General features: G+C 38.1%; 1 protein-coding gene across 1 annotated transcript; it reads right to left on the bottom strand.

The window, feature by feature from the left end:
- Nucleotides 1-30,783: 30,783 nt before the first annotated feature.
- Nucleotides 30,784-71,761, bottom strand: aacs (acetoacetyl-CoA synthetase). Its single transcript, XM_085426130.1, has 18 exons — nucleotides 71,443-71,761; nucleotides 70,323-70,426; nucleotides 69,521-69,641; nucleotides 68,439-68,552; nucleotides 60,835-60,932; nucleotides 60,131-60,245; nucleotides 58,240-58,321; nucleotides 58,006-58,159; nucleotides 55,537-55,617; nucleotides 54,681-54,805; nucleotides 44,929-44,993; nucleotides 41,209-41,331; nucleotides 35,255-35,368; nucleotides 34,216-34,341; nucleotides 33,878-33,947; nucleotides 33,623-33,681; nucleotides 33,108-33,310; nucleotides 30,784-32,990 (listed from the first exon to the last, which is right to left on the bottom strand). Exons 1-18 carry the CDS (start codon nucleotides 71,579-71,581, stop codon nucleotides 32,853-32,855), a joined length of 2,031 nt encoding a protein of 676 aa, XP_085282256.1. The 5' UTR covers nucleotides 71,582-71,761; the 3' UTR covers nucleotides 30,784-32,852.
- Between the last annotated feature and the right edge of the window lie 328 nt (nucleotides 71,762-72,089).

Raw genomic sequence — 72,089 nt, 5'->3', positions numbered from 1 at the left:
ACATTTCATTCTGAAAAAACGAAAGCAAAAGTTGAGAATACCTCTTAGATAAAATAGATGTTTTATTTCTTTGTTGATTTCCTATCTACATAGGCCACAGAAATTCTAAATGTGTAAAGCAGGTTGTTTGATGTAGAAGGTTGGAAAGAAGTATATCATTGATTTTTCAGTTTGCTAAGCTTGAATATAAATTAGATTTTCTTCAGATTTTAGCTTCGCTGTAAGACGGCAACCGCACACAGAGAAGAGTCTGTTGAGAAAAGAGTCTGTAGAGCACACTGACCACCTGTCAGGAAAGGATCAATCTATTAAGCTTGATTTAATGTTTTGGATAAAGTTCTCTCTCTCTTTAATCCAAATGGAAGATTGGTAAAGATTGGAAATTAGAAAAAGAAGACATACAGATGGAATTATAAAGCGAACAAACAACAACAAGGTAGAGGAACAAGGAAACTGCGAGATGAAGGTATAGTGACTGAGACAGACAGGCAGATGGAGAGAAGAGTGAGCAAATAAGAGAGAGTTTGGGATGGATGGATGCTGTGATATCAGTGAAAGTAAGCAGGACAGAAATTGTTGAGCTGGTTGTTTGGACAGATGGCTGTCTGTGTGCTAATTACAGACTGAGTGCTTGACACTGTGAACACAATCAAAGAGGAAACTAGCTTTGTTTGTTCAGCTTCACCCACACATAGGCATGCACACAGAAAAAAAGACACTTATATACACATTAAACACCAATGAAAACAGTTTGTAATGCCACAGAGTGGCACAGGCAAATACACAGAAACTCACATTAATACTTACACCGAGGCCCAAAGTGAGACCTGCACTGAAAACACTCTTATCACAAATTTACTATGCACTACTTAACTGAATTGCCACACTGTCCAAAGGTGCAGGATGACAACTGAACACAAACCTTTTATCTTCTGTTTTTGTTTTGCTTTTGCTTCTTTTTATTGTTTTAAAAGCTAAATATTTTTTGGGATTTTGGATGGATTGAGTGGATGTTTGGAATAGAGGAAAGGACGGACGGATGGATGTTTAACATAAAAAAGTAGAGAGACATTTTTTACTACAATTTGCTCATGAATTTCTCTCATAAAACATAATATTTAATTGATTCATATTTCTCCAACGCTCATTATGAACATAAACTGCAGTACTTAGTCACCTCTTATTTCTTTATATTTTGCTTCCAGGGAGCCAACTTTTTTCACATTTTTTAAAGTGGTCTTGACCAATAATTCTTCAGGCTTTCTGAACATCTCTTAATAAGTTTTTCTTTGAATATCAATGCTTTTTCATTCATTTTCATTCCAGTCCTTGTACCTGACCAAGTCGATCCATCAACTGTCCAAAAAAGCCTCATCAGAAATTTCCGTTTGAAGGTTGGTCAACAAGGCATTCTTAAGGAAGCGAAATAAGGGTTGGGGTGACTCCATCAATCCATGTCTTCCATTTTTCTAATCCAGGGTTATGGTGGGATGCCGGAGCATAGTAGTTGTCATGGATTGAGCTGTATCTACATATAGATATATATATATATAGATAGATAGATCTTTCTCTTTAGATATCTTTTTCTCTATAAATAGGTATGTCTCTAGAGCTAGAGATAGATATCTGTATCTATATCACTTTGGTCAACCTGTCCTGTTTTTAAATGTGCGTAAAAATACATTGACTTGTCATGTCTTTGAACTGTGGAAGGAAGTGAACCCATTCAGGCAAGGCGATCACAGGGCAAAGGACACACTGTAAAATATATCATAAATATTGTAAACATTAGAATTTGTTGCTTCCTGTGTATTTGTGTCCCAACTGGTCTGAATTTACAAAATAAACATGTGGATCTAGAAATTTTAATAGGTTTTTTTTTTTTTTAACTATTTTCTAAAGAATTCATTCTTATTACAGAAGGTATGTTTGTTCTCCAGATTTAAACACTAGTCCTAAAATAAATCCTATCTATAAGGGCTAATAATAGAAATGTCAATCACATGTGAGAACTGTTTCCAAGCACTGACAGGAGGCTTTGTTGACATCTGCGTCAGCTGACTCCTTCTATGGGACTGTGCACCACCCTAATAAATGCTATTAGCATAAATTTGAGAAATTAAAACCACATTTATATTAAAGATACAATGAGTGTTAAGCTTTTGTTTTTTGCTTTTTTTCATTCCAAGTAACCATCCTGCTTAAGCATGTATAATCAATGAGTCCTGGAAGAGGACATCTGTTAGGTTTACTCGAGCTGCAGTGATTTTTCACTGGCATAAAATCTTTTGTTTGTAGTCTGTTCAAGATGTGTTTGTTTGTTTTTTTTGCCTTTATAATTGAATGCATCTGTGACTTACAGGGGGACACTTAAACCTCTCCACACTAGCCAAAATAAACAGAATAACCTATGAGGCAACAGACTGTCTCTACTTCACTTTTATCTGTGAAGAAAAACACAAACACAATAAAATGGCTATTTTCCATAAAAATGTTCCAGCAGCAAAAAAAATACACCACAGCACTGTAGAAATAATTTTAAAAAGCATAAAGGAGACTTTATACCCAAAAACCTGCAAGTCATTCCAAAGGACACCACTCTGTGTATGTATATTCCCATTTGCCCAATTATGTAAAATGGATCATGTTGAAACAATTATTATGTATTTCAGACACATAACACAAGCCAACAACTTAACTGAAATGATAGAAGCACACAATTATCAACCAAGGAACTATGAAAATTCAGTCTTTCTTTCCTTCACCAAGGTGAAAACAGGTATATGTGGATGAAGTTCTTATATCAAGAGAAAAGGTAGCTTTCTTAACGTTTCTGAGTAAAAAGAAAGAAAAAAGATCAAACCAGGGAACCCAATGAGTCAAGAATTCAATAAAGAAAAAAATATAGAGCACACAGGACATACAGGTTTAGGAGACATACCGCTAAGTGCAAACAGGTGGCAAACTAACACGGGTTAAACTAATCAAGGATGATGAGACAAGGGAAGTTTAATTAAATACAAAGGGCAAGGCACAAAAGGCTACTAAAATAAATTTAATTATTACAACTAAAGAGGGGAAAGGGATTAACTTGATACAACCTAAATAAAACCAGAAAGTCAAAGTAACTTAAACAGAAGACTCAAAAAAACAGCATTGGAATATAAACCATAAAGAAGCTATACGAAATATAAGCAAAACAGGACCAGGGACTATGGTCACTCACATGGGTGTTTTTTAACTATAAGCTATAAACCTCTGCTATGGGTAAAGCTGGGGCAGAGCAATGCTGGGAACTTCAAGAGTTTCAGCAGCATCTCATTAGGACTTCTGGATTGGTGGGGAATTTCAGTTTTGGTGAAATTAAGCACCACCAAAAAGATTAAGATCAAGAGTAAGAGTAAAAGACAGTTTAGTTTAGATTGGCAACTGGAACTGGAACTCTAACTTGATCTCCCTTCTGTCTGCCTCATGAGTCCCCCTTCCTTATTGCTTTCCCTCTCTATTCAAGGCCATGTGTAAGCTTGTTGCATTAGCAAGCCACCCATTCCCACATCCCTTCACAGCTCAGTCACCTCCAAGCAGCCTCATTATCAGGGAAACATAACGAGTGGGGTCTTAACGAGCTTAACGAGGGCCTAACGAGGTGTTGGTGTCTGTCGTTACCTTGGCGTCTGGTTGCGCCTCATCAGGCAGCCATACAAAACAAGGTAACGGGCACCAGATGTTCTGTTAGTTTCAGTTTTTGTCTTGTGTTGCTTATTTTTCTGTTTTTATCACCTAGACTTTATTTGGATTTTTTCATACTTTTGTAATTGAAAAAGTTGGTTAAAATGTGAATTATTTTGAACAAATTCTTCAGTTTTTTTTACTGCAGGCATTTTCATACATCAAAGCAGGAAAAACACAGGTAATAATGATGGCTGCATTCAATGCCCTGCAGTTACTGATATTGATTCTTTACCATGCTTTCCTGCAGCACTTATTGGACTTGACCTTATGTTGTTTTTTTAATAAAGTAATTATTTTTCAAGTTAGGTTTTTTTTTCTATGCCATGAAAAAGTGATTGATTTGACCTTTTTTGCAGTGGCCTATTTTTTGTATGTCCATAAGAAAAACTGTGCATCTACACTTCAGTTATTCCCAATAAAAAGCTTACTTAAAAAATTAAATTAACATGCGAAATGGAACTAGACGGTCATAACAGGATAACTGATCAACTCAGTCATTATGACCATCAATGTTTTAAACCAGATTTGATATACCTTTATACATTTATTAGTCCAGATTATGAGACCCTAAACAAATCGTTCTCTTAATTAAAACTAATCAAGCAGGAATATTTTTAACGAAATATTGTCAAACCAGTAATCCACAAATTGCACAAAAAGTGACAGTAAAACAGGACATTGCCTCTAGCCTTGTGGGTGAAGGCCTTTGCAATGTAAAAACAAGCACCTCATTCTTTGAGTCCTTGTGAAACAAACTTTTGTTTGGTTCTTCACAGTTACTGCAATTTTAATGTGAGAAAAATTCAGAGAGTACTAATAGTCCTTAACACTTTATGCATCTGTCCTTATATACCACTGTATATGATGTTTGCCCCATTTTGTCTTTCTCTTGGTGGGTTTGACTAGATAGTTTAAAATGAATAAACTAAAATATTTCTAATTCTTGTACTCAATCTCTTTTGCCCTTTTATTGGCTTCTGACAATAACTCAGAGAAGTTGGCTAAACTTTTGCACTAATCCATAGGCGAACTTATCTTTTTTGTTTGTTTTTGTTTTTTAGACAGTGCTTACTGGAGTAAAACAGACCGTTCTGTCATCTGCCAGCTGTCGTGAAACATTTGCTGCTGACAAGGCCGCTAGCCTGGCTCAGACTGAGCCGCTAATCCTCCAGTAAGAGCCGTTAAACCACTACAGCTGCGGCAGGCAGTCTGCCACCTGAAGCCAACTGGACTGTCTCAAGCCACACACATAGGGATAGACTCAAACGCACACACAAACTCAGTGATGTACATCATATACAGTAGAATGTCAGACAAAGGCACCACATTTTTCCTCTTGTTTAATCTCTTCTGACAGTCTGTATTTGTATGCGTCTTAGGTCGCTGGATACGCACAGGGTCAGCTGTGTGATATTTGTCTGTGTATATGTGCGCATGTATAAAGAGACAGACGGCCAAAAAGACCAAAAAAGACAAGAAAACACAGCAGGACAGAGCTCATGGTTTTGCCTTTTTCTATGTTTTACACGGTAAAACATACATGCAGGAGCCCTCTGCCTTAATTATCCCAGTGTGTGTTTGTGTGTTCTTTGTCTATATGAAGCAAAAAGGGAATAATAAAACAATTGACAATTAAATGGGTAGGTTTGAGAATGTGGCGAAAGGGGCTTACCTGTTTATTTATTCATTTAGGGTCTACACGCACACACAAACTGACACACATTTGGACAGACCTCGAGTGAAACAGCTTGCAATGAATATTCAGTGAATAATATTGTATGTGTGTGTGTGCGTGCGAGAGAGAGAGAGAGAGATTAATATGGAAGTATGGTTACCGCCTTGTATAATCCCTCTCAACAGGAAACCTACACTCCTGGGACAGGACATTTTGTGTGCTGTGTGTCTATGTGCGTCTCTGTGTTAGCTCTCACAGTGAAGTGCTTTAGGGACATGGGGGTACTTGTGTTTCTGAGTTAAGTAGGAAATCAGCACAGCGAAATACAAAAGGTTAGGCTAAACAGAACACAGACACATGCAAACACATCTTTAGCTCTCGGCTGCGCTCATTTTTTATTTAAACTGTCGTGTACAATTCTGCATTGTGTGTCATTTTATATGTAATTATGGCTTGCGTGCTTTGCTACAGGCCAGCTTTTACATTGGGAACAATTAAACACCTAGAGCATGAACTAGATGGCTCTCCAAGCATATGCATAAACAAAACAAAAAGAAAATGTAAATATAAGATCATATTCTACTATGTTTTAGGAATCTGCACATGTAGGGGACTACTTCTATAATCTACTGCTCTTTACATATGAATAGTCAAAAAAAATACCTGTGAATCATGTTGTCTTTCCAATTATGGCTAACATATGGCTAAGTTTAAGTTGAAAAGAAAGTGTCGTATCTAATGACAATATACCTGGAGTAGAAGCAGTACATATGTATTATATATATATATTTAAATATATATATATATATATATATATATATATATATATATATATATATATATATATATATATATATAGATATAGATATAGATATATATAGATATAGATATATATAGATATAGATATATATAGATATAGATAGATATAGATATAGATATAGATATATATAGAGATATATATATAGAGATATATATATAGAGATATATATAGATATAGATATATAGATATATATATAGATATATATAGAGATATATATATAGATATATATAGAGATATATATATAGATATATATATAGATATATATATATAGATATATATAGAGATATATATATAGATATATTATACTATGCTATTGCTCAGCAAACACTGATGTTATGATTCTGTCTAGTGTTAATAACAGACATTCAGTCAGACTTTATGCATGCATTAGGAGATGAGATGTTCATCAGTCTTTATTAAGATACTTCAGGTAGCATTTGTGTGTCTAATTAGATGCATCTAGTTTCATAGCTTGTTTGGTGCAGAAAACAAATTGGATGATTAATGTGCTGATGAGATGTGATTGGATAAATTGACAGCAGGATCATTTTATCAGCTAGTTATTCCATCTGTTATTCAGTCAGTGAATCCAATATCAGGTTAATTAATCAGTTAAACAGCAGTTGGTTAATCAACCAACCAATCATACTGTAATTAGTTTATTCCTCAAAGAGGTTTTATCTCTCATCACCCCGTCTACCTCCACTATCACCACTATCACCCTTTTAGATAGTTGGGAAATTAAAATATAGTTTGCAGCACATAGCAATTCAACAAGTCTTGACTTCTCAGGGTAGAGGAAGGAGGAAGTTCTCTGCTGGTGTGCACTTATAATACAAAGTAAAGAACTATTATTGCTCTGCTATTAGCTTCTTTGAATGGTTTAGTGCTTAGCTTAGTCATTTAAGCTGTTAGGTTTTGTATTTTGAAATTATGCATTTTTTCTTTTCAAATTTGACTTCAGATATGACGAGAAAAATGTACACAAGTTCAGTATTTTACTTATTTACTTATATGTCAGACTTCTGACTTTTTGTCCTCTTTACTGAAACATGAATGACTAACCCTTTGAGCTCCTTTTGTTTATAAACAGATACACAAAGTACTCTTCAACTGTTGCAGTTCCTACAGAAATACTGCTCATGACATAATTTTCTTGCCCTACAACAGACTGGCAACCTGTACAGGGTGTGACAGCTGGGATAGCCTCCAGCCCACTGGCGACCCTAAATAAGCAAGTAGGGGATGGATGGATGGATGGATGGATTTTGTAATGGAATGATTTGAATTGTCATAGAAGAACATCATTTTGCCCTTGCAAAATTTACCCTGCATTACATTTTACATAGGCATACATAAACTTTCATTCTCCTTATCCAAACAAACATGTAGGCCTGGTCTACTTTGGGTGGCATGGTTGTGTTTTGGTCTTCACAATACGAAGTTTGCCTGGATGGGTTTCTTCCTGGCTTGCTCTCAAACTCCAAAGGTCTGCATGTTAGGGTAACTTAGTGATTCTAAACTGGCTGTGGATGTGAGGAAGATAAAATGCTTAAGATCATCGTATGATTGTATGATTAAAACACTTGAACTGGTGCTATTTATTCAAATTCATATTTCACTAGTTTAAGGAAACTGCAAAAACCACATAAAGGATAATTGATGTGACATTATTCATGAAGCATTACTCATTACCATTTTCAAAAGGTTGCCCACAGTATGCATCCACCTTCTGGGAGCACAGAACAGTAAAGGGTTAAAGCTATGGCTGTGGATATAATTACTTCTTGACTTTGTATTTTTGGCTGAATTTATGGTGTTTATATATGGTTAAACTAGATGTAATGTAGCTATTGTTTCCTGATCTTGATTTTAGCATGGGGTACATAGTATTCAAAAGTCCTGCACTTCCTTCAGAATATTTCAATCAACCTGGGCAGCTGACATTTAAAGAGGTGTAACTGAGATCTAGCAGTTGCAATGAATGTTGATTAGCAGCCACTGCAGAAGGTGAGTCTTCTCAAACTGCAGGGGAAATGATCAGGAATTTGTGGGATAATTCATAAAGCTGTACAACTACTATAAAAAAATTAATAAAAAAAATTCCCCTCTCACCCCTGCGGGCGGTCTATCCTTCAAGCTCGGGTCCTCTACCAGATGTCTGTGAGCTTGAGGGTCCTGTGCAGTATCTTAGCTGTTCCTAGGACTGCACTCTTCTGGACAGAGATCTCTCATCTTCCTGGGATCTGCCAGAGCCACTTGCCTAGCTTGCTCACTGCACCTAGTGCTCCGATTAATACTGGGACCACTGTTACCTTCACCCTCCACATCCTCTCCACCTCTTCTCTGAGCCCTTGGTACTTCTCAAGCTTCTCGTGTTCTTTCTTCCTGATCTTGCTGTCATTCAGTATCGCTCTAGTCCTCATACTAAAAAAATTGGAATTAGTGCATAATTTAATTTTAATTTCAAAATTTCCATTCAAATGAGTGTGCTTAAAAGTAAGTTTCTAATACTTTACACAATGTTCAGATGACAGCAGTAACACTAACACTTGTGTTTGACATGATTTATTACATATCTTAACACTATGTAGTGTATATCTATATCCCAAATACTAATAATACACATAATTCACATTTGCAGAGGAAAAAAGAAAGACAGAAAAAGTCCACATTCTCTAACAGGCATGGGAACAGGAGTGTTAAACAGTAAAATCCCATAAAAACCTTAAACCCTCTCCTTGGGCTCCTCCTGGTGCTTCTCTTCCTAACTTTGCCCCTTTAGAACCGACCTAGTCTACTTTGTTATTTCTGAGGCAATTAAACATGTTCCTTTACCCAGTCTGTGAATGGTAAAATGGAGTGGATGGCCTTCAGGATAATCCTAGAGAGGGGGCAGAAGGATACATTTGTAGCAGGTCACTGAGGAAAATGACACAAGAACTGTGTGGTAGTCTCTGAGTGAGGCAGGAAGAGACAGACCGAAAGAAAAGAAAAGAAAGCTTTTCCACAAAATCTCAACTCTTTAGATTCTTAAAAAGTGTAGAATCAGCATAGCCTAAACATTACGACTGAAACATACTGTACCTAAAGCCAGTCTGGAAATATCACAGATTTATGTGAGAACTGTAGACTATAAAACATGTAAAGTGAATTATTGTGGCCACTAGTAGTAGTAGTAGTATTAATATTATATTATTTAGTTGTTGTAGTTTTTATTGAGTTTGCTACTAATGTGGGTTTGTGAGGGGGAGCATATTTCATTTTACTCGATGGGAGTCACTGAGACTGTTATGAGACGTCATCAGTGAGGTCTGTTTGGAAAACTCAAAGACAATCAAAAGACCAAAAAATGTCGCTTTGTGTTACAATGGTGCTATTGCACAACAACATGCCCTGTTACCCTTCAACTATTCAACTATCTTTCTGGCCTTTAATTAGTTTCTGTCATCATTGGACGTATTAGCATCAGCCAAGATATTAGATATTCATAAAGATATCCATGCTCCCTAGAGACACTGATTAGGATGAGAAAACACTCCCAGGTGAGGGTTCTTTAGCCCTCTTTAATATCTTAGATGGAGATGAAATCGATCCACAATCCCATTCGGAGTGCTGAGGTGAGGATCTTCCCACAGTGAACTCACGATGTGTTATATAAAGCAGATTAATATCGCTGCCATATTTAGACCTCCAATAATTATTCCTCAACTTAATTTACAAGATTGTAAATGCTGCACTGAATGCATCTGAACACTAATAAAATAAAGTTTGCATGTCTGATGAAAGTGTATGTAGTTGATAAGGAAGAAAGACAGACTGTCTTAAGCCAAAACAATAAAACCAGTGTTTGTTTATTATTTAAAATTAAAAGAAATGTTTGTTTTTTATTCATTGCTGAAGTTTCTGTACTGCATTTCCTATTTTCTGCTGCACAATATTTCTTTATTTATAAATATTTATATAAAAACTGGGTTACTGATGTGAAAACCTGAGTAATAACCACAGAAAAGGGTGAAAAGGCAAGTTTAAAGTATATTCACTGCACATAAATTTTCATTAAAAACACAATTTTGCAAGCTAATAAGACTTCTATGCCTCAGTGAGTAGCATGTTTTTTGCCATATCTGCATTTTACATGTTGGTTAAAGCAGAAGCAGACCTGTGAAAAATCATGTTTCTCATTGATGCTTCCCTTCAATTTCATGCAAATATGCACATCCTGCTCAGCTCAGAGACCAAATGTGGATGTAATCCCCGTACTGCAAACTTACATATGCTCACAGGCAAACAAATGGAAAACATAAAAGGACAAAAATGCAAAAAGAAAAAAAAATGGCAGTGGAGATGCACTATTACTCTGACCCATGAAGGGTCTGTCTCCACCTGCCTATTTACTACTAGAGAAAGTATAAAATGACAGTAAAAGTGTGCTAATTTAGCCAAAGCTAACATGGTTTGATGAGGAGTTTGACATCTTTAGAAACATACATTTTTTAAAAGGAGTTTGATGACAAGATTGATTTTTTTTTCTTTTTTTTCATTTGTTGGCAGAGCAAAAACTAGTATCCAGTGATACAGTATTACTAAGCTCTTGCTTAAAGTAGGCCAGGTTTGTCAACTTTAAATGTGTAGACCACAGTTTCCTTCATTGCTTAACAAGAATTTGGACCAGAGAAAAACACACCTCTTTATAATTATGTGCTCCCTATCCATTTTTATATATACCGACAGCTTCATGCATCTTGCCACGTTCTTTGTATGGATGTCTTTACTTTTCTCCACTCCTTCCTGGCTGAAGAACTGTAAAATACTTACCATTAGCTAACGTAGCAATACCACACAGTGAAGTTATATAACTGTTAGTGTTATATGAATCTATATCACTGGTGTAGATTTTTATGGCTGAGCTGATTTTAAATATTTTATATTCAGTTTAATCACCAGTAATGCATCATATTCTCTATATTTATAAATGTATAAACATATTCATGAATATATTTTTATATTAACCTGTTTTATTAAACTGGACATGGACGGAGATGTTTGCTTGGTAACGACTCTCAAACTGGTCCCGGAGCAATGAAGATTCCCATCACCATCAAGGAGCTGGTCCACATGCATGTGTAAACAATCAAAAAGAGCTGCTTTTGCTATCGGAACGTGGACTTGCCTCTCAAAATTACAAGCGCTACAGATTTCAGTGAAATTGGAGTAAAGCAGTAAAGAGTTTATCATGCTTCTAGAAACACTAACCGCAAATTGGCAATAATTTAAAGGATGCAAAGGATGCCTGCTTTACGACAGAATGCCCTTCTGGCTGCCTCTGCCTCAATTTTATCCCACAACTTAGACATTCACATTACTCACACTCTCATTACACATACATATAGGATCTTGGGGGTGGGCACGATACACGGAATCCAAAGTACCATCAGGGTGTACACCCCACCCCTGGCGTCGTTGCCCACCTCTCAATGTTAAATACACGTAGACATTGAGGGCCAGCAGGAGGGACCATGCGCTTACCTGCTGCTCTCTGGCAGGTAGCTCCATGCCCTCCTGGGTTTTAAATAGAGATGGCACGATACCACTTTTTTATGTCCGATACCGATACCGATATCATAAATTTGGATATCTGCCGATACCGATATGAATCCGATAGTGTTTTTTAATCAACAAAACTGTTTTTTAAATATCTTGCTGCATTTTGTATAAGTTCATACTCAAGTTTAAAACAACAACTACACTAAAGCTATTCTGTTATACCTGTATGCAAAAAAAAAATATTTCATAGTTCAGCAATACTGATCAATCTAATAAACTTAAACCTACACCATCCTCCCTATTCTGGTATTTTAAAGAGTACTTAGCATAAATATTAAGCAACCTAACTAATAGGGTTCCAACTCCCAGCAACAACAAAAATAAATAAATAAAAAATAGGGAACCACCCCTCACGCTCCACCTCATGATGCTTAATCGACGTAATCAACCTTAATTTGATGCAGTGTGAAAAAAAATGCACAGAAATCAATTATTTTTCAAGAAATATTAAATAGATTCAACATCTTTCTTCAACAAAATTGCAGACTGCACAGATGGTACCTTCCCAAAGGAAAAAGTACTATAGCTTACTAGGGTATATATATTAGACTTAATAGTTACTATATACAGTAATTGACTTCTATTCATTTTACATCAAATTAAAACTTTGGGTGTCAGATAATTATTTATTAAAAGCTAGACATTTTAAATGAGAATAAGAAAGAAAAGTATGTCTTTGTGCCCCCTTTTCCCTGTTAATGCCCTATCGGCCCCCCTGGCTAAACTTTGCTAGATCCGCCCCTGCACAGTTACCAGCGTCAGCTACGTAGAAAAAGATCCTCGAGTAGAAAGTAATATTAAATACATTCTAACAACAGCTGATCAAGCTTAAACGTGCTGCTGTTGTTCAGCCGCTGGTTTCCTCACTCGCGACAGAAAAGCCGATCAGCTGATCATTAAGCAGTTTCATGATTGAAGTAGCAGCAGGAGAGGCAGTCGCTTGTTAAGCTTAACGCAGGAATGCTTTACAAACATTCAGAGATGGACTTACACACTTGCTTTACTTCTCTCGGGATAACTTTGTCGGAGATGAAATGCCGGGTTGCTAGCGAAGCTCCAAATGCTATCCAGACCACCGACAGGTCCCGCATGCCACAGCCGCTCTATCACGTGATGCATACTGCTCCGACGTGCTAACGTTCTGAGGTGAGTTACGGCGTGTTGCAAGTTTTGTGAGGTGCTTTCGTGATATTTAATGGATCGGATTACATTTTTTTATTTTTCTCCGATATCCGATCCAGTAATTTAGGTCAGTATCGGACCGATACCGATACGTAATATCGGATCGGTCCATCTCTAGTTTTAAATGCACCTTAGAACACACATGCATCAACACTACAATGAGCGGGTGGAGGGAGGTTTGGGGTCTTCTCTCACCCCCATTCTCTGCGACCTGCTGGAGCGGGGGGGCTAGGAGGAGGAGTTGGCCGTCCGACTGCGGTCTGGAGTGTGGGGCCTCCCTGCTGCTGCGGAGTCGGGGCGGTCTGCCTCCCCCCACCGCAGGGAAAAGGGTAACACCACCTGGGTCTGGGTGCAGTTCCCCCCCTCCAGGGGCAAGGGTACCTAGACCCGGGGCTTAGAGTACGCTTGGGGAGTGTGATCGTGTGTACAGCGTCTCTTTATGTCTGTCTCCACGTTGGTTGAGTGTGGAGTAAGTGTATATGAGAGCATGAGGGTGGGAATGGATGTTTGTATATGTGTGTGCCTGTATTTCTGTGTCTATATGTCAGGTTGGGTGTCAGGCGCCACCTCTCTGGGGACATCTTAGGCCTCCATACCTTGGAGGGCCTATCTCCCCCTACCACCACTTCCCCTGCCAGTGGCGGACTCCCTCAGACATCGGTGCGTTGGTGGTTCTTTGTGTCCGGGGATGGGCGTCCAGGTACACACCAGCTCACTCCTTGGCGGCCGCTTATCGGGGCCTGGAGCCTGGGGCTTGCTCGGGCCACTTCGGAGGTGGGGTGCCCCCGGCCTCTCGGCCTGGGGCTCGGTCACTCAGGCGCAGCTGGCTGCCGGCGGAGCTCACGGGCGCGTCACTGCAACTCCCCCTGGCTTCTGCTCCGCGGCTGCTGAGTGAGCCCTCATCTGGGACTCTCCTCAGCTCTTTCTGGGACAGTGGCGCGGCTGCCCCTCTGTTGGTCTTCCTTGGTCTCTTGTATTCTGGGGGCCTCTGGATGTCTGGAGTTTTGATCTCCTCCATACCTGCTTCATGCCCTGGAGGACGGGGCTGTGGCCCCCCCACACCCTCTAGCAGATCATTACATGAAGGAACCTTTTAAAAAACAAAAAACAAGCGCGTCCATGCTCACAGGTGTACACACGGGTGATCACACCCACAAACTACACCCTTTTTTGGCTCCTACCTCAAAGCACACTGTGTTCTGTTGATCTTATGTGCTGCACAATAATGTTTAATATTTAGTATTTACTGTCATATTCCCATATATCATTGTGATGTTGTTTATTCTATTACTCTTGTTCTCTTCTGCTTGTTTTCTTTTTTCTTTCTCAGCAGGTGACCCAGGTGATTGATATATGCATTTTCTTTTTCTTTTTTTTTTCTGCCCATTCTGTTGGTTTTTGGTTTTTGCCCTTCTCCCCCGTCCCTCTTCTCAGCTGTTTCTCTTTCCCTCTTTCTTTCTCCCCTTCTTTCCCCCAGTCAAGTCTGTCCCATATTCAGTAAGTGAAAATAAAATAAACAATAAAAGGTGAATCAAATGGACCATTATGGCAAGGCTGGGATGGTCAATTTGGTAAAGTAAATCCGTTGGGCATCTTTCTTTGCCTTTAGACAACAATTCTGATGGCAAAAGAGCCAAACGGGACAGGCAAGAAAAAAAAAAAAAAAAAAAAAAAAAGAAATACAAGGAGAGAAATTGCTTTGATTTTTACTCACAGCTAATTTTAGATTTCATTGGACAAGCATTGCCTGTCTTGCTTGTCCAGTTACATCTCAATTGTTTGACTTTATTTCCAGCATTATAACTCACAAGTCGCATGAATTTTTTTACACAGTGTTTTATCATTATTGCACACCTATGCAGCCCCTGTTTGGTCTTACACCAGCAGCACACAAGCTGGAGGTAAAAGCATGCCTTTTCTGCTGCACCACATCATGCTCTTCCTGCTGAGGTGAGGCAGTTGTCTGCAATATATTACTTAGAAAATTTCATATATATTTTTTTAAAAGTATAATCATCCTTGGGTTTGGACCCAGGATTTTAAGTTCTCAATTTATATCATTCAGTTTAGGATTTTCTTTATTTTTTATAATAATAATTAGGGTTTGATCTATTGTCTCTTTGGATTGTTTATATCTCATTCCATGTGCCTTGGTTTATTCCCAGACCTCCCTTAGTGTTGTGAGACTGTGTATGTTTGTGGTTAGTCTGTGTATCTGTTGGTTTATTTCCCCCTGGAACTAGACTCTGTTCACCTCAAACATATATGCTGTGGCATTGCTGGTCCAGTTGTTGCATTTAACTCTTTCTCACAGAGTGAGTCAGAAACTTCAAGGAATTACCAGGAAGCAAAGAATTACTTTGAGAACCAGGAATTACTCTGAGAATGTTACAGAAGTCTTAGTCACAAGAGGTTGGCTGGAGTAACACTAAAGTGGAGACCAGCAATCTGTGAGAGAACAGTTGCCACAACTGATCCTAAAGTAGCACATACAGATGAGGGATATGAGCTGCAGGTGTAAAGAAGCAAGCTTGGGAAAAAAGATGCTCCACCCACCTCTCCACCTTAGATTGAAAAAGAAAGGGTGAAAGAGAGCGCTAGGGCAAGATCAAGAGATGGAAAAAAAAAAACAGAAAACAGAGAACGAACCCTAGCCTGTGCTTAACCCTAACAGACCACATCAGAGTCTTGTGTTCAAGTCCTAAATTCTGAAATTCATGACATAAAGGCCGTGAATTTTTCCAAATGCTCATGTCAGTTTCCATTTCATGTTGTTTATTATGGGCCAGATTAAAAAATTAGGGTTCATCCAGGACATTTTATGAAGTTAAAACATCAGAGTATTTAAATAAGGGGAGCAAGCGTTGACTTGAGATGTTCACTGATTGAGTAGCCTGTTTTATATTTGCTGTCCATCTGGCTTCCCTTACACCTTAGTTTTTTTGTATTTGTGGGTCCCGCTTCTTGCTAATAACATGTGAATACTGCAAATAACTCAAAAAATCATTATTTTATGATGCATGCTGTGGCACACAACTGATGTAGCAAAAGTGCAGAAAGTTTTAGTTCTAAAAAGTAAAAGACAAGGACAGACAGATGAGACAATGGAATAATCGAATACAACATAACCTGCATCTGGATGAACTGCGTAATGTATACAAGAATACACACCTATTTCTATATCTGGGTGTGTATTTGCTGTGTGTACACAAGGTGAGCAAATGCAGTGTGTGTTTAGTCTTTGGGTCAATATCAAGAGTCAAGCCTTATCCCTGTGTAATCCAGCTACCCCGATAAAGCTTTTTTTTCTGTGTGTATGTTTCTGAAGGTGTGTATACACACACACACACACACACACACACACACACACACACACACACACACACACACACACACACACGTGTTGAGGATGCACGTTTTATCCCTGTGTAATCCACTGAACTTGATGATCATGAAAGTGATACTTCAAATAGGTTTGTTTGTATGATGAAATCCTTTCTCAGTTTTTCTTTTTCAATTATATCTCCTTGGGAGTGTGATCTCATAATCAAGGACACAGACTAATGAGCATTTGCACTAATGGACCGTGGGAAAAATCAACATGACTCATTTTATCCAGACTAATATCAGGTAGACATTCATATGGTCCTTAGAGAGTACAGTTTGGGTCTTCTTTTTTTCCTGCTTCTTTCTCTCTCTCTCCTTCTCTAACCCTTTCTAGGTGGTTATTGGGCTGGCTCTGTCTTGCAGGTGCATCTGTTTGAGCCATCCCTTCCACACTATTTCCATATTGTGTAATCAAGTTTCTGGTATTTAAAGGCTGGATGGTGTACTCAGTCTCCACCAGACTGTCTTCATGAATATGGTTGTACTACTAATAGTTGTAGCTTTTGGTCTGTAACGTCATGTATCCATCTTCTTTTCCACTTGGAACCCAACCTGAAACCTGTCCATCTGGTTCTCCACTAAACTGAGGAGTCTTACAAGAACCTCAAGCCAAATCTACCCACTTCATTCTGTTTCTCCCATTCCCAGCCAAAGAAAGGACTTACCTGTGCTCCACCTGCCTGCCCACTCTCCACCTGCATTCTCAAGGATTCCCACCTGCCATTTGTGTACGTCTCTAGAGGCCTATTGAGGAAACAAACAAGTGAGCCAGTGAAAACACACTTAATTCTAAGCAATATTCTATTGTACTCACTTTGGCAGTTGCTAACATCCTCTCTCCTCTCTGGCAGGGTTTCCAGTCTCTGCCCTGCAAAATATACAACCTCAACCAGCCATTCACCAGTTGTTGTTTTTTTGCAAACACTTATCTTTCATTCAATAATCCTTTTAAAACTGCCAACTGTTGTTTGAGTCTGTTCTCTGAGTCTGCTTTAAGCCAATACATGACATTCAGAGACTTCTGCTGGTTCCTGAGCACTGAAGGTCATCTTGATTGTCTTGATATGAGTCATGTTTGTCCTTTTCTATGGTACACCAATCCTAAAAGGTTTTAACATATAGTCCATGTCTGAAACAAATGTGTTTATAGATTCATTACATTCCAATCAGTTTTACTAATATAACAACAAGTCATAATACCAGTTACATCATATTGTAAGATAAAGACCCTGCAAGGTAAAGCAATAATAGAGAGAAATTGAGACAAACCCCCAACAATCAGAGGACTCTCTATAGAAAAATCTCTTTTAATGGGAAGAAACCTCCAGAAGAACCAGCTTCAGGGAGGGGCAGCCACGTGCTGTAACTAGTTGGTGTTTATGCATAGGAAACAGGACAAAAGTCCCACTGTGGAAGAGAGTCACAGTTTATTAATGAGTAATGATTAAATTCAAAATGGTGTGAAGAAGAAATATTGAATTTATCATAGGAAGCCCCAGCAACTCAGGCCTGTTGCAGCATAATCAAGGGGTGGGCGTGGGGGTGGCTGAATGTGTGTGGTGGGGGTGGAAGGTCATCTGATCAAACCTTAATTATAACCTTTATCAAAAAGAATCCAAATCTTACAAGTAGACAGGGTCTGTCTCCTGAATCCAAAGAGGTTCCACAGAAGAGTAAATAAAAAGTAGGTCCTTGAAAAACAATTAGACAATTCTACCATCTATTTTTGTGAAAAGGTAACTGAACCTAATATATAATATAATATAATATAATATAATATAATATAATATAATATAATATAATATAATATAATATAATAATATGTTAGCACATGGGAATGCAAACGTTAATCCTATCTAAATTCAAAATCTCACCTCCAATCTGTTCTGTATGGCACAAGCAAGTAAAAGACAAGTTTGTTTGTTTTTTAAAAATAACTATTTTCTTATATCTGTATTGTAGAGGTTGACTTTGCCTCCACACATAAAACAAAAAATGAATACAATCAATGGTTCCCCCAACTGCCATGAGATTTGGCAGTTGGGGGAACCCTAAGATCTGTTGTTGTGGCTAAATGTGGAGAAAAAAATAAATAATCTCTAATGTGAGCTCCAGTAAAGGCTGTGATCAGTTGACCTGGTCTCTGTGGATTAACACAAGTGAATTCAGCAACCTATATGCTAACTTGGCTGATTTCCATCCCCCACACATATACTACCTTTATACTAGACAGTGTAAAGCTGGTACAAAGGTTTAGTTAATAATTTGAAGAATAATCAGCTTGTATGCAAATTAATGTTTGCACTGAACACCAGTCCAACACAGTGCACAGTTTACTAAAGAAACATTTACCACAGCTAGCCAACCTGAGACGAGACGAGTCCACAGTCAGAGGTCATAAGAGGACCATTCATCACCTTCATTTGTGCTGTTTCTAAACTTTAGGGATTCTGAATCCTGACTGAAACTCTTCAAATAAAGACAACAATTGTCTTTTGTCTTGTTTGTAGCTCTAGTTTGTCTGTTTTTTAAATCGTCTACATGACTATGATAAACATTATGTATTCTTTTGTCTTCATCTTCTTTCAGTTGCTCCCTTTAGGCGTTGCCACAGGGGTTCATCTGCCGCTTACCCTATCCCTGGTATCATCTTTAGGCACAACACCCCTCTGCATATCCTCCTTCACTACACTTATGAACCTCCTCTGAGATCATCTGCTTTTCCTCCTGCCTGGTTCCTCGATCTTCAGCAGATTAGTGTCTCCTGTGTTATATATTTTATTTATTGATGTTTCCAATTTGGACTAATAATTAAGGCATTTCTGGTTACTCCATCTGAAATCAAAATAAAAACTAGTATTTTTCCACAAAAATCTAGTTGGATAGATCATAACTTAACTATGAGAAAGCTGCGTATATCTACCCTAGGTCCTGAAAATGTGGAGTGACCAGGGAGTTTGTTACAAGAGGCAAATAATATGATAATAATCTGATTGTAATTTACACTAATCTGCACACAAATAGAAACCTTATCAAGAAGTGGAGTGGGTGTGCTTAAATTTTACTGACATATTAAAGTTTGCCTAACGACAAACCATAAAATGTTATTTTCAGGGTTTTTGTTGACACCTACTATCAAACCGTAATGTATACAATTATATCAAGGCTTATATGGTACTTTTGTAACAGTCTAATTTGTATTACATAACAAAATAAAAAGGGTACATTTAAAAAAAAAACATAATGGCCTACTTTCTTCATCAATTTTGTATATATATACTTTTGTTGCTATGATGCCAGGTCTCTCTTGGAAATGAGATTTTTAATCTCAATGAGATTTTTTACCTGGATAAATAAAGGATTAATAATAAAAAATATATTATTTTTCTGCAGTGATCCATTTCTTCACTCTGGCTGAATTTCTTCCAATGTAAAGTAACTTGCAGCTCAGAAAGCTCCTTCAGCACTGCCTTTCTATCATTTGCATTTTGTCATCTCCAATGCCATTCATTTTTTAATTCATTCATGTTTCCTGCTGTCTCCCTTGAATAGATCTGTCTGTCAGTCAAATGTGAAATCTCAGAAGTCAGTGATTCAGTTTTTGGCAAAACTCAAAACCGCCATATTTCCATTTTTTCTGAGATTCCAGGTGTATTAACTCAAAACAGCTAGTGAGACACTGTGAAAGAATGGGTCACTTTCAGAAGCACAGTGATTTCCAGTGTGGTACCATGATAGGGTGCTACCTATGCAATAAATCAGTCATGAAAATTTCTTACGAAATAGTCCACGGTCAACTGTTAATGGTTTAATAACAAAGTGAAGGCAATCAGGAATAACAGCAGCTCAGCTACAAAGTGATAGGCTACATAGAATTATAGAGCGTGGTCAATGGATGCTGAGGCCCATAATGTCCAGAGGTCACCAACTTTCTGCAGGATCAATTGCTATGGACCTCCAAACTTCATGTGGCCTTCAGATTAGTGCAAGAACAGTCCTTAATGAGCTTCACAAAATAGGTTTCCATGGTTTAGCAACTGCACCCAGGCCTTATTTCAGTGCAAACTGTCAGATGCAGTAGTGGAAAACACACTGCCACTGGACTCTAGAGCAGAGTCTGGTGTTCTCTGGAGTGACAAATCCCACTTGTTGATCTGGCAACGCAATGGGCAAATCTGGATTTGATGGTTTCCAGGAGAATGGTACTTGTATGACTGCATTGTGCTAAGTGTAAAGTTTGGTGGAGGGGAGGTTATGGTGTGGGGTTGCTTTTTCATTTACCAAATATGGGCACGTAAACTAATCTCACTTTGCTCCTTTGAAGCTGAATGTTCAATTAGCTTTGAGCATCCGTGAACCTACCCAAAACAAGAGAATCATAATTCCTCAAGCATGCATCCATCTTGCATTATTGTACGATGAGTGTAAACACACACAAATAAAAACAGACTGACAGTGTTTTCCAATGTTTAGTAAAACTATTTAAAATGCATCTGACTCATTATCCATTTTTCACCAAACTAATTCCAATACACAAAAGAGAACAGAGCTGTATCTTCTCCAACAATCAGTCTCTCAGATTTTGTTGTGGCATAGGGGAGAGCCAAGATTTTTCAGGCAGTTAAACTGATGCACTTAGAAAGTCAATGATGTCTCCAGGAGTGGAAACTTGGTACAAATACACACTCACAAACTGCACTCAAATAAAAAAAATCATGCTGTGAGAGGAAGAGAGTGAGTACTGGTTACTTTCACAAAGCAGGAAGACACCTACAGATGAACAATCCCACACAAAAAGACGGAAAGATTGACGGGTAGAATTGGAAAAAAATCAAAATGTTCACGGCGTTCAGCCTGCCTGACTTATATTTATGACTTCATATATGATTCATCTTTTTCTCTTTCATTTCTTCCCCTTTTTTCCTTTACTGTCTTCCCATGTTTGATTTATATTTGTGTTTCTTTACACCATCATTTTGCATCAAGATGGATTAGCTCCACTTTCCTCCAACAGTCCAAAGATTTGCATTTTAGTTTAACTGATTATTGGCTATATGTGTCTCTCTGTGTCAACCCTGTGATAGTCAACCCAAATAGCCCAAAGGAATCTCAAATCCCATTTAAATTAATTTGAGCTCAAGTGCTACACCTTAGAGAGAAACAAGTTCTCTTTGGATACATGAGCAGAAAGTGCAGTCACTGAATTATTTTCATGCTATTCAGTGACCATTACCTAATAAAATTAACAATAAGTGAATGAAAGACATTTCAATATTTCTCTAATTTGATTTAATTTTGGAATACGGTTACACTGACGTCTTTCTTAATTACTTTTCTTTTTGCCCCTTTCACTTTATTCTGAGGTTTTCATTTTAGTAAGCAAACTGAAATGTGGCGCTTAAATGAATGCACTATGTATTAGCAAATTGTACTTAACACAACACCAAGTGAGGGTGTGGGTGGTACCAAGAGTCTTTGCAGTTGCAGCAGACAAGTGCAAAGACTCCAGAATAATAACACTGCTCCACAGGCAACTCAAATTACTAAAAGTGATGCAGGGGAGCAAAACAGAAACTCTTGAAAACAGCAGTGAAACATCGGGAAGCCTGATTCCTCAGACAGCGTTCGCTTGAGAGAGCTTATGGGGATACCTTGATGTTTTCTACTTAAATTGAATACTTTTATCTGTCAGGCACTTGTCAGGCGACAGTAAGAAAAAGTTACTCCTCAGGTAACCTAAAGTAACTGCTGCAGTCTCTTTAAAAGGACACTGCTCGGCAAAAGTTAAGAATGCATTTTCACAATTTCTCAGTCAGTGTTTTGAAAAGACAACAAAAGGCAAAAACTATCAAATGTAATAACTCAGATAAATAACTAGAGGACTTGAATGAACACTTAAGAGGCTGATAGTAAGGTAAAAGCAATTTGACTGATGATGATTTTCAAAAGCATGACTTGAGAAAGGTCTTAATGGACCATATGAGTAACATTAAATAAAAGGGAAAGACATTTTACTACACTGTGCATACAAAATAAGTGTGAACCAGATTTTTAACAATTTTTTAAAATTATTTTTATTGACAGTAAATTGATAATATAAAGACATGGACAGAAAAGAAATAATGAGAGATATAAAGAACATCAGAGGTTTGCTTATTGCAAACAGGTGGGTTTTCTTTTTGCATTATTTATGATTTTTAGTGATTGTTTTTACGCTGTGTTTAATAAATTTAGATGAATACTGCTGCCATTTATCTTTCAGGAGGATCAAGGATGTATGAAGAGTTGAGAGGAGTGAATTGTGGGTCAGTTCATTAATAGTATGATGCACTGTATGATGATGTATGATGAGACTGTGCACCGTATGGGAAATACAGTGTTAAATAGGAAGTTCAAAATAAGTGATTGTTATTATCACCATGGCAGTCTGATCAGAATGTAAAGACTACAGTCACCAGTGTTGCTCCAGCGCTCATTTTATTTTTAGATAAAGGCACTTTTAACTACATGGACTACTAAGCTCAACTAAACCGCTCCACATGAAGAGAGTGGAAGGGAATGCAGTCCTTTAATCATTTGTGCCAGGTGATTTCCATTAATTGACAAAGTAACACAGGAGCCAGTCGGTGATAAGAAAATGAGGACAAGAATTGACATACAGGAGCTGGAGGAGGAAGAGAAGGAAGCATGGATAAGCGAGAAAGGGTAAATAAAAAGGAATCTTTACAGCACATTGTCATTATATTAGAAACCATGCCTGTATAAAACATGCTCATCAGTTAATTAAAACTTGGGAACTAATTATATCATATGCACACAGCAGCATTTTTTTCACTTGCTATAGTTGCCTCAAAATATCTTTGTGCCTCTGTGGCTACTGCCAGGCTCTGTAAATCCTTACAAGAGCTGTAGTGCAAAAGAAAATTTGTCAGGTGACTCATGGAAAGGAACACGATGCAAATTTAGGAGCTGATGAAGAAAACGATAGCAGGTGTAGAGGTAGAGGTCAATGCTGAGTGCCAGTGAGGGCAAAAAAAGCTGAAGGCAAGTGCAAACCAGAGTTCTTGGACAAGAGGATTCAGTTAGCCGACAAAAAGCTTTACTTTGTTCAATGTTTTAACAGTAAACAACTTGAAAAATTATGTCACATTTTTATAATAACATACTCAGCTCCTTAGCACATTTAGAGGTCAGTATTCTCTCTCTGGATTTGCAGATGTGATTCGACATGGGAGGAAAAAAATCAATAACTCTAAAGGTTGGCCTGCCTGCATTTGTATATGGCCTGCATTTGTATAGCACTTTTCTAGTCCATAGGACCCCAAAGCGCTTTACACTACATTCAGTCATTCACCCATTCACACACACATTCACACACTGGCGATAGCAAGCTACATTGTAGCCACAGCTGCCCTGGGGCGCACTGACAGAGGCGAGGCTGCCGGACACAGGCGCCACCGGGCCCTCTGACCACCACCAGTAGGCAAACATGGGTTAGTATCTTGCCAAGGTTATCAGGTTTAAGGATACATGTACATGTTTCATCTGTTTTTCAGTAAAATAACAATACACCATATACCTTTGTATAGATTTTTAAAAATAGTTTTGTTATACAGAATCCTAAACATAGAATTCATTGTCACAAAAACAATATCAGCCTGTCTTGGTTACCTTGACCTGATCAGCTTAATTATTACAAAAAAAGCCCTTTCTGCACCGCAGTTGTTTCAAATGAACATTTGGAATGAAAGTGACAAATTATGAACATTACTTAGACCTGTTGCCACCAAATGTCCTCTATGCTTAGTCCTTTTGTCATGTACAAAGGTGAAATTTATGAATTCATTGTATGTCGCACGGATGTTCCCCACATTGCACCGATCCATCATGATGGGCAGACAGAACATGTATCAATACATCAACATTTGGCATTTTGCGTCTGTCATGCTTTGCATGTGCATAATTCTACCGTATTGTCCTTTAACCTTTTTATTGATTATTCAGAATAAATGAAGGTGACAGTTACAGTGAAATATAAGCTTTCGGGTTAAAATAGGTTGAACTAAATTGTACATTTCCCCTCTACTGTTGTTTGATTTGGGACTTTGTTTCATCCACAATCCCCTACCCACTCTGTCATATACACTCATGCCTGTGGCCTTTCTAGCACAAAATAAATTGCGTCTAGTCGGCTTTTGAACAGTTGGAGAACAAGGAAATTGCCATTCACAGGTCCCAGGTTCCATGGAGACTGTAACATTTAATTAAATATCCTTTAAACATTTTAAAAGAAATTATTATTTTAGGGGACATAAGAAAAAAAATTTCTATGTGACAATCTGAAATCAGAAAATATATGAGAGCAATTTGCAAAACTGCTCATCTCAATCTGAGCCACTCTACACAGCCGCGACTCCTTTACATTTTAGCTGCTTCCTGTGTCAAACTCAATTGATTGACCATATAAAACAAATTGAAATTCAATTGCTTGCAGGGGGACATGAAAGAATTACTTTTGGAGATAACAGAGTGAAGGGAAGAGGGACTCCTCTCGAACAAATTATTGACTGTGAATATGAAATAAAAGTCATGCTCAGTGTGTTCCTGCGAGAAAACAAATCTAAAGATCAAACAGGAAAGGAAGCAGGAAGAAAGCAGACTAATTGCCAAAGTCAGTTTTACTGTGTAACTAATGGATGGCTATTATGAATTCTCCTTTTCATTATATGGTTATAACCATACTTTGGGGTTTTTTGTTGTGTATGAATTAGATATGCTATGGCATACACAATCAATGTTGTGGTTTTAGGTGTTGAACATGATTTATTCACATCCTTTTTTGTAAATCATCAATGTTCATGTTCTGATTTCCAGTCAATTATACTTTCTGCCTCCTGCTGGTTTTGTGCTCCACTTATAAGATATCTAAATGCATTTATAATGTATATACCCAAACATCAAACACATTAGAGGCTGTATAAAGACCTGCTTATAATGAGATTTCCCCAGCTCCTAACCCTGCCAACATGTTGACCAAATATGCAGTAGCTTTTACAAAATTACTCTCTACTAATGGCCCCCATCTTCAATGTTATGTCACTGAAACATCAAAACAAATAAATATCAAAGCCATCCAATTTCTGCTGTTAGAAAGGACAAAAGCAGATCTCCGCAGTTTAAAAGCTTCATCTTCTATAGCATCTTATTGCAATCTATTAAATAGCTGTTGCAATATTTCACTCTGGACCAGACTGGTGGATTTACCACCACCTGACCCACATTGTCATTCCCAGAACTATATTCCTCGTGCGTCTAAAGATAAATCAAAAGTTTGCAAGTTCAAGGCTAGCTGTGTTTCACTTATTTTGTTTCATTCATTTGTTTAGCTGAGCAGTGATTTAGTCATATTTTGACATTATTAACTGAAAACAGGAAGCCTCATCCACCCCCTGCTTAGAACTACCTCAGATTTACAGCAACTTTTCAACCTGGGCGACAATATGGTTTGGTTTAAGGCACAGAAAAATATAGGTATTATTATCATATTATTATTATTATTCTACGAAGACTTTGTGACTCTGTAACTATGTCACCTCACTTGCTCCCCATCAAGCTTGAAAAAACAACCTATGGAGTCGTTTTGATGACAGGACATGAAGAAATATTCATTTGCTGCAGAATCCCTGCTTACCAGATTTCTTCTGAATTACAGTAGACACTTAGAATAAATAAAACTCTCCCTTTCTCCTCAACTCCCTGTGGTGATCCTGTGTCCTTTGATCAGCCTAAAACGGAGGCTCCCTCCCATTCCTTATATATGAATATGACAGAAACTGGGTGAGGTGCTTCATTTTCACTTCAAGAACAAACACGTCTCTGCTACATTTCTGTCACCACAAAGTCTGCTCAGAAGTACGCGTGTGCAAGCATGTGGAATATTCATTGATGTTGTGATCAGCCTTTCAGGAGAAAGTCCCTTTGGAGCAGTTTAGATTTAACAAGTCTCCAGTGGGGGGGAGAAGCAAGGGATGAACAAAGTCACCTGAGGATAATTGGGAACGCAGACAATGGAATAGACTAGACAAATTAAGTGAGATGGGATGACAAAGTAAACGTGGAGCTCCCAAGTAACTCCACTTTTGTAATGTATGCTCTTCTTTCGTATAGCGTGATTGATCTAACATTTTGTGTGATATCTGTCATGTGACCTCAGAAATGTAATAAACCAAGGTAAATGTTTGCAAACAAAAATATCTTTGTGTTTTCATAATGTATGTTGTCTGTAAATCTGTAACCACATAAACATCAACTACACACATACTGCAGCTAAGCCCCACAGAATATTGGATCTTCTTCTAACACCATAAATAATGTATCAGTATTAAATTTAAACATTGTCATTTAAATAAATCAGTATTGTGACCGGAAAACAACCTTAGTTGATTTCTTACGGCTGAAAGTTAATTTCAGTGTCATACAGTTAGTCCCCATTAGTATTTACACAATGACACAATTTTACCTCCGTACATCACCACATTTAAAACCTAACCCTAACCCTAACCCACCACATTCAGTTTAACCCTAAACTGAACAAATAATGTGTGACTGAAGAGCAGACTTTATGCTTTAATTCAAGAGGTTTAACAAAAGTATTGCATTCATTGTTTAGGAATTACAGCCATTTTGTACATATTCACCCATTTTCTGAGGCTCAAAAATAATTGGACAATTAACTGACAGGCAGTTTGTGTACAGGCGAGTCCTATTCCCTCATTATTTCATGACAAATTTAGCGGGTAAAATATCTGCAGTTCATCCCAGGTGTTCCAGTCGTATTTGCTAGCTGTTCACTGAAACACTGTTCAACTGGAAAGTAGAGATGCTGATGTGATGAAGTCATTAGGCTGAAAAACCAAAATAAAGCTATCAGCTATCAGCTTTAGGAGTGACCAAATCAACAATGCAGTTGATTTCTTAAAATTCTCTCATTCTTAAAAAGAATAAATGCACTGGCCAGCTCAGCAATATCAAAAGGCTTGAAAGTCCGCTGAAATAACGACAGTGGATGACAAGGAGGAAGGCAATCACGCCAAGGTTTATAAGGTACAAATCATGATGTTACACTAAAGAACCAGAAGACCTGATTAGGTTTTGTCAGAAAAGTTAAGAGCCTGAACACTTCTGAAGATAATGATAACAATAAAATTGGGGGGATGACAGTTAACCTGCTGCAGAAAATTGGGTAGAGAAAAGTATGGCGAAGGAAGGGAATAGCTTGTGATCTGAAGTATACCACATCATCTGTCAAACATGGTCGAGGTAATGTTGTGGCATGGGTATGCATGGCTCCAAAGTGAACTGAGTCATTAATATTTACTGATCATGTGACTCTTGTTGTAAGTAGCAGGATGAATTGTGAATTGTACAGATAATAAAAAATACAGAGAATTGCACACTGCTCAGATCCAGCTAAATGATGGAAAGCTGGTTGGATAGCACTTCACAGTGCAAATGGATAATAACCGAAAGCATACTGCAAAAACAGACCAGGACTTCCTCTGGGTCAATATTAGTATCATTTCCTCTTTATTGTCCAAATACTTATGGACCTGACTGTAAAAAGTAAATATGTTACTTGACCCAGTGGTTAGCTCTCTTTAGCATAATGACAAGAAACTATTCTCTAAGTCACAGGTGTCAAACTCCAGGCCTCGAGGGCCGGTGTCCTGCAGGTTTTAGATGTATCCTTGATCCAACACAGCTGATTTAAATGGCTAACTTACCTCCTCAACGTGTCTTGCAGTTCTCCAGAGGCCTGGTAATGAACTAATCATTTAATTCAGGTGTGTTGACCCAGGATGTTATCTAAAAGCTGCAGGACACCGGCCCTCGAGGCCTGGAGTCCGACACCCCTGCTCTAAGTTAACAATATCAGCTTATGATCACCACTAAAGTTCATGTTCGTCAAACCCAATGATATCGGCAAACCTATGAGAGGTTGCATGAAACGTTTAAGCTTGATACAAAAATAAAATAAAGAGCTTAGAATCTGTTGTGTAAACTTCAGAACCATAACATACTGCGGGCAACCTTCATAGGAGTGTCAAGCATGTAGTGTGACTTTAAACACATGTTTTACTGCCACAACTATACCTGGCCCATCTATGAGGGCAGTGTTGGGAAGGTTACTTTTAAAATGTATTCCACTACAGATTACAGAATACATGCCCCAAAATGTATATAGTAACGTATTCTGTTACGTTACTCAGCGAGAGTAACATATTCTGAATACTTTGGATTACTTAATATATTATTTAGCTTTTTACAACTGCATGAATGTACCATTGCTGTGTGGTTTATTACTATTACTGAAGGTTATTCACCATACCAATAGCAACTAGATTTTAAAATCTTAATATAAAATGAGTTACAGTAGGGTGGACATTAGGTAAGACTGCACGTTTTGCAGCGATCTTGTATAGAAAACTATTCCGCGTGTATATAAAACAGGTTTGCGGCTCCGAGCCGTAAAGGGACCTCCGTCGTGTTCCGTGTCGGGCTCGTAGCTGAAAACTAGCTTTACTTTGTTGTCTGGGTCAGCTTTGCTAAGGAGAGACGGAGAGAGACGTTGAAAGGCTGCTCCAACGGAACTTATTGTTTCGGAGGAAAACACGAACACAGTGTACAGTCGAGTCTTAATAGCTTACTTACAACTGGGCTCGTCAGGCACTCTTTTTGGCTGCAGTGGTTATTATAATATTTACATGCTTACAGCTCCCGTTTCTGGTCAGTGACAACTCGTACTTTTCCACTCTTTTTCTCCCTCCCTCGCGCTCACCGACACATAACGGGTATGTATGGCAGTACACCTGGGCCTGTGGTGCTGAACAATACCATCCATATTTCACCAGCGACAGAGTCATTATGAGACGCGAGATTGAGACACAGGCATTTGAGCCTCTTAATGCGTATTTTGTTTGGTTTCCACCGGTGTGGAATTACCAAAAATAGAGAGGGCATAGCCTAACATATAAAACAGGAAAAGACCGCTGTGTAATCCCTTTATTTCAACAAAGTAACTATTCTGAATACCACCTTTTTAAACGGTAACTGTAACGGAATACAGTTACTCATATTTTGTATTTCAAATACGTAACGGAGGTACATGTATTCCGTTACTCCCCAACACTGTATGAGGGTGACCTTAATTTTGATCTCAAACATGCAACGTTTTGTGAATATGTCCTTACATGATCAAGATGTTATAATTTTGTCAAAAATTGCTCACAAACCAGCAGTAAACGCCAGCCAACGTACTCAGAACTACCTTTGTGTTAGTTCCCACTACAGGAGACGTCGCCACAACCACATTATTTGAAGCACAAACAAGCTGATACACAGACACAAGGTTCGTGGATGGTAATTAACAGTCAACCTATGTAAAGGTGCAACATCAGGTGGTAAACAGTCATTTCCTGGTTTGTGATGTGCTCTCTTATGAGACTGTTGGGATAAATCAAACAACTCAGAGCCCCTTGGGGAACTGTTTGGTACTCAGCACTGATGTTTGTTAGCCTTTCTACACTGAGGAACTGGACTCTAACCAAGCCTCCCTGTTTCTATTTTTCTCACTGCTACATTTTGAAGTTTGGGTGACTGGCAGGGCTGAGCATTCACACTTATAAAGGTTATAGGGAGCTTTTAAACTGCCAAGTTTATTTCTAAAGGAGCTGTCTGTCAAAATGACTGGCTTTACACAGATCAAAACACACAAGCTGAGACACAGTTACTCAAACACACACGTGCACACACATTTTTTGTTATTCAATGAGTGTGTCAGTTTGTTTTATGGTGTTTTTTTCCACAGTTCGTATGCCGAGTTGTTCATCTCACATCGAAAGCTATAGCACCAGTGCTAACTTAATAATATCATATTGGCTGTTGGCCCTGCGACAGACTGGCGACCTGTCCAGGGTGTACCCCGCTTCTCGCCCTATGACAGCTGGGATAGGCTCCAGCGCCCCCCGCAACCCTGAAAAGGATAAGCGGAAGCGAATGGATGGATGGATGGATGGATATTGGCTGTGGATGAAGATAAAACTCAAATAAGCTGTATACCTCAGCTCAGAATATTTAGGTCTATAAACTTTCGGCAACTACTTATTAGTTGCTGGTAGTTTTGTGTCAGAGCTCAGAGGTAAATATTTTAGTTAAGCTGTTAAACATAAATGTTGATTCACACTCCTGTTTACTTCATACATGTGTGCTGTGCCTAGAAAGCCTTGGATGAAGAGCTTCCCAGTTTATCTTAGGAAAGCAATGTGGATGCGTACTGTAAATTTACAATAAGCATAAAAGGCTTACATTTTGGAACACAAAACTTTTTGTTTGCTCTCAGACTGGCCTCACTTTATTGGTTAGCTGACAGTTTCCAGCCAGAAAATGCATACAACAAAATCCCTGTGTTAAACAGCTTTAAAGTTGTTTCTTACACAGATATTCCCTCGGAAAACTCAACAAAGACAAGGTGTGCAAATAGCGTTCACAATCACACAGCTCGAAACCAGACCTACAGTGACCAACGTTATCCCGTTATCAAAAAGAACATACAACCTAGAATATCGTCCAAAACATCTGTCATGTTTGATTCTTGCATTCTCAAACTAAATACACACAGTAAAAATGCTTTATCATAAGAAATATTTGATGCCTAAAGAACATATATTTACTAAAAACAATGCAGATCTCCAATGTTCCACCTGATTTCACTCAAGTGCAAACCATCCAGTTATTTATGATTCTTGTCTCCTATAGGAGTAAAAGGACTTGTGCATCTTTATGAGACAAAATAATTAAATTAATTAATTTAATTTAATTGTCTACATACAAAAAAGCAGTATTCCAATCAAAACTTTGTTCCTGGAGCTTTTGTTTGATATAGGCATGATTGTGAACTCAAACATTAAACGCACATGTATCCAGTTAAATGGTTTACAGTTATACCAAATATTTAAAATAATCATAAAGAAAAGAAGCTTAACGCACCAACTTATACAGGAAACCACACACACAATAAGCCAAATGAGCAAATGGTCCCTATTTTTTTTTTTTTTCAGTTTAATTCTTATCCATAGATCAAATGGCTCTCTGACATCTGTTCCTTTGCACAATTGACACTCTGGTCAGGTATTTGCTTCTCATGGAAAATGGAAATCAAACCCACAGGAATTGTGTTTTATTACAGATTTACTAGTGACCAAAACCACTACAGTTAATAGCATCAACTAGGCTACAGAATTTGTTATTATAATTAGGAAATTTTAAATAAATAACTCATTTTTTCTATGTACAAAGTACAACACACTTTTCTTAGCGTTGTAACAATCATGGAACATAGATACAAATGTATACAACAGGCTTCTGTGGTGAAATGAGAAATGTGCATCTTGACTGAATCCTTGCTACAACAGATTGATAGATAACGACCTATTCTGGTTTTGGATGGGGGGACAACATTGAATAGAGGATTTCGAAAACAAAGGTTCAGAATCAAGTATGAAATGTGATATAGCTTTTTAGGCAGAAAAAAAAAAGCTATATTAGTTATTAGTAAGCTATATTAAATTATATTATATTAGTTTAGTTTTCTAGGCTTCCTTATTCAAGAATTAAGTAAACTAGAACTGTTACACAAACATAATACAACTTCCATGACTTTGGTTAACACGTTTGGGTGGCTATCGTTAAAGGCATAACTGTAAAGTCAACACAGTTTCACAGTTCCAAAATTTATACCGATATACAAATATCCACATTAAGATAGCAATCCACACCACATAAACATGATATGGTGATATGAGCAAAAGCTGAGGCGTAACTCCAAGATGCGTGGGTGTATTTATCTACACACCTCCATGGATTTTATTCAGGGACCCACTCAAGGTTATAGGCAGGTGACACGGGGAGATATGGTTCTTCAGTAGCTGATAACAATCAAAGTGTGAAGCCGAAGCAAAGCACTTTATACTGCGTTTCATTTCTTCAAGGGCTTCAAAGCATGAGCTTATTCACAAGCACTGCTAAACACACGATATTATATCCAAAGCCTCTTTCAGTGTTCCATTTCCAACACTTAATTGTGCAGTACGGTAGACTATGAGCAGCTGCTTGATGACTTGTGGAACACTATGTCTCTCTGTCTGCCTGATATAATTAATTTATTATTATAATACATCTTGTTTGGTATTGTTATATATTATTTTGACACACATCATCACCTTTTTGCCCTGTATGCAGCGCAGGGTGCCTGTTTGAGGAACCCATGCAATGAACTTTGCATATCACCCTGTACCTGTAAATTTACATAAAGTTAGTCTAAAATCAAAGCTAAAATCTTTTCAGGCTACGTGTCTTTGCAGACCCTCTCTTCAGCTCTGTGAAGCCACATCTCTAATAGTTTTGCAGTTCAGGAATGTTTTTGTAGAGGTCCAGTGAGTCAGGATTGGAGAATGCTCCTCTTTGTGTCACCTCCCGACCAGCAATCACTTGTTTTACAGCTACCTCCACCTTCTTACCGCTGATGGTATACTGTAGAGGAATGAAATAAAGGCTGTCATTCAACAAAAAGGATTTTTCTATTTGCAGCCTGACAGAATAATATAAAGTTTTTTCATAACTAACTGATAGATTTCTTTTTTTTCTTACAGGAATGTCTCTGGTCTCCAGCAGCAGGGCGGGTACGTGTCGAGCAGACAGAGCTTTTCTAATGGCTCCTTTAATCTTTGCCACCAACTCTGGACTGAAGGGCTTACCAGGTGCCATCTTTAAGAACAAAATAACTCTCTCTTCTCCGTCAGCGTTGTACTGTGGAACACAAAGACTGTCTGACACTTCCTCAAACGCCTCCACTGCAGAGAGGAGAGGAAAGGAGAGGGCAGAGGGCAAAAAGGCAAACCAAAAAAGATGAGACACAGAGAGAAAAAGATGTGAGAGGTGAAAAGAAAATGAGAGTAAAGATTAAAAGAACAGAAAAGACAAAAAGTGTCAAACTAAGCAGCATGAGTACGTACGGAGAATGGCAAGTGAGTAAACTTTAAAAAGTGGACAATGGGATGGCAAAGTCTTATTTTTCCAGGAACATAAAAAGAACCATGACTCAGAACCATTTTCTTTTATTATCTTACACCCACACCCTACTCCATCTGCAGATAAAGACTCACCAATGTTGTAGATCTCTGAGCTGCCGAATCGGACTCCGTTGGGGTTCAGCGTGCCGTCACTACAGAAAAAACAGATTTTCTAAATTCAGAGCTGGCGTTCCTGTAATTGCGAGCCATTTTGCCACAAATTTCCACAGGAAAAAAATGACTCTACTGCCTAGAGTTGTGACAAAATATCACACAAAAGGGTATGAAGTACATTTAAGCCTGTCCTGATGAATCAATAAAACGTATTGATTGCAGTTAATGGCTGACCTTCTGCCCAGCATGACAATGCCCCCTGTCTTTGGATTGATTTTACAGTAGTCTCCGTGGGCCCACACCCCTACAGAATGAGAAAAGGAAAAATTTGTCTGAAACTTTGATTTTTTTCTTTTGTGCATACTTGAAGAACACATACTGAAAACAAACATTAAAAAATGAAGGAGCAATAAATGCAAATAAAAACAGTTACATAATGTAAGCACAGATAAATTTAAACTGGGCGATATTGCTTAAAGGGTAGCTGTACAGCAGGGGTATTACAGGTGTCTCTTTATGTACATGTAAACTGTAAATATGTTTCTATTTTTACACAACATTTGTGTGGTTACCGGGATATGTAGAAAAGTATGCTTTATGATATTTGCTCTGATTCTCGTCATTCCAGAAGTGTGTTGGCTGGCAGGGGATTGGCTTCAAGCAGACAAGCTCCCCACTCTCTCCCCACACAGGCTTACCTGTTAAAACACATATTTCACAGGAACAGAAAGTTGCGGTGTGTGTTTCCCTGCAACCCATATAAACCTGGGCACACGTCCATATGCACAAACACATAAGCGTATAAGAGACACAGTATAAATCCTTCTCTGATAAAAACAAAAAGAATGTGTGTCGCTCTCAAAGAACCTGATACCTTTAGTGTGTGGTTTCACACAACCCTAACAGCCTCCCTCAGGACGGTGTTATAGGCTTAAAGACTGACTAAAATAATCCCAAACTCTTTCTACAAAACTGCCTTTAAATTATCCTTCAATCCACTCTCCTTTGAGGTGGTGGAGACATGCCAGTACAGCCTGCAGCAGGGAGCTGGGGAAAGAGGGACTGAAATCAATGACAGAAACCTAGAGGGCTTTGAAGACTTCCACCATGATAAAAAATAAATAAATAAATAAATAAAGAACAACACCCTTTTTATTTGAAATTAATAATTTAAAAAAATGTGTTTCGCTAAAGTTGGTCAGTATATTATATATATATAAAAGTTATCTTTTTTGTCAGGTAAAGGTAAAGTTCAAATAGAGGTGGTTAAAATCATAACACAATGAACACGTCCATATATATATATATATATATATATATATATATATATATATATATATATATATATATATATATATATATATATATATATATATATATATATATATATATATATATATTTATTTATTTATTTATTTATTTATTTATTTATTTTTTTTTTTTTAATGCAGCCTGAACCTGAAACTTATTTAAAAGCTGACCACAATCCCCTTGACTCTGTTGCTCTATTGTCCCCATACAGTAAATCTCTTAATTGCTATTGAGGTTGAATGAAACAGAAAGTGGTAGGAGGGATTATTAAATTCTGAAGAGATTCACCCAGAGTCTTACCGTCAGGGCTCCAGGCTTCCACAGCCATGCCGAGATTTCTTGATTGAATCTCACCTCGATACACTGGAACTGTTGGGTTCTGGCCCATGAAACACGACACTATGTCAGTGCCACCTGGGAAAAGAGTTGAGAGAAACCGGGAAGTTTTCCATTATATTTCTGCAACAGACATATAATTTTTCTAAGAAGTTAAAATTGACCAGCTTGTGTCTTAAGTTTTTGTCATTAACGCTGTTGGAGGAACCTTGACCTACAAAAAAGACAGAGCAATGGGAAGTCTGTTAACTCTGTAGCGTCTTAATAAATTCATTGCTGTGGTTTTCATTGTACCCTGAATAAAGTCAGTGAACCCTATAACAGTTATAGCAAGGTTTTCCCATTATAACAGAGTACCATCTGTGTTTCAAAGAGGTGTTCTTTTCTTCTTCTTTTTTCTTATTCCTCAGTGAACATGGAGCTGATGAGCGATTCTAATTGTGATTTCTCCTACAAGCACTGTTGCTCATCTACATGTATTTTAGCAAACTTTATGCTGGCTTTTTTATTTCTGTTTTAAAAGTGGAATCTCCTCAGCTCTTGCCACAAAGAACCTTGGCCAAACATTACTATTGCCCCTGACCTCTGGATCTTAAACTTTATAAATAATAGTAAGAGCTGTGGTAACAGGAACAGGAAGTTGCTTTGGTGATTCTTCAAGTCTTAACTTTGACCATGTTTGGCATATACTTTTAACGCCTATGATAAAGACAATCTTTAGTTTCCATATTCCACTTATTTATCACCATTTCTGAGGGGTACCAATAATTTTCTCTACAAATTTTAATTTCAAAAACTTTCCAGGAAGGCGTAGACCATTCTTTAATCCTTTAGAGTCATTGGATGTGCCAGTTTAAGATGACCTAGCAGCAAGACGCAGTTTCCTTTTAAATTATATTGAAAGTGCAGACAAAAATAGATTGAAGCCAACAATATCGGGTATGCTTCTGTTTTAGACACATTTTACTGTAAATAGTCAGAAGTCTCTTAGATATTTTATGATGTGATAAAGATAATGAATCACATTTAGTGTGGTAGGACTAGGGTTAGGGTTAGCACATATGATGACTTAGACCTCAAATGGTGAAACTGGTTGGAGGGAGGCAATGTGTACGTTTTTACCTTATTTCATTTAGTTTGGAATACTTGGAATGTACAGAGCCACACCCATATCACGTAACTATGTAAAATATCAGCAAACACTGACCAAGAGACATTATCACACTTAATACCAGTGTCTTGTATTTTTTTGCTCCACACACAGGCAGCATTAGCTCGCTGCTCCACCTTCATTGACCTATATAGGAGTTCCTTCCCTTTGCAGCACTTTCCTAAAACTGTCATGAAGACGCACACATCTATTCATCTCTTTCTACCTTCCAATCATATACCATTTCTGACACGTTCTATTCATCTCCCTTCTTATTGTTTGTTCTCTACCTCCCTATTTCGTTCCACTCTGCGTGACAGATACCATCCATCCATCTCGTTTGCTTTCTCTCAGTTGCTCTATGCCCTTCTACTGCTCCTTCCTCCTTTCTTGCATTTCTTTGTTCTTTACACTCGTTTTCTCCGTCTCTCTTTCTGGCAGGTTCTTTATTGAGCTCTAATTGGCTCCCAGGAGGAAGTAGAAACTTTGTCTTCTGATTAAACACACACACTTATAGTGGGACGATACGCAATTAGATTAATATTACATTTACCTTAATAGGTGAGTACAAACACACAAAAATACATACATACACACACAAACAGAAGCACATTTAAGCCAAAAGTCAATGTGGTTTTCTTGGGATGCCTTCCATCATCTGACATGTAGTGTGCATGTGTGAGTAAGGTGTATATACACAAGAGTGCAACGTGTCACACTGATCTGATGCTCCTAACAGCAGTGACTATTTTGAAGTGAAGAAAAAGGTTTTTTGAACTCCCCAGTTAGTTTTCATAGATTTTTGCACATGTGAGTGCGTGCACGCACATCTTCTTTCATTTGTGGAGGTGTTACTGCTTTGAAAAACTACCTGCACAGTTTGAGGTCAAACAAAGCCACCAACTGAGACAAACCAAGCAACCTACACAGCTAACCTACACATGAATTCATTTATCCAAAAATGAACTGAATTGAAACCAAAAACTAAAGGAAAATTGAAAAGATGACTTGGTAAATACTTCAAAATTAACACAGAGAAGAGAAGAGAAGAGAAGAGAAGAGAAGAGAAGAGAAGAGGCAAAATGGGTGTGGAGAGCTGACATATGGAGAGTCAGATGGAGGTATATTAGGATTGAGTAAATCCAGCAGTGAAAGTGTTAAAATCACCCACTGAAGAGCAACAGGGGTCTGAGGTCCCTGCTGAACAGAAAACACACAAACACTCTCCTGATATACACGACAATCTCCGTTAAAAGTTTTCACAACCCCAAGTAGACTTTAACTGAAGCACATGTTTATACACACACAGTGACACGGGGTAAAATCAGCAAGGGACCCACATATATGAGCATTCAGAACACACACACACAGCATTGACCTCATGGGTCAAGGTTAGGTCGGTTGGCAGCCAAAAGGGTTGCAGCCCTCTGTTGCCCTTGGCAGCAAGATGGAAAGTGACTGGGGCAGGACCTGCTGTTTCGAGTCACACATTCACAAAGAGCCAGCGCTATAATTCCAAAAGGACGAGTCCAGATGAATAACAAATTGGGTCTTCTTCACAATTTACCACTTTAGCTATCATTTTGTTCAAATATTATAACACTATACTGTCAGAGGAACAGCACAGGAACAGGTTGAGCTCTTTGGAGACAAAGTCAGAGAGGCAAAGCTGAGATGGTTTGCACATTCTAAATAAAACATGTTTGATGGCCAAGCAGTAAGGTATACAGGCATCTGAAATCTTCTACTTTTTCCCCTCATACTTCTGCTGCTGGAGTATGGCAGTCCCAAAACCTTATGGTAAAATATAATGTAATTTGGCACAATGGCTGAACTGATGCACCTCAACGGCACTGTTGGGATTAAACTCATTTTTCTAATGCCAAAAGCTACAATAGTTACAATACCTACTGTTTCCATAAGCCATTTGACTCATTAAAAAATCTTTACAAAGTAACTATAAAGGATCTTTAAAGTGGAAGAAGAAAACAGTTTTATCTGTTTAGCTAACATGGTTTCTCAGTGCCTCTGTTATGTGATACCATTTAATACTGAACTTGTTTTATTGACTTACTAACGCAATTAAAAAGGGGATGAATACAGCTTTGTATTGAGCTAATAAGCAAAAACTTGTTTTTCCTTGATTCGTTCTATGTGTTTGTCTCATAAAAGTTGTTGATGTGTGTCACAAAATCGTATGAGTTGTTGAGTAACAACCTATAATGCAAACAAACGAAAATGTGTAATTGCCATAACCAACTATTTTTGAAGTTTTCAGTAGATTCTTAAGCCTACAGCAAATTTTGCACAGACCACCTTCCTCACTAAACAGATTTCTTTCTTCACTTATCTTACAGACTCTGCAGAGACACAGATATTTACGACAAAAATAACCTAAGAAAATCTGCTTGCAGATTTCTTCTGTTTATTTTCCATCTCTCACCAGATTTCTGCCTGTGATTGACATTTCAGCTGACGCTTGTGTCCAGCATTTCGACTTACATGTCATTGTGAGCATGTGCAACTTTGCATATGTTTGCTTGTGTATTTGAGGCTATATGCTGTACCCATTTGGGCTGTCATTCACAATGGCTGCGTGTATGTGTATGCAAGCGTGACATTCCAAGCTGCTTCTCAGTGTGCGTATGTGTGTGTGTGTGTGTGTGTGTGTGTTTGTGTGTGTGTTTAATACGTCAGTCACCCAAGCTCTGCTAAATGTTAAACGTTTCAGGACTCACAGAAAGAGACAGATAGCATTCTACTGGCCTGACAACATCACAATGGGCTGAGAAGCACTGTGTGCGTTAGACCCGTGCGTGTGTGTGTGCATGTGCGACAGTTGTGGGTGGTGAGGAATATGTAGCCTTCTATACAATTTATTGTTTTATTATTATGCATCAGTCCTTTTGTGCTTGTGTCAGAGATGCTTTTCTGTTTTAGCTTTAAAATTTCAAAATACAAATACAGTATATATTTTAAATGTTTTAAAATACATTTTTTTTTAGTTTAAGTATCCGGTTTCTGTCATAAAGACATCGGGAACCAAACAATTTGTTGCTCAGACATCACATTATGCACCAGAATCATCTTGGATATAAATATCTTGATTTGTCAATATATATATAAAATAACATTAGGTTAAATATAAGTAATCTTACATTTACATAATCCTTCTTTTCTTTCATTTTTGTCAGGGATGTTCCTTACAACTAACTTATTAGTTGTTTAAACACGAGAGAAAAAAAAATCAAAGTGGTCAACCAGTCTAAATTAAAGAAAACACTCAGAACACATCTAAAAATAAACACAATCTAATGGACAAGGCTAGACATTGCATTTGTATTTGGGATCAACAGGCTTGCTAGTTTTGCTAGTGTGTGTTCTAATGTGCTCTTCTTCAGTTTTGTGAAAAGCACTTTAGGGGGAATTTCAAAAGGTCAGAAAAGCTCATGTTTCAACAACAGTGAAGTATTGTACAGTTATGATAAATGTTAAACTGGCCAGTTCACGTTCATGTTAGCTGTTAGCTATTAGCAATTACCCGTTTACCAAAAATCTTGCCTTAGGGTGTCACAAGCTAGTGCCAGTGTTGGTCCCAAGCCCAGGTAATTGGGAGGGTTGTGCCTGGAAGAGCATCTGGCATAAGATTTTTGCCAAATCAAATATGTGGATCCAGCTGCTGTGGAAACCACTGGAGAAAAAACAGAGCAGCTGAAGTTACCTTTATCCAATAGCCACCTTAGCCATCTGTTATCATTAAGATAGTGGTTAGCAGCTATGGCTAATATTAAAATGATAACATTAATGTGAGAGCCAGGCAACAAACACCATCAGTCCTGTCTGCAGAGTTGTAATGGATGGTGTTAATTTTACAGAATAAAACAATTACTTAAGTCTAAAAAATGCCAAGTTTCTCTGAAAGTACCAGACTGAAACTGAGGAAAGTCTAGACACAAGATAACAGCCTACCTGACTAACTGTATTTGATTGGTAATTAAAATGTGGAGCTTAGTCACCAGATGCACAGAACCACAATTTTTTTAAGTAACTTGGAAATAGTAATCTCCGATAGTATTTTATCAAGTATTGAGTAGTTTCTTGGGTATCAGTTTATCAGTAAATTCAAGTATGGTCACTCACTGATAAAAGCTAGCATATCACAAGTTGTCCTCAATGTAGCTACAATGCAGCTATTATTCTTAATCAAAAACAGGAGAAAGATGAAATGGAGTATAAAGGATACTCGATGGCTGAATCAAATTAAAAATAAACAGAACTTGGTTTCATTTGTTAGTGAACAAAACAGACAACAGGTCTTTAGCAATAACTGGAGAAAAAACAACAACAGCTGGCACGATTAATCTTTACTTATTGTGCAGGCATTTCATGCATTATGTTCCTAGTTAAGTAGCTATTAATTTGAAGCGCCACAGATTGTCTGTCAAATTTTTATAAAGAATATATTATAGACAATAGTTTTTTTGTCAAACCACAACCTGATTAGCAGAAAATGCACTAATATGCACCTGTTGAATATTTCATTCATTAAAAAAGTATACTATAAATTGTTCTTATTGAGTAAAAGCTTGACATTTTTAAATTAATTAAAACTGTAATATTAATGTCTAAGACAAATATTTATCTACAGTTCTTTTTAATGATTAAATGATTTTGTGTCATAATTCTAAATAAACATTATGTTATTCTTAAATTCTTAAGTATTAGAAAAATAATATGTGTCCTAGCAGGTTATGTGTTATTGAGTCACCTGAAATGGAGCCCAGCAGCACGGTGCTCTTTATGCAGCGGTAGACATAGTCGTAGATCTGAGGTTTGAGAGGAGATCCAGTAGACAGGATAGTGTGGAGGGACTGGAGATTGTGTGTTTCCGCTAGAGAAGGAAAACACAAAAGGTAAAAATAAATAGCGAAAGAAGATGAACAATAAACTCCGTAGTTTAGTTATTAGTAATACATAACTGTGTTTGAAGTCACTTTTTGAATACAACCTAAAATGTTCCTAAAATGTTGAGTGTTAAAAATTCAGTGAGTTCCGGAAGTACAATAAATTTGGATTCATTAACTGGTCAAAAATAATGTGGGCAAATTGGAAAATCTGAAAAGATTATTTGGGATTCTCATTTGCTTCAAGAGAGCAAATGAGCAAAAACATTGGTTTTTGATCAGACTCAATATGCAGTTTACCTGCTTGTATTGAGACAACAATAGTCACACTTTTATAGTGAGGCTGCACATATTTTAGAATTACTGGTCTGGGATCAGTTATCACAGTGGTTTACCCCCCCCCCCCCAAAAAAAAAAAACAACCCAAACCTAACCAAGTTGGAGTCACCAATCATTTGAACCAAATTAGTAAACCAAACACATAAAATGGGTATTCACATTTGAACAGCTGTGGCTTGTTGCACCCCAACTTGTTGTGTTATTGTAGTTTGCCACCCTGATGTGACAGAGCATGCAACGTACCGCACACATCGCTTTAGCCATCCTCAAGATCCATGTCCATGTTCTCTGTCACACACATATGCCCAAACCACAAGCCAATAACACTCTGGGAACTAATAAGGTTCCAGCAACTGCCCCTTGCTCTGCGCACACACACACAGTTGGACTTTTGCTACCCCCCACCATGCCTCCAGGTGTCCAGTCCAAATGTCATCCTAGGGAAAAGGGCCTCTCCGCTGGGGCAGCCAGTGAAGAAGCTCCCACTATCCTCCTCGGGCCAGTGGAGGCATGCATGTACGCACGCACGCACGCACGCACGCACGCACGCATGCACGCACACACACACCAACATCTCCCTTTGCCACGCTCTCTTTCTCTAATAAGCATCCAAATGCACACACACAATGCCAACTGGATCAAGTGGCTGGCTGACTAATAGGGGTGGGGCAGCGAGCGGGAACAAGAGAGCGAGACAAGCACAGAGACACAGCAATGTTTTATTTTTTTTATGCCTTTCTGTTTAGTATTAGAATTAGGAATGGGTTCAGCTCATTTAAAGTTAAAGAGAGACGCACAAACAAGGGCAACAAATGCAGATTTGTGGCGATTATCAGAATGCACTGTGCTACATGGTGACACTTGGTATATGCAAGTTTTTTCTGTTTGCACTTCTGACAGAAAAATTGTTAAGCCTGGTGGCTGCAATTTAGCCATACACTACAAATGTTATTACTGCAATGTGTATGGATGACACACACAGAGCTCTTAACACACACAGCTGGTTTGGTACTTTACTTTCTTGGAATCCTATTTCAGTGTCCCACTATTTCCTGTACATTGTACTCCTGAGTGTAGATGGACAACAAAGTAAATTTAGACTAAACTCACATTAAAACCATTATATTTTGATTTGATGAAAATCATGTAATGTTTCTTATATGCCATATAGGCTTAATAAATCCTGGACTTCACTGTGATTTCTTCATGTTTGTTTTAATTTTTCCAGCTGGCAGCGGATGTTTAAACCCATCAATTTTCTTCCACAAATTAGGATAACAGTTGGGCTACAGCCTATCCCAGCTGCCATAGGAAAAGAGGTTGGGTACACCCTGGACACAATGCCAATCTAAAGAGAGTTAACACAGAGAGACAAACAGCTATTTCTGCTCACATTCACACCTATGGCCAATAAGAATGTCTTCAGGCTGTGGAAGGAAGCTGGAGAGAGAACCCACGCAGACATGGGTGGAATACAGACAGCCTGTGGATTCGAACCCAGGACCTGTGAGGAAACAGTGCTAACCACTGTGTTACTTTAGAAGTAGCTAAAAATCGCCCCCAAAAACACAAGTGACTATAGTTTCGGTAGAGCAGTTCATCCACTTACTGAAAGGTTGGTGGTTCCCTGGTCTGTATACCCAAGTATCTTTGCCCAAGATACGTAATCCCAAGTTAGGGGTGGGCGGTATAAACAGTATATGGTAGAAACGATATAAATTTGGCCAGCAGTAGAGATTTTGACCATACCACTCTACCGCGATAGCGCATGTTGCTAGGCTACGAAGCCGGACCGCTTGATGGATTGTCGGAGCATTACGGCTACCGTAGTCGGGAGCCTCAATGAGTAATACGTACTGTGCTTCAACATAATATTACTGCATTGTGTGTGTATAACCTCTTTTTAGGTTTTATGGAAATTATACATTTTTATGCTAAGGATATGTCGGCCAATTTCCACTGGAAATGCCTTTTGGTTAAACTGTCAGCAAGGAATTTGCATTTGCACTGTTAAATTTTTATATAGCTTTAATGCACATAAAAAACGGCTGCTTGTTTAAGTGAAAATACATAGATGGGGTTTTTTTGCACTAATAAAGTTGTGGAGGAGACAAAGTATTTTGTCTTGTGCCAATTATATCGTCAGTTATATCGTTATCGCAAATTTTCAAATAGATATTGTGCTAAATATTTTTGGCCATATTGCACCGCCCTATTGACATATCTATTGTAGTAGTAAGGAGGTGGACTACAATATCAAGCTCAACTGCAATCTGATCAGATCTTAATGCCAGCCCACATCGATCGATGGCTAATTGGAAAATCTAATATATTTATATCAATATAGTTAATCTGCGTCAGTCTGCCTGGAGTGAATGCATATCTGCAGGTATCTTTAAAAACCACCTCCACCACAGCTCCTTCTTTTATGCTGTGTTTCACTTAATCAATGTAATATCTGCTTTCATTGATGCTTGTTCTATTTTGTGCTAACATCTATGGATGTGGAAAGGCTGGGAGGTGTACAGTCCCAGAATAGAGGTATCAGATATAAATTACTGCAGATGGAAATAACTGTCTCTCAAACTATAGTTTTGCTGTCTAAAATATGGCTGTGTGAAACTGAAATATAGCTTAACTAATTTAACTAGAATTCCTGTTGCTTTCCAGTGAAATGAACACCTACAATAATGCGAAACAGGTATAAAATCTAGAATTCTTACAAATAAGGAAAACCTGATGGAAGTTACTCTATAGCAAAGACTAACAACTGTGCTGTGATAGTGTTTTGTTCTAACACAATACAGTATCTAATTTGTTGCTGCACAAGTTCCAAAGAGTAACCACTACATGAAAGCTAGCAGCAAGTCAAAAAAAAAAAAAAAAAAAAAAAAGCACCAGCACAGCTCTGGTTATCTGTCCAGATCTTTTTCTTTCTCTAGAAAGTTGTGTCACTAAAAGCAATTAGGTGGACCTATCCATGACTCATATGAAAAATCATAACAGCCTTTTTATCCTTTTAATTCAGTGTCATACTCCAGAACATAGGGCAAACTGTTATTTCATCCAGTTAATGGAATAAAGGACATTCAGAGTCAAACAACATTACTATTATAATCATTACTGTGTCCATCTGCTCTTATTGCTACAAATTCCATTCTCATAAAGTAGGTGTGTATGTCTATATGTCTGTGACCATGCTCACATATTTATTTTACTCTCTTCTATCCATGAACACAACTTACAGGGTGTCAGGTTCCTCTCCTGCAGCACAGACAGCCACTTGGCCCCGGTACCAAAGATAGTGATGCTGATGAAGAAAAAAAAAAAGATAAACATTATTCAGTTTGCCAGAAGTAGCGAGTGTTCTCATATACTTTGAGAAGAAAAAGGAAAAAAAAGAAGAAAGAATTTGCGTCAGTGTTGCCAACACTGACAGTCATTGCAAAAGGCCTCCTACATACATGTACTATATTCTGCATTGTGACAGCAGGAACTCCAAACAACAGAACCAAGCTAGCAGACTTTATGAGTGGGGGTGGCATAAATATTGTTGCCAAGTTTCACTGCAATCTGGCTGGCTATTTTGGAAAGATGCTGCTGGACAAAGTGATGGATGAATAAGTGATAGATTCACAAAGCTGCCAATGATCCTTGTGACATCACAATCTTTACCATCACTGGGATATTCCTGAGTGTGTCAAACACAATTAAACATATCCTGTTTTAGTTCTTGGATGCTTTTGATTAATATCTTTAAACAAGAGACGCGGTGAACAACTGCAAATATTAAGAGAAGCATTTTTAAATTCTCAAGGAGTTTTGTATATAAAACCCTCACAAATCTGTGACACCTGTTACACCAACAGGCCAGTAGTCACTGTCAATGATGAGGATATATACATCCTGGACAGGGAGGAACGGTGATTTGAGCAAGGAGTCAAGGAGGACATTTACGTGAAAAGGGAAAGACCATCTCTGAATCGAGGAGGGGGCGTAAGGGTACATCTTTCACCACCTTACAATGCTGTTATTGCAGTAATTCACCAACTCTCTATGAATGGTACTCATGGCAATTGATCAATGGTCATTGACCAGTGGCCATGACAATTTTCATATTATTGATCATGAAACGGACCTCATGGCCCATTGTTAGTCAGTGGTGCTAGTTTCAGTCATTATGTAAATGTAATGTTTAAAAGGTTGGGAAAACCTGCAATGAAAATGAAGAAGTCACTTGGATGAGTGACGAAATGTTTCTCACACTGAAAATGCTGCATCCAGATGAAGAGAATCAATTTTTGGGGGTCTCTGAATTCTAAAAATGTGACACTTTAGATATTAAATAGTATGAAGATTATTTAGATACAAAAACATTGTACATCGTTTTAAACCAACATTTCTTGGTTAAAAAAAAAAAGGTTAAGCTTATCTTCTTCGTAACATTTGCCAGATTGTTTGCAAGTACTCTACTCTTTATGGGTTTCAAAACATTTTTCAGTTGTCCCATGAAATCCATTGCCAAGAAACACATGCATGAGTGCAATAAAGCCCTTATATATCTGTATTAACATCACTGTACATTACTTTTAAGGCAACGGTCAAGTAACTTCTGAATACAATATTTGTGATACTTGAAAGACCTGCCAGTCTGCTTAAGACTTTGGTGCTGAGACTGAACTGTAACATGGCTTCACTTGTTGCCCTGAATCTATGCAGACAAGGCATAATTTCATTGTATCTGCTCTGAATGCAAAAACATAAAAAGGGCAACAGTTATTCAGCAGACCTTTGCCCTTAATCCCATGTGCTCCAGTGGAGCTGCTCAGTAGTCTGGTTGGACAAGGAAGCTCCCAGCGGGGGAGTGTGTGCCACTGTGTAAATGTAAAGGAAGGTGATGTTAAAACAGCTTGTGTGCTCATCCTTCTAGACAGATAACATTTTAAAAAGGAAAGAAAGGGGGAAAAAAAACTGGCATGGACAACTTTCAACTGGGTAAATACAAAAGAGAGCTGAAAAAAAAAAAAGACAAATTGCTTCTTTTTTAGATGTTTCGCAAGAAAATTGTTCAGATGAGAATGTAACAGCACAACGGTTGCTCACAACAATTCTGGGAAAAATAATTTTAGAAAGTTTTGTCTGCGTGAATTGATGTCACCCTGACAGCTGACAACAGTTGGGAAACGTGGATGGTAAGAAGCGACAAAACGTCACTTTTGTGTTCCCCTGCAGTTTTAATTTTAAAACAAAGGGCCTTTTCAAGCCTGTCTGTAAATGGGTTTATTTGTGTCTCAGTCTATGTCTTGCTGTCTTTTTAAGTTATTTTTGTTGACATTAAATCAATCAAATTTCATCCATCGCTATGGTAACCATTTATGTCAATCATAAAAAGGGCTGTCTCTATAAGAACAAACAAAATAACAGCTTGATGAACAATAATCAGGAATTGTTTTGCAGTGCAAGATCTCCTTTGCTCTCGGTGGCTCGTTTTGATTAGTGGTGATAGGGGTAAATGAAGAGAGTGAGGATTTGATAACGGTCTCAAGATGCAACATGAAGTATGATTACGCAACTGTTGTCAGTGCTCTTACTGCCAACTCACACTGAATCAAGTGTTTTATCTTGTTTTACCTTGTGAGTCTAATGTTATATCACACTATGTGTAACATTAAATGTTAAACCTATCTGACGTGATCAGACCTAACCAGACTTGGATGGCCATTTTCTGCAAATCCGGGAAAGAAGAACTGGGACCAGTAACAATGGTTTATGACATTCATACAAAAACTGTGTTTCACTCTTGTCGTCCTGAAAGCATGCCCTCAAGGGCACCAACTGTACATGATGGAAAACCAAAATGAATGCTAAATTTTCAAAAGGTCCTTCTCCACCAGCATTTGATTTAAGATGGAAACTTACAAGACTTTGGGAAGACAACAGAGGAACATAAAGTATAGAAAGTACAAAAGTAGAACTATAGTGTCTAAAGTGCCTACGCCTTAGACGTGTGCTTTCAAGCTGTACTTCTCATTCACTTACAGTGTGGTTCATAATAAGGTAATAATATATTTCATGATATTAGAAATCTAAGAAGATTCAAACAGAAGAAAATATTAGAAAACAACATACTTTATAATACTTATGTATTATTTTGTCAGTATTTAATTAAGTTCTTTTAAAAATCGATTTTTTAAATTCATAGAATCTGTACTTCATCAAATGAATTTACAAAATAATTTTCGGTGAAATACACTGCAAATGTATCAAATCCTTTAAATATTAAATATAGTGTGCTTGTTTTAGTGTAAAGGAAAAAAGAAGAAGATCACACACCAAGCAATTTAGACATATCGATAGACTAATGGACGTTTTTTCTGCATTTTGCATGCAGACCCTTTTTTGTTCTCTAAACCTACATACAGACAGTCATTATCCATCCTACCTATCATCTCTGATCCGCATATGAAATTTTTGGTTTCTGGCTACCATGGAAACAGTCTCTCTATTCTGATTGGAGGCAGGTGGCCAGGTGTAGCTGCTAATTGGGTGCTTAGGATGGAGGGTGGAGGAGAAGCTGTGAGTCTCTGTTTGTCAGAGTGTGTGACAGCATGTGCAAATATACCCGTGTCTGTTTCAGGGAAGACATGTTACTGGACGCTACTAAGTCAATAAAAGACACTCAGGAGCAATCAGACACAAGAGCACCTCTGAGCAATTATCATGGTAATGTGTCCCTACGCGTGTCGTGATGTAGCAATTGAAGCTCCACTTGTCAGTGGAGTTTACAAATTATTCTCACACTTGTTCTCCATCACAGTAAGTTGTTTGAATATGTTAGAGATATGAAGCATTGTCCTCTTCGCATGTGCGTTAGACTAGAAAGAACAATGAGTAACTCCTGTTTGACAGTACATTTGTTTATTCAAATGTGAAACTTTAGTGTAATTGCTATAGTTTACACTCTAAAGCTGCTAAATCAACATAACCTGGTAACCTGGATTTCAAAATTAAAGTCGTGACATTCTTTATAAGGTAAATATTGCATTTTGGATGTAAAAGAATTGTTAATTATGTTAATTAATTATGTTAAAGATTTGAAGATACCAGAAAATCCCATTACAGATAAGCTTTGAGTGCTCAAATACAGTAGAAAGCTCTGTGTACGAACTATTTACCATGTACGATAGATAGATGGATCCAGCTTGAAGAAGTGGATATTTTAATTGTTAAGCCCACATGTCTAAAACTGTAGCTGAGCTGGCAAGATGCAATCTGTTAAACTGTCTGTACTGTACTGAATCTCTTCCAAAGAATAAAATTAATAAATAACTGAGAATTTCATCTGGCAGTAATTAAAGATAAGACTTCCACACGGCAGTCGCTGGCACAAGCGTGGAGGAGGAGTTTTCCTGGACATAGTAGTTCAAAACATAATGAACAAAAGATTGAAGGGAAAACCCTTGAATAAATCTTGTGGCCACTTCATACATAGAACCCATTGAATAGAATTTTTTTTTGGCTCTCCTCAGAAATAATGCTAATTCAGTTTTCACTCTGGCTGGTAAATCAACTAAAGTATGACACCTTACTGTAATACATTTAGTGACTGACTTTCTTCCTTGAAAGACTTGGAATGCCTTCCATTCAATTAAATGTTTGTATTTCTTGCTTGTCTGAATGTTTTATTTTAGAGATGACATCCAAATGAACATTTTCCATCACTGGGTCCTTTTAGGTATTCAGATCCCTTCATGGCTTTTGGCAGTTTTTACCACTGCCTAAGTAAATACAGCTTTCTGCTTTTCATCAAAGCCCCATTGTGACCCATTACTAGTGGTAATTTTCCCTTCCAAGCTCTAAAAATTCTTGAATTTTATTTCATTTCATGACCATTGATATTCTGATCGGTTAGTAACCCAGCTGCATAACTGCACACCTAGAAAGTTTGATTGCAATCAGAGTATTACCTTTGGATTAAGATAGCAAATGTGATACTAGGCTATGAAGATCTATACTTGGCAAAAGATCTTAGAGCTATTTGTGTGTGTGTGTGTGTGTGTGTGTGTGTGTGTGTGTGTGTGTGTGTGTGTGTGTGTGTGTGTGTGTGTGTGTGTGTGTCACTGCCACAACTAAAAGATAACATGAATAGCTTTTTAATAAGAATTTAAATGTCTCTGATATTTGCCTGAATCCCAACACTGAAATTAACTCAGAAGCAGAAAGAGAAGACTTCTAAAAATACTATTATCTCTAATGAAGCTTACAGGATGTTTCTGAGGGACAGCTGCAGGGAAGAAAAGAGGAGACATGAAAACATAATACTCTTTTAATAATATTGTGCGGTGGAATTCAGAACTAGTCTTCCAGCCTTGTCAACCCTTTCCAGTTTATCTGGATGTTGCCTAGCAACACAAACAGAAATTTAGAGGCCCAGAAACAATTTCATGACATTTAAAATAGGAGACTGAGATCAAAATTGAAGCGAATTAATGACAGATATTTTTATGTGATTTATATGTGGCATTTTGTGGACTGGATTGCAACAATGTGGTCTCGAAGTATTGGTGGTAGATTTTTTTCTGCCTCATAACCATAACAATTTACTTGTACACAAAGTACAAGTAAATCAATATGTGCAACCAATTAAAATAAACATCTCTACAGAGATGCTCCACAAACCTCAGCCTCCCCTCACCTTTTTTTTTTTTCTTTCCACATCATAAACACAGCAAATGTGCTCCAACTGCTAATCTTTTCCTATAATTTAAAATTATTTTATTCAGCATAAATTCAGCTGTTAAATCATTATCATGAAACACTAACCAATAAAACTCAAGGCAAAATGGGGATGCTTCAGTGTATGTTCCACACTTCCTGGGGCTCTAGCAGATTTAGTCCCAATTAAAATGTCCACCTTGAATTGAGAAGATCAATCTGTGAAAAAATTCATGTCAGTCTTTCCCAGAGGATTTTTGTTTTAAACATAGCACTAGAAACTTGCTAATAGCGCTGACATCAGCTCTTAGCTGATCTTCACACAGTTTAAAAGGTTCTATCCATCTTTCTGTCATGGTGGTAGTCTTTCATTAAATTACGTGGGTATTTTTGCTAACCGCACTCTTACCTTGCTCATTGAATCGTTCCATGACATACAGGGCCATAAGCATCTGGACAATTCTACTTTTTTGTCATTTTGCTTCTTTTTTCCCCAGAACTGTGCGGACACTTTTAGATGTTTTCTGGCAAATTATAATCTGCTCTTCTTGTTCTTGACTGTAACCAGTGGTTTGCACTCTATTTATAGCCATTAAGACATCTCTTGATTGTAGACTCTGACAATGATACGCTTCAGAGTACCAGTATTCTTGATTTCGGTTTTCTTAATAAAGGAAATAATTCTGCGATTATCTGCTTTAGTTGTGTTTCTGTAGTCTTTCGGGCCTTTTGCCGTTAAAATTTTTCTATCTCTCTGATTTATTTATTTTAGGTTTTAAACCTACAGTAATAAGAGCCTTCTTTAATTGCATCAATCTCTTTAAACCTAATTTCCAGTATGCTACAAATTCTGCACTTTTGAGTCAACTCCAGATCTTTTATCGGTTTAATTTGTGATGGAATAATGAGGGCACAGGCCTCATCTGGCAATGAAGCTGCTTGTGTGTCAATTGTCCAGTTACAACTATGAACAAATATGGCTGCAATTTCTAAACAGCTAATGCAATACATTTGTTAAAGCTCCTGAATTAAAACTGAAAATCTGACATCTTGAATGTTTAACTTAAAGATTATAGATCCTAATATATCCAATCATTGAAATGACTACTAACAATGAAATTTGGTGTCAGGACCTACATACTGATCCTGTTAATAGTTTCTGCAGGAGTACTTTTTCTTGGCACTTGAGCTACTCCCCATGTGTCAAAATGTTCTCCCCATTATTCCAATTCTTGCTGAAGGCAATATGCCATCTCTGAAGATGGGTCTGCTACCTTAAAGGGTTTTGCTTTTGCTGACCACAGTACATTTCTTTTTCAACTACAGCCTGGCTGAGCATATAAAATAACGCACAGTTACAGTCAGGAACCCCACATAACAAAATATATGACTGTTGCTCGAAATTGTGCAATTGCTCAAAAATGCTAAATACAGGCTAGTAAATATAAGCGACATTGTTTTTTAATTAAATGCAATTCACAATCCATGTAGATGGACTGCTACTAAGTATAAGAAAAGCAAATATTTCTGGTGTAATAATAAACCATTAAGTGTTACTGGGCATTTCTTTGGGGCAAGTTACATAATACAGTTTACTCTATCATCTTTATCATCTCTATCTTTCACTTTTTGAACACTTTCTAACTATAATCTCAATTCTTTAAAATTGTGGCAGTAGGTTATTACAGAGAGACCATTATCATATATTATTTTTAATGAATAAATTACTGTATTCAGAATCTATCAAAAATACTCAATATCAGTTTTGTTTCCAGTGGATGATCAAATATACTGCTGGTCAAAATAGCATATCATACTACTGCTGGAAACTTGTATATTGTATTTTGCAGGCAATTATCCCCTGCTATTTTCCACTTTCTCACAGACCATTATGCCATGTCCTAAAACTAGCATTTTAATTGGAAATGCTATGAGTATATCTACTGGAGCAGAGCACTTGCATAGCTTTTGAGAAGATCTACATAGCAAACAATGAGGAAAAATATGTGCTGACCATCTTCTCTATCATATTTGAATCAATTAATTGCTTCTCTGCATGCATACACTTGAATCCTTGGTCTTTATCCCTTCTGCAGTCAAATGATAACAGGGGTTTAAGGTTGTGCTGGTGGATGATGATGTCAGGGAGTAACACGGGTCAAAGCGATTGGCAACTGCTTGCCAATTTATGCATTAAATTAATACAAATATTATAAGATCCATAATAAATTTCCTCTGCCTTGCTGTAGTTTCATGTTGCATATCTACAAATAACTGACACGTGCAACACAGATGTATCTCTGTGTGCACAGACACTCGCACACACCTTCTCAACTTCATGCCCAGACTTCTGCATGCCTTCAAATTAAGTTTTAGAGTGGAGCAACAACACCGATCAATAAACATCACCATCATCATTATAATCATCAAATGAGAGAGAAACAGAAGGATATTTCTGACTGCTCGTTTAATTTTTAAATTGGAGTGTAATGTGTGTAGATTTGCAGATACATTTGTTTATCACTTCTTAGCCCCGCACCATTTTTTTTTCATAAAAAAAACAAAACAAACTCTGCTTCAGCATCAGAGTACAATGCAGAGTGGAGGACAGACAGATGAGATATTTTACACAGAAAAAAATAAGTTGACAATGTAGTCAATTAGATCTAAGGGAAAAGTAAAGAGCGTGCATAAAAAGGCTAAAGGTGTTACCCTAATGAGTGTATGTTAACCTCTCTGACGCCGATCCTATTGGTTATCGCTGATGTCACAGGGCAACGACAGAAGAACTGAACTACGAAGCAGATCATCCAGTTCTACAGAGGATCAATACCCAGTTTAACATTTAGTATTTTTGATTCTAATAGTGGTGGTGGGAGGTGTGTTTAGGACATTTACCAAGATAGAGGATTTGCTGGAAATATTGACATTGTAGACTAGACAGTTTTAACAACGTCAAACTCTCGAATCCCAGTAGCAAACTCACCTTTAAATCTTGTTTTACATTATCAATTTATCTCGATGAAGCAAATTTACAGTGGGAAAAAAAAAAAAAACATTGAATCTCTGAATTTGATAAATCTTGACGAGCTTCTAAACCATGTTTCCAATGTGGGCATGACATTCAAAAATGAAATGAAATTCCTGTCTTAATATGATCCACATTGTGCATCCTTTGAGGTGAACGTCCTCTGAATTGAATACCCAGATCCAGGTTTCGGTATCTGCGTTTGTCTTGCATGGGTTTTTAGGTTCATCCAAATGAACATCACCATCAATCTCCACATCAAAAAGCTTAAAGGACTGCTGACCCTGCTGACTTGGAACAGCCTGTTCAGCTGAGCGCAACACTTCACTGTGCACTTTCAAAATGACAGCAAGGCAGCTCATTTGTGACGATCAATAATGGAGTTCGGGGTGTCTTTTGTAAGTTTGAGCTGGTTTCTTTTTGAGATATGTGAAACTATAATTATGTTTGGTCCAAATACCGATACATCACATGGTAAAACTGTCACATAGCTGCTGCCTGGTGGCTTGTGACATGACAAGTTTTGGGAAATATTAAAAACCTGTTTGTTTTTTGTTTTTCAAACATATTTTTTTATTCATATAAATTTGTTTAAAATATTCCAAAAATATAACAGTTATCTCAATTACCACTATATGTTCCCTTCATTTCTTCCATTTCCTCCTTTACAAACAATCCTTCGTTTTGAGATGATTTTCCTTTATCTCTTCTAATTTCATAAGTAATAAGTTATATTAATTGTTAAATATTAATGTGCTGCTGCTGATGTTAAATATTGTGTGAACATTTACAAGGGTCCCAAAAAACAAAACTGTATGATTTTCTCTGTATTCTTAAGATCTATTTTCTCAGCACTATACAGTTAAAGGAAAACTCACTTGTTCTTATCCCTTATTAAGAATGCTGTGTTTCCCAGACTTCAGGTCCAGTAAAGCTACAATAGATGTCAGTACGATCTATTAAGAATTTGGAGTGTCCATTTTTTAGACAATTAAGGCACAATGGTTTATCATTTCAGCCCTGGTGCCAAAACCTAAAGCTTCACTTACTAAAGTACAGTCTCAGCAGGTCAAAACATTGAAAACGCTAAGAAATATAAACAAAAATGTTAAAAACAACTTATATAATAAGTACAAAGAGCATATCCTCTTTCAGCACAGTTAGCCACTGTCATTTCCTTTTTTATCCTCCCCATGCGTGCATGCATGCATGCATGCATGCGTGCGTGCGTGCGTGCGTGCGCGGCTAACTCACCCCAACTGGTCTGTCAGGTTCCACAGTACATTGGGAGTCGGCATTAGTGGTGAACCATCATACAAAACAACAGAGGCTCCCACTGCCAGTGCAGATACCAGCCAGTTCCACATCATCCAGCCAGTCTAAGACCACACATGCAAACACAGTGGTCAGTTTATCTGGTATAAAACACCTTTCGTCTTAACACGGATAAAGCAGAGTGTAGCAAAATGGACATCTGCAGCAGACTGTGATTCACCTGATTATTTTTCTCATTTTACTGCATGCTGAGATACTGCTTTGACACCTGTCTTCACATGCGAATAAAGTGAATTTTGGTTCTGCTGCACAAAAACTGTCAGTGAAGAGACTTTTACAAAACCGCTGAAACTGCTGAAACTCAGTAAATTAATCAGTTTAAAGAAAATGTCTCAAGAAGTTTAATTTATTTTATGCCGGTATTGCCAAACATTTGATGAGTTGTTGCTTTTCATGATGTTTATCTTCTGACTTGCTCTAAATAATTATCATTTGTCCTTCTGACTGCTTTTTAGGAATAAAATACGCTATTTAGATACATCGACTAAAGATTGTTATGTATATATTTCAACAGATTACTTGAATCCAATAGCTGGAACTTCACTGAAATTTAAGTTGGTGCACGCTTGGACACCACATCAAAAAAAAAAAACTGTCAGATTTTCACATAATCCAATGAATACTTAAAAAAAAAAACATGAGTAAAAGAAAGTAATCTCAGACTTTTCAACCCGACTTGCACATGAAAAGTTAAACTTTTAAACATTACACACCAGCTGGTATTTGAAAATATTCAAACCATGAGTGTGTCACTTTGAACAGGTTGTGAGCTTACCGTAGTGTAGTAAATGATGACATCACAGCTGGTCATATTGCCATGGAGAATGTGTTCTTTCAGGTGCTGGATGAGAGAGCCCTAAAAAGACAACAAGTATTAGAGACTAACGAGTAATCTAATGATCTAATGGTCGATTTATCTCATTATTATCTGTGAGTAAAGTTTAGTTCATTTGAGCTGACACAAATTTGACACGTGTCACTCATATTTAAAAAATTCTATGCAACAGTTCTGACAAGGCCTCGACACATGACACTTTATTTTTAGACTAAAAGGGAAGTTTGTGGTTAAGTGTTACAGTCTCCAGCACATCACAGCTGGGTACATTATTATTGCTGGTGAAGGGTACGCAAGTATCTGACCGTGTATTTCGGTTTTGAGCCCATCCTTACATAGATACAGGTGCTCCAAGTATTCGTGTGTTTGTGTGTGCATATAGTCTTTAGCTGGACTCAGCTGCCATACCCATCCTTTGGTGCGTGCCATCTTGTTACTGACAGCATGTTAACAGAGCCGTAACAAAGCAGAAAGCACAACAGTACCCAGGCTAATTGGCTGAGCCAGAGAGGACTGCCAGCGTCACAGTACGAAATGTTTTCACCAACGCATTACTGTCCAATTATCGGCTGCAAGGGGAGAAAGGGGGGGTGGGGGCAAAGGAAAGAGAAGGGGACAGAGCGAGAGACAATAAGGGAAAGAAAGAAAAGGAAGCTATACTGTAGGAGAGAGAAGGGAAAGCAGAGGGAAACTAACCTGATGAGGATCTTAAAAGAAGAACTAAGAAAAAGGAATGCAAGTTTAGAGCATAAAACCAATGTGAAAGGAAGGTGAGAGACTAAAAGCCAAGTTGGAAGCAGCAAAAGGACGAAAGGAAAAAAACTGGGTGCAGAGAGGCAAAGTATGAGCCCATTAAAAATGTAATTGAATTTTTTTCTTTTTTAAGAACCGCACAGCTGTGTCTCAGGTGGTAGAGCGGGTCATCTACTAATCGGAAGGTCAGTGGTTTGATCCCCGGCTGTCAAGTTGGCCTTGGGCAAAATACCAAACCCTAAATTGCTCTTGATGCACCCATCAGGATGTGAGTGTGTGCATGACAGGTAAAAGCCTTTAAAGAATAAAGTGCTGTTGGAATGTGGCTTGTAGTGTACCTGAGCCCTCGGTAAGAAACCTTTCACATTCTCTCAGAGTATGCTTTCCATTTCTTCTGGTTCATATGCTGAGCCTAACTCACTGTTGTATTCTTATGTCGCAATTATTTTATTACAAGATAACGGAAAAAGTCCTAAAAAAATTCTGTTTTTGGGGGGAGACTTCCCTCAGACAGACAGAGTGCAAGACCAACTGTTTAGTGAAAATGCATGAATGCATTTGTTTGAGTGGGTTAAACCTTTTGAAATGGTGAGTGCTCCAGCTTTCCAAGTCCAGTGGTCTTTTTGAAATCAAATATTCTTCTCACACTAGCCCTACCTCTGATGTGGTATGTTGCAGGGAAATGTCATTCATGCACTCTCTGGAGAGCAAGTAACCTTTTTTAGGATCTGCTGATGGAGGTCTGCTGCCACCTTGTGTTGGGAAGCGGAATGAAACGACAGACCACTTCAGCAGATGTCTTACTGGAGCTGCTTTGTTAGGATGCTAAAAGTGATCTCAGTAAGATGTTCAACAGCATTAAAAAATAATAAATTGGATTAATGCCCTTTCAAAAAAGAACAATACATATAAGACTATGAAGTAATCTGCACTCACACAATGAATATCATAACATTAATAAGCCTTCATATTTTGCCAAGTCATAAAAACAGTTTTTTCTCATATTAAGCAGGATGTGTGTAATCGCGGACATTTTATTTCTATAGCACACATCACAAATCATCCAGCAACTAAATGATTTTTTTTTATTCTGTTTTAAAGTTTAACAGCATAAATGAGAAATGCTTTCAATGTTGACAAGATGGAAATCCAGCAATCCATAATCTCATGACAACTGGGCATCAATCTGCAATCTGCTGACTGATGCGCTGATGTTTGACTAATGATGATGTGATGTTTTACTGAACAAATGCTTCCTTAAGATTTTCCCTATTTGTCTTCTTGAAAACATTAATCTAGTCTTTTAGAGAGGATCAGACTCTTTACACATGGGTCAGCCCAGGAGAGCTTTGCAAACAGATGTGACCAGAGTGGGTTTTTTCTAAGTAAGTGAGACAGCTGCCTCTGCCTCTACCCCTTGTGGAGCATTAACAAAGCATGAGCTACAAAAACAGCAATTATGTTTTATGTTATACAAGGACAAACAAGCATACACAGCAACCCATGGGCTTTAATCAGTGATGGCATTGTGATTTTTTTTATTATATAGTTATCAGCAGTGTGCTTGTGTTTATGTATGTGAAAAATACTGTGTATTTGTGTATTTAAACTAAAGACTTTTAATTCAGAGCAAGTGCAAGCCATTGTGTTTCTTACCCCAGTAGAGTGGACCATACATTTAGGAGCTCCTGTGGTTCCAGAGGAATACATGATAAAAAGAGGATGATTGAAGGGAAGCTGCTCAAATTCCAACTGAGGGAACTGGTCACCCTCGCCACGCCCAGATGCCAAAAAGTCATCCATAAATACACTGTGAAAAAATAGACGTAGAGCATGTCTCTTTTTGTTTCTCAGTTTAAAAACAGTGTAATTATATTTACAGACACACACCTGTTGGGGATTTTGGAAAGGTCAGTTTCATGTTTGGTGCGAGCGTAAGGAATCACAATGACTTTCTGCAAGTCTGGCAAACCTAGAAGAAAGAGCGAAAAAGGCTAATGTTTTATATTCTCTTTAATCCTCAAACATAGTTAAAGCCAGCAAGTTGCGCAGAAATTCTGATTTGTAACTACTGTCAGTAAACATACATACATACATACATACATACATACATACAGTGGGGCAAAAAAGTATTTAGTCAGCCACCGATTGTGCAAGTTCCCCCACTTAAAATGATGACAGAGGTCAGTAATTTGCACCAGAGGTACACTTCAACTGTGAGAGACAGAATGTGAAAAAAAAATCCATGAATCCACATGGTAGGATTTGTAAAGAATTTATTCGTAAATTAGGGTGGAAAATAAGTATTTGGTCACCTCAAACAAGGAAAATCTCTGGCTCTCACAGACCTGTAACGTCTTCTGTAAGACGCTTTTCTGTCCCCCACTCGTTACCTGTATGAATGGCACCTGTTTGAACTCATCATCTGTATAAAAGACACCTGTCCACAGCCTCAAACAGTCAGACTCCAAACTCCGCCATGGCCAAGACCAAAGAGCTTTCGAAGGACACCAGGAAAAGTATTGTAGACCTGCACCAGACTGGGAAGAGTGAATCTACAATAGGCAAGCAGCTTGGTGTGAAAAAATCAACTGTGGGAGCAATCATCAGAAAATGGAAGACATACAAGACCACTGATAATCTCCCACGATCTGGGGCTCCACGCAAGAGCTCATCCCGTGGGGTCAAAATGATCATGAGAACGGTGAGCAAAGATCCCAGAACCACACGGGGGGACCTGGTGAATGACCTGCAGAGAGCTGGGACCAAAGTAACAAAGGTCACCATCAGTAACACACTACAACGGCAGGGAATCAAATCCCGCAGTGCCAGACGTGTTCCGCTGCTGAAGCCAGTGCATGTCCAGGCCCGTCTGAAGTTTGCCAGAGAGCACATGGATGATACAGCAGAGGATTGGGAGAATGTCATGTGGTCAGATGAAACCAAAGTAGAACGTTTTGGTATAAACTCAACTCGTCGTGTTTGGAGGAAGAAGAATACTGAGTTGCATCCCAAGAACACCATACCTACTGTGAAGCATGGGGGTGGAAACATCATGCTATGGGGCTGTTTTTCTGCCAAGGGGACAGGACGACTGATCCGTGTTAAGGACAGAATGAATGGGGCCATGTATCGTGAGATTTTGAGCCAAAACCTCCTTCCATCAGTGAGAACTTTGAAGATGAAACGAGGCTGGGTCTTCCAACATGACAATGATCCAAAACACACCGCCCGGGCAACAAAGGAGTGGCTCCGTAAGAAGCATTTGAAAGTCCTGGAGTGGCCTAGCCAGTCTCCAGACCTCAACCCCATAGAAAATCTGTGGCGGGAGTTGAAAGTCCGTGTTGCTCGGCGACAGCCCCAAAACATCACTGCTCTCGAGAAGATCTGCATGGAGGAATGGGCCAAAATACCAGCTACTGTGTGTGCAAACCTGGTAAAGACCTATAGTAAACGTTTGACCTCTGTTATTGCCAACAAAGGTTATGTTACAAAGTATTGAGTTGTATTTTTGTTATTGACCAAATACTTATTTTCCACCCTGATTTACGAATAAATTCTTTACAAATCCTACCATGTGGATTCATGGATTTTTTTTTCACATTCTGTCTCTCACAGTTGAAGTGTACCTCTGGTGCAAATTACTGACCTCTGTCATCATTTTAGGTGGGGGAACTTGCACAATCGGTGGCTGACTAAATACTTTTTTGCCCCACTGTACATACATGTATATATATACATAATTTGCTGGTAAATGTCTTTCTCCAATATGAAAACCAACCTTTCACAACACTAATTAGCTTTTCCATGTGGTCGTGTGTTTTCCCATTGTACACTACAGCAGCAACAGAGAAGATCAGTTTAGGCTGAATTTGAGAAAACCTGTCAAGGACACCCTGAAAAAAAAGAGAAGGACAGAGTTCAAATTTAGGAATTTAACAAATATACATAAAACCCTTATTTCTGAGAAAAACACACACCTTCCAGAGAAAAAACAAACATATAAACAAACAAACAACCCCCCTAGAATAATAATGGGATACAATAATAAAATAGAATAATAACATACATAATAAAATAAAAACATTTTATAACAAAAAGGAAACAAGAGTAGAGCAGAATCCAAATCCACAGGTTTGTTTCATGGTTGCAATGGTAATTCTCGGATCTGCCAGTAGGGGGAGTAGAAGCTCAAAAAATACCGAGACCAAAGGCAAAAAAAGACTTTTGGGAAAGAAATCTCAAAGGCAAGGTTTACTTCCCGATCCTCCAATAAGAGCAGATGAAAGACCAAGAGGAAATATAATACAACAACCCTAATACTGCTACAGGTATACTACTACCTAACTTACATCCACAAATATATAAACTACATCTAAGATGTCAGATTAAATACAGCTGGTTTATTACAGCTTTAATACAGCAGAGGGGAATAAAAGTCTGACTCAAATATATATAAATTAAGAAATAAAGGAAAGTCCTTACATTGACTCCAAAGTCAACAGATGTTGAGCTCCAAATAGCTCCGATGCTGGCTGCTGCTAACATTGCCTCCACTGCGTGGATACCATTGGGTAGGTAGCCTAACACGGGAAGAGAGAGGATGATAATACAGTTCAGTGCAGAATTTTAAATGAAGGTTTCCTTATTAAAAGATTGGAATCAATATGATGACTTTTAAAAATATAAAGATATAGAAAAGTAGTAAAAGTACACAGTGAACACTTCAGAGACAGAATGCACATAGATTAATCTGATTTCAAAGCAGCAAAAATTAGCTTTGTTTGTCAAGCTCTGTAGTCATATGCTATCCAAAATTAGTACAATAAAACAGCTGGTCTTTTGTAGTCTTATCTGTAGTCATACTGAAAAACTTCACAGTCAGTTCACATAAATGACACACTTAAATGACAGAATATTGGAAAACATCAAAGAAATGAAGAAGAAACACGTGTAGAGAGAGAGACAGTGAAATAAAACAATCTGGATACAAAGAAGAGCGAGGAAATACTCTGGCATATTTCATTCTGAACAAGTTGAACTGAGACCATAACTACTGTCTTGCAGTGACATATTCCCAGATCAATAAGTGAAATGGTGACTAAGTCAAGCCCACAGAGAATAATTAAAGAAGAAATAATTAATTTTGTGTTTTTGGGACAATCCCACTGTAAACTGTTCAAATTAACTTCCCTCCAGCCTCCAGTCATCATAAAAGTTCAGAAAATTACCAAATCTACTGCATTTGATTTTTGGTGATCAATGTTTCATTTGAGCAGGAAAAAAAGCTAGATCATTATGACATGCATGACAAAGTAGCAATAAACACATGACTGGAGCTACCATGCTACCTTTAAACATAGAGCTGTTCATAATGTGTCTTATCTAAACTAATAAAACATAAAACAACTGGTAGTTCCTGCTAGACAAGCTGACTGGTCAAAGACAAATAGCAACTATATTGATAATCTCCATGTATAAATTGATTTTTATGGTTGTTATGCATACTCTTGCTGCAACAAGGATGCTGATACTGCCTGATAACATCTTGGGCTGACAGATCACCACCCTGCTATGTTGGCTCCTAGACTAATATCTCCTTACCTTAGCCGGGAGCAAATTACGTCACGGATCATATTCTTACTACAAAATCCTGTTTGACGACCTCTGTGGCTGTTATTATGAAAGACTACTTTGTTACACTGTGAGAGTATTGCTTACGCATCAGTGTAACACACTGCCCTACCTGTTTATTCATGCATGCTAAGCTGTCAAGTATACGTGCATGTTGGCAATGAATTAGAGACAAATTTCTCCTCATGTTGACAATAAGCACTTTAGTGTGATGCAGTTGTTTAACCACACTGGATACTAGGATTCGATGATGCTTTCTTTTCTAAAACAAAAGAATTATTTAAGTAAATACCTGGGTAAAACTGAAAACTATATACTGAATACAGCCTGCAAGGTTTTAAATAAGCTGGGAATTGCTGAGTGAAGTGATTCCCGTTTTTAAGTTTTGTAGATAAGTGCTTTTTAAATTCATTTTATTGCATCAAGGCTTTTTGACTTTGTCAGGAGTCTCAAATTAAACTTTATTTAAACAAAACAAAAAAAGAAAAGAACAATTTCATTAAATTATAAAATCCTCTGGTGAAAATTAGGATATTTGTGTTGTCGGTTTTGAACCAGTTATAATATAACACTATAAAAAAAAAATCAAAGTGCTAAAACTGAAATCATGAACACACTCTGAGCTCACCAACACTGTCAGAGAGAAGTTAGGGGCTTCTCTATTTACCTGTTTGTCTCCTTCCCTGAACAAACAGCCCCCTTTATCCCCACTGCCTCACTGAAAATCTCCAGATGGAAATGTACAGATATGTAATGTACGGACCAACTCAGTTTAGTTGGTGACTTGCAGAGTACAAATCTCCAGGCTGTAGCATACAAAAATAAGAAGATTTACAACAAATCAAGCTCTGGATCATATCTTCTGCATCAACAGCAATATGGATGACCCTCTTTCTGAGCAGGACGACGATTTAGATAAATATAGATACATCTGATAAGGAGGTAACAGGTGCTGAAGCTGCTCCTGCTTCTGCTGAAACATACAAATCCAAGTGGTTATATCTTTTGGATCCAGTACCTCCTGGCTTACATGGCAGGGCAACATGTAAGCCAGGAGGTACATGTACCCCTGGGTAATGCCAGGGGTACAAATGACCCCTGGCATTACCCAGTTTGCTGTGACAAGAATAAGTGACACCAAGACATGTTTTGATCGGTTTATGCTATTGTCACCAAAGAAAGTCACCATTGCTATCACAGACCTTGAAGGAAAAAAAGTCAATGGCGACATTTAGAATGACAGTGATGATGAATAAAAGGGCTGTGCGATATGACCAAAATCTCATATCCCGATATGAGACATTTATCGTCCTGACAACGATATAAATCACAAAAATGTAACATTTTCTGTAAATTCTGTGAATCTCGGGCAGCTCGACTTGCATGAAGTGTTTCCAGATGGGCGTCGTGTAGCTGGAGTCGAGTGTTTTAACTGATGCATGATGAAACTACACATTTTTAGACATAGGTTGTAACGGCCGCCGTTTTCTTTGTGAGTATTTATTACACGGTGTACTGTGGCGAAAGGCCTGTTCTAACGTTTGAGTCTATTTTTTTAGCACTTGACGGCTCTTTTTTGCTTCTCATCCGTAAATTCTCTGCATACTCATTCACCGGATTCAGTTTATTTTGAAAAGTCTCAACAGGATCTTGAGCTTTATAGTGAAAGGTTTACGTGGAAAACAAACAAGCGGACGGCGGAGCCACGCGATGGTTTTACCATCATTGTTGCTAACGACAACACGTAAAAACAGGTGCTTGTCCGTCTGTAGTGTGGTTATATTAAATATAAGAAAGAAAGAACTTTAAGAAATGAATATAGCCACTACAGTTACGATCAAAACGATGAAAAGATATTGCTGTAAACAGTTTATTTGCAACAACACGAAACTAACGATAGCGTGCTAGGAAACGATAGACATCATCCGATATATATCGTTATATCGAACAGCCCTACCTGAAGCCCTATACTGGTGTTCCTTTTGATGGAATGTACAGATCCAGCAACGACACCACTGATAATCACTGGGAAACATCAACAGGCAGAACTATCTGGTCTTTAAGTTTGAGTTCATGAGCTGTTTCCGGATCCAAACTCCGCTTCAGGTCCCAAAGTCAAACAAACACTGCAGCATCACTGAGATTTAAAAACTGTTTTTCACCTTTAATAAAAATGATCAGTGAGGCTGCTCCACCAGGTGTAACGATCAAGTTTAACATCCAGGCATCCTCGAAAACAGAATTTATGAAATTTAACGGAGTTAGACGTTAGCAGGGAGTTGGATCGCTAGTTTTCACCCAAACATAACATACAATGATCTGACTGAGGGATTTCTTAAAAAATTAAAACGTACAGCTCTGATATTGTTTCCAGCATAAATGAAGATAAAAAACTAAACAACGGTGACGTTCTGTAGGGCTACCAAAGTTGAGGTAGCTGGTCTATAATGATGTGCTACATGGTGGATAGCTACACAGCTATGGTAAGCATTCATATAAACACAGTGAAGCATGAGGATGAACACTAACTTTTTTCCATTCAGTAAAAGTTAACGTGAGGGTTCCCGATGGTTAGGGACAAATGTAATTGCATGGCAGGAAAAAGATGCTGTAAACGGACTAAAATTTAGTCGGGAGAACAACTGAGATAATCCATCCACAAGACGAGGTTAGTCATTCATTTACTGCTGCATGGGCTGGGCTGTAGTTACATGGTAAAGTTTTAAAAACTGAGCTTTAAAATGAATAGTGGTAACAAAAACCGAGAGAGGCCAACAATGATTACTGCCTTTTTTTAGGGGCTTGTTCAGATTAAATAGAACAAGATACAGAGCATTAAAACATGTTAAAAACACAACAGCCTTAATAAACAGAGTAGTTTGGACCCAGAAGCAGTGTTCATACATCATCACTTAAAGACCAAATTTTCCAGGCAACAATATCACTTCAGACCTTTAGAATAATATCAAGCGTCCTCAGATTTTACAACAACAGCAACATCTGACAAGCTTGCTCACATTAGGGATATACGGAAGAGATGGATCCAGCTCCTTTCACTGATGTTCAACCCAAGGCCAGAGGTGACAGTAGATGAATATTTTGCCCCTTTCCATGGAAAATGCTCCTTCTGGCAATAAATGCTCAGCAAGTCAGGAGAATATGACATAATGTGATGCAATCAAAAACCAGCTATGCATGGAATTGAAGAGGACTGGAAGTTTTGGAAAAGGCAAACCTGCGAGTGGCATTCCTTGAGAAAATGAAAGGAAAACGTCTAGTCCTTGATATGACTACTGGACTGCAGGGGTCACAATATCACATGTAACAATTTGTTTGCCATCTATGATGTTGGACAAGAACTTCCCAGGAGGAAACATACCATGGTGAGCAAAATAAAAACACAACCAAGCAAATAGATTTTAATCTGAGCTGCCCCCTGAAATTTTGCAGGTAAAGGACACCACTCCACTTTCTTCAACATGTGTTTTTATAGACACCAACACTGGTGTTTAATATTGTCCAAAACAAAACATTTTTTTAAAAAAATAGAAACACTTTTTTTAAAAACCCTTTTCTTAAAGTAAATACGCACGAGTCAAAATTGATCTGTAAAACCAGAGACGTTACTACAATTAACAATAATAAAATAAAAATAAATAAAACAAATTTTATTTTAGAGATGTGATCTAATACTTCTCAGTAGTAGTAAGGTAACATAAGAACCTTTTGTTTTTTTAATATTAATATTAGTATTAAAACCAACCAAATTAAAACCAAACTATTCTTGGACAAGGAAGTCTAACAGGGTAGCCAATAGCAATTTTTTTTAAACCTTCTGTTTGTTTTAGCTTAATACATAAATGCAACTACACTGCAATTGCTAGAACTGAAACACACTTATTCTCCGTATACTTAGTTTAGTTTTAGTATGTGTTTAAATAACACAAAAATCAAAAGAAGTAGCGGCTGAATGGTGGTCATGCAAGACAGGGGCTTCTTAACAGAGTGTAGGATTATGCTGAAGTTAAAGCGACCAAGGAGAGCAATGAAAAGCACATGAAAGGGAGAATACGTGTGTGTGTGTGTGTGTGTGTGTGTGTGTGTGTGTGTGTGTGTGTGTGTGTGTGTGTGTGTGTGTGTGTGTGTGTGTGTGTGTGCGCGCGCGCATTTGGCCCAGGGTCCACTATAAAGCATGCCAGGCTTCATCAGCTAAGTGCTTATATATCTCCTGGATTACAGACACTGACAGGACATTTCAGTCACAACTTGGGGGACAAGGACATTTCTGTCTTAAACACTTTGAACACACACACACACACACACACACTCTTGTTTAGACATGCGAGGAAAGTAATTGGGATAAAGGAGAAAAAAGGAATGATGTAGCTGGTCTCTCTCCTTTTCCCTGTTTCTCTAGCCCCCCTCTGCCTTTCTCCATCCTTCTCGTCTTTCTAATGAGATTCCCATAGAGAACAGGTCATTTAGCTAATGGATCTCCCTACCGCAATATTCATCTTCCTTCTGAACACACATAGCCAGAACCTTTCATATACACCCTGACCGTTCCTCAACAGGACCAGCTCAGAAACCAAACAATAAGCTCATAAACAGTCTTAGAGATTTACCACATTGTTGCCTTGTAACAAAAGCAGAAACCCCTCCTTGATTTATTTTATGACTTTGGATTCTAGCACCCTACTGATGATGGTCAGAATATTTTGTTACACATACTAAGATCTGAAAAATCCTAGCATAACTGAACTCCCTGATAATACCACAGTATAGACATGTTAATAGACACTCATTTCCATGACATCTACCAGTCTGCCACATCCCAAACATCCCAAAGGTGCTCTATTGGACTGAGATCTGATCTGATGGTGAATAGAGTGAATTTACTGTTATATTCAGACAGTCTTAGATTTTTGAGCTTTGTAATATGGTACATTATCCTTCTGGAAGCAACCATCATATAATGGGTACGCTGTGGCCATAAAGGGATGGACACAGTCAGCAACAATACTCAGATATGTTCTGACATTTAAACAATCTTCTATTGTCCAATTTTTCTGAGCCCATGCGCACTGTAGCCTCAGTTTCTTATTCTTAGCTTCCTTCTTAGACAGGAGTGGGACCTACTGTGGTCTTCTCTTGCTGTAGCCAAGCTGCTTCAAGGTTCCACGTTTTTACAGATGCTCTTCTGCATATCTTTGTTGAAATGAGTGATTATTTGACTTGCTTTGCCATCAGCTTGAAGCAATCTGACCAGTCTCCTCTGACCTCTCTCATGAACAAAGCATTTTCACCCACAGAAGTGACGCTCACTGGATGTTCCCTTTTCCCCCCCTTTTCTATGAAGACCATTCTCTTTGAGATGGTTGTGTGGGTGAATCCCAGGAGATCAGCAGGTTCTGAAATACTCAGACATTCTCAGGAATACCTTTTGGCACTAGCAACCACGCCATGTTCAAAGTCACTTAAAACAACTTTCTTCCCATATCTGATGCTCAGTTTGAACTTCAGCAGGCTGCCCTGGCCATGCCTACGTGCTGAAAAGCACGGAGTTGCTCCAGTGTGATTGGGAGATTGATTAGATATTTGGTTTAATAAGCAGTTGAACAGATGTACCTAAGAAAATGGCAAGTGCCGTGTCATTGTTGGATTTTTGTTACATACCACATAATGAAACACAGACAGTGACTGATAAGGCTCAGTGTAGCGAACCATGCTTCACCTTTAAAGTATGAACCCACTGCAGGTGAAGAAATGACGAACAATTCAAAAACTTTATGGTGGCAAAAAAACCCCAAAACAAAACAAAAGGTAGTCTCATTATTTAATGATACTCATCTGGATCTTGTAAATGTAATTTTTTTAATTAATCATAAGTACTACAACAGCTATAATCAGACTGGAATGATGCTGATAATAAGTTCGCCACACACCAAGTCCACAGTCTGTGCTTGAAAACTCCAACGTATCTAATCGCCAGATAGCCCAGTGTATGTTTCCGCAGCCAGCAGCAGTGATACAGACAAACTTGCAAAAGAAACCCAGATTGTAAAAAATAAAATACTTAATTTAAAAAAATGACTTGAGAGATGTAAACAACTGCATTACAACTTTTAAGATTACTGTTCACTGGAAGGTTGAACTCTTAACTCTATATGAACAAACTTAATGGTGGTGGCTGAAAAAAACCAAGCACCTCCCTATACAAATATGAACTTTGAAAAAATAAATGGTGCCATTCAGAAAGAGGCTGCAACCTGAGCCAAAACAGCCAGCCAACCTTCCCAGTGAGTACATGGAACACACTGACAGAGAAGTAAGGGATGAAGTGAAGAGGTTGTAAAGGACAGGAGTTAAATGGAAACAAACTAATACATCACAGTGAACTAATTTATGAGCTATCAACCAGTGTGTGGCTACCAGGCTTTAAACACGAGACTCACCTACGACCCTGTCTCCAGTCTGGACTCCCATCTTCCTCATGGCTGCAGCAAACAACGCCACATCACGCCTCAGTTCTCCAAAAGTCACCTTCACAATTTCCTCATTTGCCTCCTCTGATAGACAAAAACACAAAGTAAATTTAAGACACCTACACAGAAACAAAATTACATTTTTGTAACATCCAAAAGGTTAATATGCAAATCAGTAAACAGGAATTTAATCACTTGATTTTTGATATTGTTGCAATAAAGTTGCAAGAGGAGTGGTGCACATATTGCAGGTTTATCAGCTTCAAAAGCCTTTTTCTACCACTGGTTGAGTTTAAGCACTAAAACTATTTGGTTAGGTTTAGCCTCTTACAACTGCTTGGTTAGGGTAGAACAAGAAGATCACATGCCCCTTTGCACCTGTTATCCTTCTCATTCAAAAAAAAGTTGGTAGTGACTGCCCAGTGTATCTGATGTCACAACCTGGCATCTCGCACATTCCAGAAAATTGAGTTATATGGGTAAGATAAGATTTTTAAGAAAGAAAGAAAGAGCAACATCATCCAGTACCACAGACAGGAAGAGTCCTCTTATCTCTCTAAGTAATAGTTTACTGACATTTAGAGGCTGCACAGCATTGTGACCAATGGGGCTTCTTATAATTGTGTTACAGCTCCTGAGGGAGCTTGCACACAGGAGCAAGGGCCCACTTCGCCTCATATATATATGCACACATAGCAATAAAAGCAGACCTATCCATTAGTACCTGACAGAGAACCGTTAATCTAATAACAAAGTGACGTATGAAGCTTCATGCACAACAACGCATCAATCCTGTGCCCAACTACCCTCCCAACTCTCCACAAAAAAAGCTCAAACACACACGAAAATCAAATAAATCACTAAGTAATTACAATCTGTGTGATACGGTGCCTTGTGGTGTCATTTTAAAAATTCCCATTAACATGTGTGGAGTTGGCGCCAGGATTAGGGAAGTTATCCCCCATTAAAGCATCATAAATCCCGGTGCAGAACTGTCCTTTTTAATTTCTTATACCTTCATCAGCATAATATACTCTTAAGTATATACATACTTGCAGCGTAGAGAGCCACTTTGTCATGGTCTGCATGTTTGAGCAGGTTCTCAGCGTAGTTGAGCCGAGCTCCTTTAAACCACTCGGGAACATCTGAGATGCGTTTGGATACATCCACCACCTGATAAAAACACACGGAGGGGAGCGACACATCAGAGAAGCTCTGATGCTTTCTATCTTTCTCGTGAAATTGTCCAGACAATAATGTTTCACAACTGCTATGCTCTCCTTTTCTGTTTTTTTACTGTATTTGCAACAAAATTTAAGAATTGCGGACAAAATTTAAAAAGTAAGATAAACAATTTCCTAGAAAACTCCAAGGCAACACTGGGATATAACAGTGCAGCCCACAGTGCAAGACTGTAACAAAACGTTTGATTGACTGGCTAATTGCTTGCCTGTCCTCTATTTATTGTCTGCTTAGACAAAAGAGTGAAGAGGAAACATTAACCATGTGTACAGAAGGGGCGTGTGAACTACACACTACGGTGTGAGACACTATTTATTACCTCACACACCCACGTCAGAGGGTATATCCTGGAACTAAGCAGCATTAAGACGATGAAACAGGAAATTATATAATTATCATAATTTAAAATCACTGAACCTTACTTCAATTCTAGTTGGGTTTTCAGTTTAGCATGACCATTATATTGATGTACAGTAAAATATCAAATATTATATGTTTTAGTGACCTAAACTGTTTAGAAATGTAGTCTTTGGCTTTAAAACTGGGATAAGAAATACACACATGTTTCTATTCCCATTTTTAGGTTATGCCATACATGAAGGTTGGACTCACCTCTTCATATGGCTTTGAGCTTACGACTCCACAAAAGCGCCAAACCTCTCCCCAGAACTCTGGGTAGGAGTCCACTGACCACTGGTACAGGTCACTGTAGTTGGCTAGAAGACAAAAGATTCGTCATTATTTGAGAACAAAAGTTTCCAATTTTTATTGTATTATTGTAGAGATAAGAGGAAACGTTAGTGTAAGCACCCCTTAGGCTTAGACCAACTGAAACATGTTGATATGAAACATTTTGGTATCTCTTCTTTCCTAAATCCTTACTCAAAATAAAATTGCAATTTATCTGGGAAAACCTTCAGCAGAGAGAAGTGGTCCTTATTCCTGAAAACTAGATCTTTTTATTTACAGGAAAGGTTTTGCTGTCCATGAGATCTACTTAATCACTGTAGGAATACTGTAAGGATCAGAACACCTGGTGAAATTAGGAACACCAGATTAAGGAAAATAGAAATCTGGATATCAGCACGTTGAAAATAGGATGATACTATTTTTATTGTTTCAATTACACATTCCTTCCGGCTATCTACACTGATGTATCAATCCTATCCTCATCTCCTCTCTACTTATTCATTAGCCGGCTGACCATGTTTTTCAGCATTCCTTTAATCCTGTTTCTTTAAAATGTCACGGTACTAGAAAGACCATTGAAACAGGCCGCTCTCTTCCATCCTGGCAGCTCTGCAGGCGCAGTCTTTCAGTTCCGAGCTGGAAGTAATTCAAACACCACAGGCTTGTAAACGGCTAATAATTACTGAACAGGGAGTGTCAGAGTGGTTGTAGGTCATCCTTAATAAAACTCTTCTAAGACAATAAATTCGTAGATTTGTTTATGCTGATTCACCGCCTATACATGTTCTTTACATGTGTTCAAATGGCAATAAGCTAGCTTGAAATGCTCCACGCAAGCCATCACTACACTGTGCCGATTGTGAGGTAACGTACTGCCTTTAAAACATGAACTGACACATAGCAAAAGGGAGAGATGCTGCTCGTTTCTGTTTTTCTATCTGGCTGAGTTATGCAGCTTCGTAGGCTCAATAATCCGACTTGTATTCTCTCCAGCACACCTACTCTGGAGCCTGTCTGGCTCCCTCCCTCTGACCCCACTCACCCAGATTAAGCCCGTAGTCCTGGTTGACCTGTATCCTAAACTTATCCATCTGTGTGTTCCTCTTAGAATCCGGGTACCACAGAACCTTGCTCTCCATATCCATAATTTTCTCACTCTTTCCTTCCGTGTCTTTGGACATCTTTGTCAAGTCCCTTTGTCGCCTGTTAACAACGAGTTAAAACTAGTCCCGAGCGTCGTATAAAAGCTAAGTGCTCCTGAGGTGACTGCTCTGGGTAAATTAGATCACAGGCTAACCTCTCAGATTGAATGGCACCACACTCCAGTGCGTGACAGTAGCTACACTCACTGTCAGCGGAGAGCGTGGGGCTGCCTAGGAAAACTGAGAGGCCACGCCCCGGCGTCGTCACGTAGCAGGGCAAGTTCGGTTCAAGATCGACTTTGGTTGACAAGTGTTTGATAGTGTTACGAAGAATGCAAGCAACAGTTCCTAATTCGTTTCTTTCAGACGTCACAATAGGCATATATGCACACTTTTAATCCTATCTTAAATAAATAACGATGATTCTGAAGAAGGAGGCCTTACACCTGACCAAAATATTATATTTTTCATCAATACATGTTAAATAAAATGTTGATATGATGCAAATATGCAACAGTAACAAGCAAATTCTGAGCAATATATTGGT

The sequence above is a fragment of the Rhamphochromis longiceps genome, linkage group LG12 (genome assembly GCF_057381845.1).
Source record: "Rhamphochromis longiceps isolate RC_006_pf linkage group LG12, R_longiceps_female_GT1.1, whole genome shotgun sequence".
Lineage (NCBI taxonomy): Eukaryota > Metazoa > Chordata > Actinopteri > Cichliformes > Cichlidae > Rhamphochromis > Rhamphochromis longiceps.
Note: the sequence above shows the minus strand (reverse complement) of the source record. Positions and strands in the feature narration are given on the sequence as shown.

Coding starts and splice junctions, on each gene's coding strand:
- aacs (XM_085426130.1), bottom strand. CDS start 71,581: ATGTCCAAAGACACGGAAGGAAAGAGTGAGAAAATTATGGATATGGAG. Junction 55,618..58,005: donor GTATGGTCCACTCTACTGGG/GTAAGAAACACA, acceptor TTGTCTTTTTAG/GGCTCTCTCATCCAGCACCT. Junction 34,342..35,254: donor GGAAGCCTGGAGCCCTGACG/GTAAGACTCTGG, acceptor GTGTTTTAACAG/GTAAGCCTGTGTGGGGAGAG.